General features: G+C 41.3%; 2 protein-coding genes across 3 annotated transcripts in view; both read left to right on the top strand.

Annotated features, from left to right (window-relative positions):
* The window catches only part of Cav2 (caveolin 2), a 7,373-nt gene extending 3,409 nt beyond the window's left edge, over positions 1-3,964 (top strand). Inside the window, exon 3 of the mRNA XM_057788844.1 lies at positions 1,875-3,964. Within this exon, the coding sequence (XP_057644827.1) occupies positions 1,875-2,025 (151 nt within the window). The 3' untranslated portion in view covers positions 2,026-3,964. The remainder of the gene's footprint in view (positions 1-1,874) is intronic.
* Positions 3,965-19,745: 15,781 nt separating this feature from the next.
* Positions 19,746-51,057, top strand: Cav1 (caveolin 1). Of its 2 annotated transcripts, none has more exons than XM_057789065.1 (3): positions 19,746-19,866; positions 21,225-21,389; positions 48,816-51,057. In XM_057789065.1, exons 1-3 carry the CDS (start codon positions 19,837-19,839, stop codon positions 49,155-49,157), a joined length of 537 nt encoding a protein of 178 aa, XP_057645048.1. In that variant the 5' UTR covers positions 19,746-19,836; the 3' UTR covers positions 49,158-51,057. The 2 variants fall into 2 exon arrangements, with proteins under 2 accessions (XP_057645048.1, XP_057645056.1); XM_057789073.1 differs by lacking the exon at positions 19,746-19,866 and adding an exon at positions 20,387-20,505.
* Positions 51,058-72,089: the final 21,032 nt, after the last annotated feature.

Genomic DNA, 72,089 nt, shown 5'->3' with positions numbered 1-72,089 from the left:
AGGTGTCCAGTTGCTGTAAACACCATGCTCAGCGTCTCATTCTGGGTGTTTTTGGCACACACATTGCTGCGATAGCCCAATCTTTAAGACACTGCAGTAGGAAAACAGCTGGCACTCCCTGATCTCAGGTTTTTTACCCAATGGCGATATACAGATCTGTAGATTATGGTGTTTGCATGAGAAGCATTTGGTTGGTGATGTCGGGCATTTGTCTTCAGTCTAAACTGTGTGCAGTTGTACAAAAGAAATGATTCATAATGTTGAGAAAACTTCAATTCTATATCTAAGGATTGTTGAGTTCTCTGACACAAAGAGAGAATAACTTGAAGAAAATAAAATGTGTTAGTCATATCCAACGATGAAATCTTCCAACATGGCAGCTGGACTTCGTTGACTCAAAAATGTTGAAGTCCCTTTTAGAGACCAGAGATATAAGGGTTACGAAACTAGAGAAGGATTAGCCTAAGGAAGAGCACAACTGATTCAGAGGGTGACTTTTTAAAATAAACTTTCAGACTTAAACTTCAGGCTTCTATTAATTTGAGGCTATTTTTGTTAAATTATTTTCACTATATATTCTGACTTCAACATAGGCCTATCTATCATTATTTGTTATGTGATAGCATCACGTGGACCTCTTAGGGACATGCAATAAGGCTTAGCCCTGATAACTGGTTCTGTAAGATTTCCAGCCTCTTTTTAATGTGAGGCCATGTGCGGAAGTGACATCCAGGGAGAAACTTGATGCGGACGGAATATGAAGCGCACAGTTGCTCAGCTTTTCATCCTGTTTTTAGTTCTAAAGCACCCATAATTAATTTTCTTATAAAATTGTTTCAAATATTTAGCCATTGGAACAAAACATCACATAAATATAGTCTATGTAGATGGGCAGTAGGAATAATTCAGCGTTCTAAAAATATACCCATCAAACACACAATCGCTGGTCCTTTGAGTTCAATGCAACAGGTCTTTAGTTAAGTCTCATTTCAAGAACAAACCAAGAGAATCGGCCACACTCTCAGCCCTCCCCCCCCCCCGTAATAGTAAAGAAATTCTCCAGGGCCCAAAGTTCACAACTCTTTCACGCTCCCAGGAAACACTATTCACAGGATTGCACAAAATAGTCACCTGAATGATAGAAGAATAGAAAAAGTATCAAAAGAAAAACTATACAAAGGTGTGGGAATACGTCTTTTTCTCTCTGAACTGCACCACACAGCCCTTGTTGTTGAGTGTAATTCCTATGAAAATAACAATATGAAAGAATTCATGACATAAACGATGATAACACGAAGCTGAACAAAATACTAAATGCATTTCTGCTCAAATCTCAATGAAAAGTGAAGTTCAACATATATTCTAGAAGGAAAGACAGAAATTTAAGTATCTACTTAACAGCTTTTTAATAATTTGAAAATGATGAGATTTGTTTCAGTACAACAGAAGCAGGAGACTCCCACCCAGCCTGGCTAAGAGGGGAGGCAAAGAGGGAGGCCACAGGAAAGGCAGGCAGGAAGTAGATCCTCAGAGAAACAGGAAGTGCTAGCAGGTTAATCTTTAGAAGCAGAGGTCTGGCAGAGAAATAAACTGCTTTGTTTATTTTTGTTTTACTGTTTCCACTAGCGTTCAACCAGCCTAAAGAATATTAACATTTATCATCTAGGTGCCTGTTTATTTTTTAAACAGCTTACCTCTTGCACTTCTTATCACTCTGGCCATTGTTCATTTATTTATTTTGAACTGTTGAACCATATTAAAGCAAGTTAAGTCATTCTTATATTTGTTCACGTGTGTGTGTCAGTCCCCTTGGTAACAGTAATTGCTAGTGGTAACACTAACAATGCTTATGTTTCCCTCTTCCCCCCTGCCAGGATCCTAATGCCTTTTGTGAAGACCTGCCTTATGGTCCTGCCTTCCATGCAGACCATATGGAAGAGTGTGACAGATGTTGTCATTGGTCCATTGTGTACAAGCATAGGACGCTGTTTCTCGTCTGTCAGCATGCAACTGAGCCATGACTGACAACTTGGAGTGCAGGCCCAGATGTGTGGATGCTATACTACCTGTTGATGTCGCATCAAGCACTACTGCTCTGCTCACTTCCCAGTTGTTATAGTCAAGAAGACTGTCAGGATGGGACCTGTGTTTAGAAATGTTCACTGACAGATCTTAACAAATAGTGATTTCCCCACCATAAGCCAAGGATTTCCCATCTAATTTTATACCAGTATTAGCAGCACTCAATGTAGGAGCAGTTTTTGCTTTAACAGGAGACATACATTTGTGGTGATGACATGATAGTGATCAAGGGGCAATTTCCTGAAGCACTACAGTCATTTTGTGCATAACTGCTCATAAAAGTATGGGATTTCTTATTTTCTTTTACTCTAGGAGTAAAGCTTTTAAAATTACTTTTCCAGATATCATCAAAAGGCTAGCTAGAGGTAATATATACAAACATTCTAGAAACTTCATGCAGCAGGATAATCTTTAGAAATGCATATACCTATGATAATAACTATCAAATATAATAAGACAAATAAATGTGAAATGTGTTCCTCTGAGATATTAGCCTGTAAGCCTATTTAACAAGATGTTTCATTTTGCTGTATATTTTTGTACCTAATACAAGTGTTACTCTAATTCAATTGCTTTAGAATATTTTTAATATATTTGCCATCTTATTGATCTCATATATAAATTAACCGTCACTACTGCAGGGTAACTTTCTTTGTAAGATTATGCTGTCACATATGAGAATTGCTGTAACTTTTTTGGAATTCAATGTAAAATGGACTGTCTAGGTTTCCTGTCTATTAGTCCTGGCAAATGTATTCTGAGCGTAAGACATGTAGTTACTTTTGTTTACCAGACTTTTTTCTCCCATATAGTTAGGAGTTTAATCTGTATTCCACATTCCTATGAATGCTTCAATTACTTTCAAGTGATTCTGGTGCTAGTTAATAATATTTTTATGACAATGGCTATCTCTAACACCTAAGTACAATTTTTGCTACAGGGGCTCGTGTAGAGAAACATATAGGAGAGTTAACAATTGTGAGGGTTTCTAATACTAAAGTACATGGGTAAATTAAAAAATAACAGTTACAAATTCTCAAGATGTCATCTGGTATGAATTTAGTGACCTATAAAACATTATCCTATGATTTTTCAATTGCAGAGCCCTAATTAAGTATATTCTCGCTATATACTTTATGAAATTGGCATGTAAAAAAATTTCTACATTATAATTACTATAAATTTTTAAATTTGAGAATTATTATCAAAACCTGAATTACCATTTGCTTAAATATCCTCTTGGGTGTCAAATATTTATTCAATGAAAATTACTAAAAATGATTTAAGATTTCCAAATCTGATCAGTATTGTGTGTGGGTGACTGAATTGGAATTCTACTGCAAACTAGATTAAAAGACCATGTCAGGGAACTAAATTGTAAAGGTCATACATTTTAAAATGTCCTCAGAAGAGAGGTCATAGCCCGGTAATAACTTCAAAGTGTTTCCACTAACAGGACTATGGAGATTGTATTATACTGCTTTCAAAAGTCAGTCTCATGGCTTTATATTATTTTTTGTAATTGGAGATTTAAATACTTAGATACATTGAGCAACCAAAAATCTGATAATAAAATACCAATTTAATAAATTATAAGCTTCAACCTTTTAAAATAGTTTTGGCATATTTTGAAGACAATTATGTGTAATTATACACCAAAACCTTCATTTCTAATATATATGATTTCCTTTTCCTAAATAGTAGTGATTATTTTCAAGTGAACATTTATTGAAACTTTTCATGAATCATTTTGTATCAAAAACTCAAATTATGGATAAACCAAATCAAAGTTAAGTAGGCAAATATGTTGGTTCTTTTATCTGGGGCAGTTGGAATTCAGAGGCGAAAATTTTCTCATTATCTAAAATAAACATCTAAAAAAACAGGAAATGAGTTCATTGGTTTTATTATATTTTGTCTTTCTGCTGCGTGCTTCATACAGCTGAAACTGAAGAGTAAGAATCTCTACAAATTCAGTCCAACACATTAAGACTTCCAATAACAAGAACGTGAGTTATTGTTCCAAGATGTGTCTCTTGGGAGGAGGAGATGGGTAAGCGGTTAAAGTGCCTGCCATGGAAACAGAAGGGCTAGAATTAGGATCTCCAGAACCCACAAAGAAGGCAGGTGGGCTTGGCAACCCATCTTCAGCTCCATCTCTACAAAGACAGAGATGGGATCCTCAGAGCCAGCTGGCAGCCTAGTCTGGTCCACAAGTTCTGATTCAATGGAGAAACCCTGCTTCAGTGGACGAGGTGGAGAAAGACTTCCAATACCAATCCTTGGGCCTCTGCATCCATATGTATGCATTCACAGACACACACACAAGCCTGAGCATATGAGAGAATGTGTGCACACACCACAAATGCACATGAGAAAAATGAACGTTTCCTTTTCTGCTACTTGATGAGTAATACGCAGTGGCTTGCTCACAAGCCAATCACCCTTAATCTTCGTAAAGTCTCATTTTACTAATCCTAAATAAACTACTGTCTCCATTCCTAACTCTTAAATGCAAAAGTAATGACAATATAAATCACATATTAAAATACCTTGAATCCCAAAGTCAGATTTATCCAAAATTGTTTTTGGAAAGTAAGTACGTGAAGAATAATTGCTGATATTGGCACGGACCTTCTTGTGGTCAATTAATGTGATAATAAATCAGATATTTGGCTTTTAAAAATGTTCTTTATGGATTAAAAGAACTTTTAAAAACCGTCTTTTTAATAGTCATCGAAATTCCACTAACTTATTTCCAATTCTTTCTTAGGAAGTGGCTGCCTGTAGGAAAAGACTCCTGCCCTAGAACTCAGACATATTAGCTCTACCCTCAGCACCACCATGACTCCTTTGGTTCACCTCCTGCAAATGGCTTAGCTTCTGTGTCTTAAATTTCTTATCTGTAATAAAAAGATTGAATTAAATGGTCTTTTTAATCAAATGTGGATTTCCAAATCCCACTGTTTTCTAAAACAGCAAGATTTGGGTCTGTCTCTTCTTACAAATCTAACAATTTAGTCCAAAAACATGAATAATAATAATAATAACAATAAAGTAATATAGCTCTTGTCAATTATTCAGTTGGGATAAGTCCACAGGTATGCTTTTCACTCTCCCACTGATTATAGGAGTCCTTTTGTAACTTTGGCTCTTTATGACTGAAATTTCTAGATTTTTATGACCTCTAATACTATTATTCTATTCCTTGAATTAACATGTTCTCATATATTTTAATGAATTCAGATTAATTCAAACAACAATATCAATGATTTATCAGTGCATTTTAAATGGTACCCAAAAGGCTTGTGTCCAGAAGGCTTGATCACCTGCTTGTGGTGCTATTGTGAGCTGGTAGAACCTTTAGGTGTCTGGATCTAGACAAAACAAGCCATGTCCTTGGAAGTGTGGCATGGAAGAGGATATTGGGATCTGAGACCCTTCCTGTCCTTTCCTTTTGCTTCCTGGTTGCCAAGAAGTGATCAGTTTACTCTACCACAAGTGTTACCCTTCAGTACAGCCCAAAGGCAACAGGGCCAAGCATCTAAAAGAAAATATGAACCCCAAATAGCCCTCTCCATCTCAAAAGTATCCCAACTGTTTGCCACAGCAATGGAAGCTATTGAGAACCACCCATCCCCACTGCCATCGCCACCGTCAGCCCAGATGTCCACCAGAGCCTGCCAGCTGTCCTCCCCCTCTGCTTCAATCTCTTCTCCACTCTGTGGGGATCCTGGGATTGTGGCAGCACCAAATGCATTCAGGCAATGTTTTCTGAATGAATAACTAGGCAGATAAATACCTAAGGAGAATCCAGGGTGCTTGGAGAATCCAGAGTAAGAACCACGTTTCAACCTCCTTTTTCATTTACAAAAGAAGTGTGAAACAGACCAATTTTGGTAAAAGTTTCCTACTTGGCTTTTAGAGCTCATAAACCACTACGGGAAAACTAAGCCTTATATAAGACATGTGAGCTGCAGTCCCTCCTTTGGGGCAGCGCCAGTCATGCTGGTTACTCTGCTCGCTGGTGTGACAAAAACCCCTGGCCAATACAACTTCATGAAGGGATTATCTTGACTTGTGCTTTAGGAAGGGAAACACTTGGTCATAGTGAGAAAGGTGTGGAAGAGTAGTGTGAGGTACTAGGCCCTATTTGCATTCAGGAAGCAGGCCAGGAGGCTCAGCTAGAATCTCTAGACCAGTACCCATAGGCCCTACTTCCTCTAGCCAGCCAGTCAGGCTCCACCCCCTAAAGGTCTGTAATTTCCTACAGCTCTATCCACAGAAGAACAAATGTTCAATCATGTGACATTCTGACTCAAGCCCAGCCTGCCTTATTCTTCATTGTCTTGCTTGAAACCTATTTTCGAACCTTCAGGAACAGGGACCTCTAGAACTTGGGAACTTGATTGTAGACATGCTTATGGGCCTTTGAGAATGGTAATTCCTTTGCTACTCCATTTTCCGCCAAAATCAAGTAAAACATGATTTCTGTAAAAGTTTACCTGTTAGAAAACAGGGCCCATGCATTGTGTCATTTGAGTTCTAGGACAAATTAAACGGCAGTGAAGAGACCATGCAAATGGCTCCATTTCTGCGGTGGCAACGTTAGCACTGCACATTGTAAGCTAACAAGAGCTTCCAGTCATTCTGGAGGGTCACACAAAGCAGGCAGGAGAAGACTAGATAAAGCCGCAATGAGAACTTACGGCAGCTGGTGCAACGCATCGCGATATAAGGACATCGCCTCTGAAAAACAGACCGAGGAGGAGGCAAAGGACGTCAGTGCACTAGAAACCCAGGCTACAGACTTAAGGGATAAGAATAATCTGGGCTCGATTCACCCAGTGTCTTCTCTCTTCACTTCTAAGTAGCAAAATGAGCCGAGGAAGCCTCCCCGCGACATGGTTTAAAGTCATTTTGTGCCCTCTCGCCTTTCTCTGGGTAACGTCTGAAATGCTACCACAGGGATCTTAACTCTGATGCTTTTTAAGTGGAAAATAGCCGTGAGTGGGGTCACATTTCAATTGATTGCAGCCTTATATTTTAAATTCCAGTATGAATGGGTAGTCTAAAGGGGATATTGAACACTGCAGAAGGGATCCCAGGAAGAGCCCCGAGTACTGCATGGAGCACATACACAGACCAAGAAGAATGTCGGGTTAGAGACACAAAGACAGGCGGCTGCAATGGCACTGACCTTAACCGGTCCCAGCTCGGCTTTGGGGACCTCTGCTTCTCATTCCTAAGCGTGACTCAGTGGAAACTGAATAGGAGTGGGGAGAGTTTAGTCCACAAAAGAGACTTCTTTTTCTCCACAAAGAAGAATTGCTTTTGTCTTATTGAATACAAATGGGCCTGGGAGGGAGCCGAGGGGCTCTGCAGGAACCATGTCCCCCAAAGACCATCCGGCGAGCCACGCTGAGGATGAAAACGGAAGCATAGCTGTGACCGCTTGTGCCGCTTTCACCTTGCCCTGCTCCGCTGTTGACCCCAGCCATGGTGTCTGTGACAGAGAACGGATACCGCAGAGCAGTCAGAGAAATCAGAGGTCATCACTTCCACAATTACCCCGAAATGGGACAAGGACACCTATCTGCCTGCACTTGGACGCGTTATGTTACGCAGCTTGGCTGCACGGCTGGAGAAGTCATTCTGCCATTATGAGAAGAGGTAGAGGTGGGGAGGGATTAGAGACAGGAAGAGACAAGACTCAGTGGGAAGCAGCATGTCGCCAAAGGCAAACGCTCCTCTCCTCCTCTCCGATATAAACGCAGCAGGAAGATGCGAGCAACAGGTCACCTCTAGAGTGTTCTTTTCTTTCCCTGCCTCCCAGCCACTTGTCACTGAGCACGATCCCGTCACAAAAGGGGAGAGAAGGGCAGAAGGCAGGTCCTGCTTCAGTTCCAGACAATTGCTGTCTCATCTAACTGGGGCAGTGAAACAAGGAGTCGTTTGGGCAGTTGCAGGGCAGAAGCAGGCTATTTTGCAGGGAGCCAAGTGACAAAGTTGTAATCCTTCATGCATGCACAGCTGAGAGTTGCACTCTCAGTACAAGCAACGACAGGAAAGTGTACGTTGGACAAGCACTTAGGAACTGGGAGCTTCATCTGTAACTTATAGCATGGATTCTATTGTCCCTGTTTTCGAAATGATGAAAATGATGCCTGGAAGTTGAGGGATTTGCTCAAGATCACCCTTCAAATTAAAATTTGAGCCAAGAAAATCTGACACCAAAGCTTACATTTGGGGGACATCTGCTTTCCCAAGGATTCAGTGTGTGACTTCTCCTGCATGTGTTTTCATCCGAATCAGTCCCAGGTCCTCAGAGGTAGGGCCTCTCCCAACCTGAAAGCTGTCCCCCAGCTCAGGCATCTCCTAATACAGCTTGATATCCTGCTTCTCTAGGTACAGCCTTTTGCTCCTTTTACAATCTTACTCAGGCTCTTAATGATGTGGGATTCCCCTCTGTGTGCTGTGAATATCATTGGTTAATAAAGGAACTGCTTTGGGCTCATAGCAGAGATATAGCGGAAGAGAACTAGGTGGGGAAAACTAAACTGAATGCTGGGAGAGAAGAAGCAGAGTCAGAAAGAAGCCATGTACCTCTACCGGAGTCAGACGGAACTTAAGCCAGTAAGCCACAGCCACATGGCAATACACAGATTAATAAAAAATGGGTTAGATTAATATGCAAGAGTTAGCCAATAAGAAGCTAGAGCTAATGGGCCAAGCAGTGATTTAATTAATACAGTTTCTGTGTGATTATTTTGGGGCTAAGCAACCAGGACAAACAAGCAGCCTCCTCACTACATCTTACATTCTGCCCAATGTCAGAAAATTACGTTTTAAATGCCATTATTCACAGGTAGAAATTCAAGTCCCACACAAGTTTCTCTACGATGTGTCTCAGCACAGTGAGTTATCTAAACACTAGACATATTGGCACATGTTAACAATGGCATCAATTTCTGTTTAGGCTAATCAGTTATCTAAGCAGAACATATGTAGTGTCTTTATTTGTTCAAAAATTTCTTTTCAGGGTGTCTAACCTTTAATTGTTACTCAACCTTGTCTGTCATTCTATTTTTGAAACAGTAAGTAAAACATATACATTTGTTTATTTTCCTATCTTTGAAGATTTTATGATAATTTTCAAAAGTGAAGCTTCATTGAAGTATATGATCGTATTAATAGTTTAGTTTTATAATGCCATATAGACGTTCAATAGATGTATGCAATGCACTATTGCAACAGTAGTGCATCAGTTGAGTATTATGATTTGTTTTTAAGACAGAGTCTTACTGTGTAGCCTGGCTGTCCTGGAACTCACTATGTAGACCAGGCTGGTTTTGAACTCACAGACACCTGCCTACATTTCTCTGCCTATGAGTGCTGGGATTAAAGATGTGTGCCCCCATGCCAGGCTGTGTATTAGGATCTTGCTATCAGTATTAGTATTGTGAAGAATTTGTTCTATCAAAAGTGGCTAACCCTCCAAAGTCCAATATTCCATAAATCTTATTTAAAAACTTTTATGCAAGTCTTGTAATCTCTTCTACCTTGTAAAACATTTATGAACATTGTTTCAAATTATATTTTAATATTTACTTCATTTTTACTTTTTATGTGTATGAGTGTTTTTGCTTACACTTATGTATGTGCATTGCACACACACTTGGTGCCCAGGAAGGCCAGAAGAGTGTGATAGATCTCCCAACTGACGTAACAGAAATCTATAAGCCACCATGTGGGTGCTGGAATCCAAACCCAGGTCCTCCAGCAAGTTGTCTCTATAGTCTCCTATGCAAATCTTTTTATCACCACACAAAGGCCCTGCAGTATTCCAGGAACTTAAGAATCCTCAGAACCCAACCCCTTCCACCTTTCCTTCAGGCCACTTTTCAAATTAGCCAATCAGGAATAGAGTATGAGGTTGAGCTTTAGCCAACATGGAGGAACAACCAAGATCGTCCTTGAATTAAGACTTAAAAGGCAGAGGCCATCTTAGCATGGATGTTGCTTGCTAGCTCAGTTTTGTTATGGCGCCCCTTTTATACTACAGACATTGTCTTCTGGGGTTACATATATATGCATATATATGTATATATGTGTTTAAGCTTGTATGATTTTTAAAAAATTTTTCTTTTTCGTTTTTGCATGTTTATGTTTGCATGAGTGTGCATGGATGTGGAGAACAGACATGACATATATGCACATGGGTATGGTGCCCTAAGGCTGATCTCGGGAATCTTGCAATACATTCTTCTACCTTAATCGTAGGCAAGATCTCTCAAACAAATCCAGAGTTCATCAGCATAGTTAGTCTTGTTAGCCAAGTTAGGTTTTCCAGGGGTCACACATCGACCTTCTGAATCTAGAATTAAGGTGAGCAATAATGGTTATACCAGGGGCTGGAAGGGTTCAGTGGTTAAGATTGCACACTGTTCTTACAGAGGACCCTACTTAGGTTACCAGCATCCACATCAGGTGACTCAAAATTGCCTGGAACTCCAGCTCTGGTAGATTCAAAGTATGGCAAGACACATGAGTATACATATTAAAAATAAGAAATATGAATTATTCTTAACTATATTGTATAGACTCCTGTCTAAGGGCAAGGAGACTATATTGCTCAGTCTTAGCTATGACTAGCTTCTATCTATCCAATCTTCTCCTCCCTTATTTCATCCCTCCTCTCGCTACTTATTCACTTCTGTGAACTGAATATTTTACATGTCTCTAAAGGATAAGAGTTTCTTCATTTTACTGTGGGACAAAAATTAATTGGACTACACAACATGATTTTGATTTATTCATAACTTTTCCTTAATGGACTGAATAAAATTTAATGTTTTTCTAATTAAATGTGTAAGATATAGTACACCAAAATAAGTAAATCACTAAATAAATATGTTTGAAATACCAAATAGTTTTTATATGTAGCACGATTAATAAAAACCCGGGGACTGAATAGGGGTTCAACCTGAAGGTTCAACCTTTTCAGAAAAGCAAAATAGCCAGCCACTGGCTCTTACATCTACCTCAGTGCAAAATGGCGATCCTGCCTCCAGGAATCTTCAGAATGAGACTGACTGAGAGCAGTCTTCTCCCATCTTATATTCCTCTTTAGTACTGGGATTAAAGGCGGGCACCACTGCTTCCCGTTTTCTATAGCAAACTAGTGTGGCTATTGAGATTAAAGGTGTGTGTCACCACTGCCTGGTCTATAAAGCTGACCAGTGCAGCTGTTTTACTACTCTTTAATCTTCAGGGAAGCTTTACTTATTAAAATACAAATGAAATATCACTATATTTCCCCTTTCATATAAAATAAAAAAGAATATTATAACTAATATAAGAAAAACTATAAACAATAAGTACAATAACTATATGCAATATATATAGACAATAAATATGTCAACAATGTCTAGTTCATTTGCATATGACAAATTCAGAGAAAATACTCCATATCTATTTTATCTTAGTGAGTCCAAACTCTTGTGTATTTAAAAATAAGAGCCAGTGGCTGGCTGTTTCCCTTTTCTGACCCTGGTTGAAGCCCAGTATCAGCCCCTGGGTTTTTATTAATCATGCTACACCTACATAGATATATGCTCTTACAAAGCCATAGCTGTAGATCCAGTAATATCAAAGATGGAGTGACAGTGGACATAGGAAACTTGGACACAGTGTTACACGAAATGAAGCCTAGGACACAACCACACAGTCTTCTTCACTGCAGATACAGTCTTGTAGAGAGAGTCACAGAAACAGCATGTATTTAGACCAGATGACAGAAACAAGATAAGGGTTCTCCAGAGACCAAGAGCAAATTCGATCAGCGTCAGTGTTGCATGCATCAGAATGAGACTGTGCAGATGGTCATAGAATTCAGGAGCTAGTCGTGATTAAAGTATTAATAATGATAATAAAAACAGAAAATCATTCCGATCAGCTAGAAGATACAAGTGAGCAACCAATTGAATCATCTATATGCATGATCAAAGGGAAGATCATGGGGTTATCAAATCTTTAAAAATTAGATCCTTAAAAATCATGGAAGTCATTTGGTTTGATTTGCCCCAGAGGCTAATTGTAAGGTCACTAAAGCAAAATAATAAAAACAATAAAGATAATAGAGTTATCTTTACTTTAAAGGACACAAAACACATACATGTGCATACTTACCAGCCTACATTGAATGCTGTAGCCATAAAGATATTCAAAATAAGAGCAAAGACAAAAAGATTATGAAATAATTTGTCTGAAAGAACCTTGGCAATGACTAGCACCTTGTACCAGGGGCAGGTACAAAGGAGACAATGCTTTATGCTGCCTGGTGAACTAGGGGGTTATGCAAAAAGAAGAAACATTGAGTATCAAAAAAGAAACTATCTCAGCCTAAAGTCTACAAATGAAGTCTCCTAAATTAGTATCCTCTGGTAAAACCACTAGGCTGGTGTGCTTCCACTGGCAGCTCACTAGGCCAGGTGTACTTAATGCAACTTAGTCCTTTCTTTAAAAAAAAAATCACATTGGTTAATGCCCAATGCATAATTTCTAATTTCACACCTATGAGACTAGTTCCTAGAAGAAAAAAATTGCCATTTCAATGCAAGCAACTGCACCAAGGTAGCCTATGGGGTCCCTTTTAGATGATGCTTGCTGTCATTTACTTAGAAACATTCCTTTAGGAGTCCTTTACTTTTGCTTGTTGGATTGGGATTCCCTGTCAGACACCTTGTATTTCCACAGATCTTCCTTTATTGTAAAGTTTTCTAGTGTTTGTGGTTTCCGTTTGTTTTTGTTTATTTGTTTTATCCATGGTTCCCATACAGGTGAGTAGTGTTTACTGGTATGAATCCTGTTTTTCAAATGTCTTAAAGTCTCAAGTTTTCACGTGTCCTGTCTACCCCACTCCTTAAGGACACCATCCTGTTTACTGCCTGTAGATTCTGACAAGATGCAATTCTGACTCAGTGTGTCTGGGACTGGACCTGAGATTCTGTATTTCCGGTGATCACTCCTGTGTTACTGAACCTCTTGGTCACCCTCTGAATGCCATGTCTCTAAAAGTCACTTGTAATAAGATGAAGGATGAGAGACATATGAGAGAGCTCCAGAGAAGGCAGTGATGTCACCCATGTCCTTGGTTCTCTGAGAAGGTACAACAGGTAATTTACATATTAGAATCCCCTCCTCTCTATCCACTTTAAAACACATTCCCTTACCCTCACACTCTCTGAAGTAAGCAGAGCCAACTGAAGTTAAACTGTAAAACTCAGTCACCAGCCACATAAGAGCAAGGTTGCAGTGTGGTCTTTTCTTTGGAAAAAATATTAAACTTTATATGATTGTGAAAGTGTACAGTTTTATGTGGGAACCAAACAATTTACTATCTAATGTAAAACTGCACACACATACACACACACACATTCGCCCCTACGCTTTTTTAAGAGTTACATATTTATCATCGCATATCATTGCCTTGGAGGAAGTGGTGTGTAGAGACACATTTTCCCTAGGTAAAAGCAATTCCTGGTAAATAGTTTGTTTATAGGGAAAACACCAAAGTAAGGAGAGTTTCCTTTGTTAAATAGTGAAGCATTGGCTTAAAACCAGATGTGTCTGTAAACAAAGGGCTTCCGGGGAAGACTTCTCCCAGATATTTACAGTTGCTCATGAAAAACATCGGAGTTTCATATCTATGAAAACTAGTGCCATTTTTAGTCTTTACCATTTCATCATGATCAAAATATATGTTTGACCCAATAGAGTTAAAAATAAAGTATGTAGCTTTGTAATATAATACAAAAAAAGCTCTGCAGATATTCCAACAGTATATATCTTAGTTCTGGTTTGTTACACTGAAGTACACTAAGCTATTTCATATTATATATTGTAACATGAGTTGCAGACAGTTCTAAATAGCATTTATGTCCAAAAGGGAGTCACAATTTATTTAGCTTGGGCAGGATGAAGTGTAGTCACTATTGCACTACTCCAAGTCTCTCAACTAGATAAAATGCAATAATTTGCTTCATCACTTGACTTCATATTTTCTGAAACCTACTAACCCAACACTTACTTATGGTAAATACTTTTATTTTTATTAAATAGAATTGCATTTGTACTTCCATTATTGATATAAATCTACTTAGATGAAAAAATAAACAAAATATTTATTTACGCTTTCAGAATATATAATCCTTTCATCATGTTACAATTGGCTATAAGTTTGGACTAAGATTTCTCATCTTGAAGAATAGTAGCACAGTTATGATATAGTTATCGACATAATGTAAATAGGTCACTCAATTTCATAGCAGCTAATTTGATCTGCTCTATGTCATCATGATATGATAAATACTTGAATCTACAATTTTGCTTCAAGCACCTGTCCCTACCCTGGAATACTGCTAATACACTGCATAATGCTTTCTAAGAATGAGATAAAGGATGGCAGTAGAGTATACATCAAAACTTAGATGAAAACTTAGAAAGTCAGTAAAAAGCCAATTCCTAACATTGCTCTGGCTTCCTTTTGTTCACACCCTACTATGGCTTTCTCATTGGTGGCTTTTAATTTCTCCTCCCTTGACCTAAGATTAGGCTATGTCATTTTCCATAGGTTAGGGGACAAAGAAAAAGTCACAGTTCACCATTCCAGCTTTAGGCTTTGGAAGCACTGTATATTTTTCTTGTCCTTTTGGACCTCAGCTCCTTCTTGGAGCATGAAAAGAGTATAACCCATTCAGCTAGCTGGTACAAGGAATGAGAGAAGCATGGAAACCAGCCTCCACAGACCAAATCATCCAACAACAGTTAACTAATCAGTGAATCTTAAAAAAGAAATGGTAGCTGTTTAAAACCACTGGATTTTAGAGTGGTTTGTTTATAGAGCCATGCAACAGCCATAACTGTGGGTGATTGATACACTCTCAGGTTTAGTTTTAATATATTTATCAAATGTATGATAGTAAAATAATGCTGGTTCCCTTCAACTTTCACTTTCAGTTAGCTGTCGTGGTAGCATTTAGACAGCTCCATAAAGCCACAAGGACTGCTAGCCTGGCAATCACAAGGTGGCCATGCTTTCAGCAGCTTTCGAGAGGACACAAAAACGAGTTCATTTTTTTGTTTGTTTGTTTGTTTGGTTGGTTGGTTGGTTGGTTTGGTTTTTGTTTTTAAAGACAGAGTTTCTCTGTGTGGCCCAAAATGTCCTAAAACTCTTTTTGAGGACCAGGCTGGCTTCAAACTCAGAGATCTACCTGTCTCTGCCTCCTGAGTGCTGGGACTAAAGGTGTGCCGGAATAAAAACAAATTCACTCTCAGCGCAGGATTTGGTGCTCTAAAGTTTTCTGGAGATTGCACTCATGGTAAATAATGAGTCAGATTGGCTTAGAACCGAGTAGGAAAAGGTTAAGAGCACTGACTGCTCTTCCAGAGGTCTTGAGTTCAATTCCCAGCAACCGCATTATGGCTCACAGCCATCTATAATGAGATATGGTGCCCTCTTCTGGCATACAGGCATACATGGAGACCGAATGTTGTATACATACTAAATAAATCTTCTAAATATATATATAAATTAGATAGAAAAAATACCTTTAAAATAATGAAAGAAAAGCTGGGCATTACATACCTATAAATTCCAGTATTTGATAGGTAGAAGCAGAGAGAACCAGCATCCTCTGATACAGGAGTTTGATGTTGGAAGATAATGGTGACAATGATAAAGATTAAACCAAAGAGGGCCCCCCAGCCAGGCTTCAAGTCAGACAGGGATAGGAAAGAATATAGCAACCCACTAAGTGTTCATTCAGAATGCTCTTAATTTCTAAGCAAAAATCAGAAAATAGAGAAAGAAGCCCTCCACGGAATCTAGGAGACAAGTTAAGCAGCGGAAGGTGTGTGAGGTGGTGATGACGATAAACTGTTCAGATAGACAGAGCCAGTGCTAAAATGCTGCCATGTTTACATATCTACATGTGACTAGCAACCTCCTGACATGTACCCTTTATCCAGAGGGCCATCAGGTAATTAGCAGTGTTCTGAGAAGAGCCCCAGTGTCACAACTCAAGTCTGGAATGACCAATGAGTGACTTTGTCTTACACACACACACACACACACACACACACACGGCCATTTACAACTTGTGTCAAATCTCTTCTCTAAACTAATTGACAAAGATACTTACGTAAGCTATGTACTTGAATGTTGGAAAAGATTGGAAAGATTTTACATCCTGTCTGAAGATGTATTTATTTTATTTTATCTGTATGAGTGTCTTGCCTACATGCCTGTATGAGCACCATGTGTGTGTCGGTGCTTGCATAGGCCAGAAGAGGGCAGAGGATCCGCTAGAACTGGGGTTACAGACAGTGTGACCTGCTATTTGGGAACTCGATCCAGATCCTCTGTAAGAGCAGCAAGTTCTCATAATCCTCTTCATCTCTGAGTCATCACCCCTTCTATTAAGACCACTGATGTCACTGTATGTGGTTAAATCTTAGTCTTCTAACCACAAAGGAAAAATAAGATAAGACTAGATGAGAAGAGGAAAAAGACTCAGGGTGTTGAGAAGGGGAAAAGGATCCCATGGCAGGATGATGAGATGGAAGAAAAGAGAAGACAAAAAGCAGCCAGCTCGTTATTTAGCCATGAGCAGATGCCTGTGTCCTTAAACGTACCAGGTATGGTTATTTGTCAACACAGAAAAAGTTCATTATCCAACAATATTTCATCAGAAGAAAACTTCAGTTTCTTCAACTCTAATGTAGTAGGAATTAGATTATCGATGTCCTACTCAGTTAAGTAACTCATAATCTACAAGCTGACGTTTAATGTTACTCCTAACACAAAAACAAAGCAAATCGGCTGCAGTTTCCACTGATTTCTAGTAAATGATTTAGAGAAAGCTATTAACTTGCCTTCAAGCCAACAGCTATCTGTGTGGCTATCAAAGGAAGGGGTTGTTTGCCATCTACTCACTGAAATCTTGTACTTGTAGCAAGTCCTGCACCTTTCCTTCTCACAGGATTGGAGCTGTTTCTCCCAGCCAGCTGTAACAGCAGCATAAGAGCTGCTTGTCTTTGGTGCCTGCTTCTTGTTGAGGCAGGTTACTTCAACACTTTGTGGTTTTTCCACTCGCTAGGAATTCATCTTGGCATTGACAACGCTTCACTGATCGTTACGATGCCAAGCGCCGCTGTTGATTTGACTTGGATAAGGGTTTCCCCAGTGAGGTGGCTTGGCGACATTCCCTCTGCCGGGGACTAGTTAGGCATCCACTGGAGGACCTCTCCTGGAGCTCCTTTCCTGCCTGGAACACAAGACAAGCTCTCCCAGCTCCTGCTGACTTCTTCACAGCTAGAATTACTCATACGCAGCTGAAAACTGAGTAACAATAAACAGGAACCACTTACTACATTTTCCCTAGAATAGAGCCTGTATTGCCTTGCAAAAAGTATTGATGAAAGAAAATTTATATAGGATAGGAAGGGCACTCTAAGAGATCATTTGAGTGGCCAGTACAGAGTACATGGAAAGAAAAAGCATCCTTTTTCTGGGTGTTTATCATGTGTGTTGGAACACAAGTTGACTAAAGACTTTAGTGCAGTAAGAAGGGTCACTTGTTGGTTCCTGGCAGCCCAGCTAGCTTAAAACCCAAAATAATCACACAGAAACAATATTATTTAAAACACTGCTTAGCCTATTAGCTCTAACTTCTTATCATTACTCTTACATTTTAATTTAACCCATTTAAATTAACTCCATTAATCTGTGTATTGCCACGTGCCAGCGGCTTACCAACAAAGTCTTGGCATGTCTAACTCTGGCAGCAGATCCATGGCATCTCTCCGACTCTGCCTTCTCCCTCCAAGCATTCAGTCCAGCTTTTCCAGCCTACCTAAGTTCTGCCCTATCAACAGGCTAAAGCAATTTCTTTATTCATTAACCAATAAAAGCAACACAGATAGAAGGACCTCCCACACCACTTTAGGAAAGGTAATTTAGCAGAAATAAAACCAAGAAAACGTGTCTTTTGAAAGATCTTTAATCTCATGATGAATAATAGCTAACATAAGTTATCTTCTATTTATCATACTGACTTTCCCCTGCCATCCTTAGTTAAAGCTGATCCTTTTATTTTAACAATGTGTAACTAATCACCCTTATTTGATCAGTATATATAAGCCACTGTTGAAATATCATATCATTAGCAATGTGGTTATCACAGGCTAATCAAAATAACTAATTCAAAAAATGGATTGCCTTTTTCCCCATCAGCTGGGGTCCAGTCTGCTTAGGTCACTGGTCTTTTCAGGTCTTCTTTCATGATCAGTTCTCCAAAGTGCCGTTGTCTACTCTCAGGCCTGTGTTTCCTCTTCATCTTCTCCCTGATCCCATGTTCTGGCTTCTTGATAGCCATTTTTAAAATTTAAAATATCCTTTGAAGCCAGGCGGTGGTGGCACATGTCTTTAATCCCAACATCGGGAGGACAGAGGCAGGAGGATCTCTGTGAGTTCGAGGCTAGCCTGATCTACAGAGAGAGTTCCCAGAAAGCCAGGGCTGTTACATAGAGAAACCCTGTATCAAAAAAAAAAAATGAATAAAGAAATCCTCCGTCCCTTCCAGTGTCTATGACAGTTTGTGTATAGATGTTTAGGTAAAAACATCCTTTTCAGCTTGGTGGGAGTGAATTTCTTAGCTTCTGCCTCTCTTTAGTTACTCAGTTGTTTAGTGAAAAGCAACTATAGTTTATTTTTTTTTGCAATAAAATAAAAGGAGATCAGCCAGATTTTGAAACTGCCATATTACTTGTTAACTTTAAAAAAACCGTGTCAAGTCAGTTTGTCAAAAACCATCTCCTCTCACAGTCAACCTCATCTTTCTGGGCAGGGGTACTCTAGTCCTGAGGATGCAGTTCAGTGGTAGGGTGTTTCCCTCCAGGTACAATGTACAAAGTCCTGGGTTTAATCTCAACAGCATAGAAAACTCCTCTCTGGTAACAAACTTGAACCTCCAACTAAATTTTCTACGGTTGAAAATATTCTAAGTGCTATGATTATGGCATAACTGGTTGGTAGAAATTTCATTTTCATTTTTACAGAGATCGTTAATGACATTACAGGCACCCACACAAATTTCTTCCTTGTGTTTATATGTAAAGTGCTCCTTGGGCTTCCTAGTATTCTCTGTGAAACAGGGAGGCAGATCAGTCCCCGGAGGTAATGGAATGTGGGCGAAGCAGGGAAGCTGCTTAGGACAGGGCAGAATTCTTTCTGCTGCTCGGATGCCCATACTGGGCATCTCTGCAGACTCTGGGTGCTCCCTCCACCCCTGCTGGGATGATGCACTGGGAAAACATTCGCTCTCCCAGGGATGCTTCTCTGTTAGTTTATAGCTGGGAAAATGTTGCCCCGGGTCTAAAATATCTGCCCAAACAGCCTAGCGCTGATGAAGGCTTTCTCACAGGCTCTCAGCTCCCCGCAGGCGCTCCCCGCCCTCTGCTGCCAGAACCTTGGGGATGTGCCTAGACCCGGCGCAGAGCACGTCCCAGCCAACTGAGAGCAGAACAAACCACTGGCGGATAGCCAAGAGGCTCCCTCCCAGCCACCGCCCCCCCTTCCCCCCCGGCCAGCGCCTTTTCCCCCCTATACAATACAAGATCTTCCTTCCTCAGTTCTCTTAAATCACAGCCCAGGGAAACCTCCTCAGAGCCTGCAGCCAGCCACGCGCCAGCATGTCTGGGGGCAAATACGTAGACTCCGAGGTAGGCTTGGGTGAGGGCGCGCCCGGCTCCAAAGTGCCTGCTTTTGCTATCTCCCACTCCAAATGCTCCGGCTGCTTTCCTAGCCCCAGCCCTCTCCGCCTTCACAGCACTTCTCTCCTGCTGGCACCGCTGAGGAATGGGCCTGGGTGGGGAGGTGAAGAAAAGTCAGGAATGTTTATAGAGGGAACCAAAGGAGCCCACCGGGAAAAGGAGGATCGGGGTCCTGCCTTGGTAGTCTGCCGGACTTAGAACTAAGTTTTTCAGATGGCTCCGTTCGCAATACCTCCCACGGACAAACCCCTTGCTACTGGGAGGCTGAGAGCTGCTGCTGCTGGTGGTGGTGGTGTGTTTGTATTGGGGGGGAGGTGTCATTTGCCCACAGCTAAGGACAGTCCCCACCAGGAGCCTAAAGTGGCTGGCCTGGGCAGCGGCACGCCTGTCTTGCACTTAGCAAAGTTCTCTAGCACTTCAATACGGGCGGCGGCCCGGGGGAGTTCCGAGGTGGGGAGTCTCCTTCCTCACAAGCACCACCACCATTGGCAACTAGTTCCTGGCACTCAGGTGGCCTAAACGTGGAGACCTCGGTTCCCAAACGTGACTTTCGTTCAGCCTCGGGCAGATAGCCTGGGGGTGATCTAAGTAAGTGTGGGTTAGGGTGTCCTTCAGGTGAGAAGTCCTTCTAGAACATTGGGCGGAGTGAGGTGGGGGTTTCTGGCACAGGCTCAGAAATAAAAGTATGTTAGATTTTGATCCACCCAATTCACCCCCACGGCCTAAGGAAAACCATGAAGCAAAGGGGGTTAGAAGAAGGGTAGGGGACGCGGCAGGTGCGAGGGAGACGCACGGAGGGACAGACAAGATGGGACCACTGAGTCTGTCAGTATGGTTCAGTTGAATCTTAAAGATAATGGTGGAAAGGATCGCGGGACACGATTAACAGGGTCAGGGCAGGACAGTGGAGCAGGTGAGGTTGTGGGGATACGGGTGGCCTGACGTAGAGAAGGGGGACAGAGTAGACGGAACGCATACCCCCTGGGTTGAGGAGTCGCAGCAGCCAGGAGCGGCGGGGAGCAGGAGGGCGAGCACGGGGCTTAGCCCTGACCCCTGGCGGCAGGCACGGGAGGCAGGCGCTCCCAGCCTGGTACCGAGGGGTGTGGTGTCCTCCCCTCCGTCCTCTTAAAAAGCTTGCGGCGCCCGGAATTTTCTGTGCGCAAAGCTTTGGAGGTTGAAGTTAGAGAGAGTTAGAGCGCCAGGCTCCTCTGTCACGCAGACTGATTCCTGACGCTTGTTTTTCTTTCTGAACTTTTCTTCCCACCTCCGTTGCCGCCCTCCCCTGCCTTGGCCGGCTGCCCTCACAGGGACATCTCTACACTGTTCCCATCCGGGAACAGGGCAACATCTACAAGCCCAACAACAAGGCCATGGCAGACGAAGTGAATGAGAAGCAAGTGTACGATGCACACACCAAGGAGATCGACCTGGTTAACCGGGACCCCAAGCATCTCAACGATGACGTGGTCAAGGTAAGCCTTGGTGGCTGTCTGAGTCCCAACCTTACTCTAGCGAGTAACTGTACATCCTTTCATCGCTTCATCACGCAAGCACTGTTTCCTAGGCTTGACTGTATGTGAACCCCTGTGGTCCGTTGTCAGAAATCCTGGCTAGTTCAGCAGGAATTTAGCTGAAGTGAGCCTTGTGGGAGTTCATAGACCCTCAGACACAGGTGGGACCCCACATTAGTTGGAAAGGGAAGATGAGTGTGGCCCATTGCCATGTTAAAAGTCCAGTGACAGGTTGTTTTCGTGTTGGTAAAATAATTATGTGAGACTTTGCCCCACCGGTGGCGGTTAGAATACAGAATGATCTTATTCCTTCAGCTAAAATAATAGAGTTATTAGCTTAAAAATATTAAGCAAGTGGAAATGCTTAACACTAATAATTTATGCATATATAGAGATATGAACAGTGTTTTGGCTATAAAAACTCAGCACATGTGCAAGACTAAGCCAATTTGCCCAACTGAAAATAATTTCCACCTCTTGGCTTCTGGATCCCTCTAGTTAAATGTGGAAAGCCGCGTCTTTGGTGACAGCCAAGGTCAGCCTGCGCTGGGCTACCGGAGCTTTAAGGTTGGAGTTTCCATTTTCCACTTTCAGGATAACTTGCTGGGATTTAAAACTCTTTACTTTCCTGGGTTCTTGGTCGAGTGGAGACTTAACACAGTGGTCTGATTTTCAATATCATTTTGTTATTCAACTTTGACCCTTTCAGCAATTCCAGCTCAAGGCATTTATTGTTTGAACCCGTGTGGGTTGAGAAATCTTGGGCTTGTGCTCTCCTTGGCTGAGGGTTTCCTCTGAGTGGCCTGGAGGGCCAAGGAAAATCCTGGCCTCAGGGATTCCAGTGGGAAGCCACTGTCCTGCCCAGCCCCTGATGCACCCCCAAGGAGCTCAGGGAGTTTCCACCCACAGCCTCTTATCTATGGATGGGAGGGGTTCCAGCGCAGTTTCACCTTTATGAATAATATATTTCAGAAAGAGAAATGGTTTCGTCTACAACTGGAGGGAACGTGTACCTGTCAAAATTTACTCTCTTTGCTGGTAAAGGGAAAAGGAAAATTGGACCGTTTTTCTCCTGGACGGATTGCGGAATATTTAAAACCAGCAATGAAGGCATCTCATAAACTGAAAGTTAAGATTGCTAAAATCTGTTTATTAGCCACATTTCCTTAAAGGGGAAAGAACATTTTTGCTTCTCACCCTTTTCATGCTGGCTGCTTTGGTCAAGGAGGGGGACTCGAAGGATAAAAGCAGATTCCAGGCTTTCAGATTGGCTCCTTCCACTGGACCCTCCCTGCTGTGGCCCTGTGCTGGGAGCGGAATTCCCTGGAGCCAACTAGACTCCTGGGATGAGTCAGAAAGGCCAGCAGTGTGGATGTGGGTCTCAACACAAGCATGACTAAGTGGAGAAAGAAAGCCCCACTGGGAAGAGTCCTCAACACAGATGGGGAAAAAAGGGCGTGACAGGCGTGCAGGAAACAGCAGTTTACAAAATATCATTTCAAAGGCAAGAGTGGGGATCCTCGAATTAGAGAAAATAGAAGAGCTACAGCAATGTTTGCCTACTTGCCCACAGAAATAGGAGCAAATCCAGAAAGTCCAGCAGGCAAGAAAAACCCACCTTGAGAAAAGAATTTGGCAGGATTTAGGTGGAAACCCTGCCTAGGAGGATGCCTTCAAAGAACGCTCCCTCTGCAAAGAGAGGCCCAGGTTACCCGTGCACATTTTGCTCCTCTCCTCCCCCGCACTCCTAGCTAGAAATCTTTCATCCTCATAGAAATCTCTGCTGGACAGGGTCTGGTTAGAGTGTCCCTGCTCCTCACAAATACCTTCTCATCAAAAGGAAAAGCACAATTGAACAAATCCTCTATGTAGAGAACAAACGAGGCCCAAATTTAAAGTATGGAGAACAGCATGGCACTACACATGGGGTAGGGAGGCGTGGCAAGCCGCCAAAGCCTGGTGTGCTCTCCACTTGAACTTCAATAACACAGAGCACAATTAACCAGTCCACTGATGACAAGAATATCAATTTAAGTAAAGGATTGATTGCCAATGATATTGTTTTCTTATGGAGGTTTGCCATTCCACATAGTAATTTTATTTAACTGTACTACTAAAAAAAAAAAAAAAAATCTGGCTACATTTGCCCTGGCAGTCAAGGCAAAACTGAAGGACCCATTGTGATTGTGTGTGTGCCTAAGATTAAGATTTAATAATATGTGCATCCCTTGTCTCAATCGCAGTAATGGTCTTATCTTCTGGATTTGTTTTAAGAATTAAATAACAAACATCCAGCCTAACATCCCATGTGGTTTTATGTTTTCACTTCCTTTTTTTTTTTTTTAACTGACATAAAGCTTTAGGAGGCTCCATAGAAAATCTTGTCATTTTATAAATAGACAAAATATGTCTATTTATATATGCCATAATATATATAAAAACATGCCATAATAAGTCAAAATCAATTGTATCACATATTACAGAATAAAAATGTTCTTAAAATTGTGATTGCCATGGACATTAACTGTCAGGAAGATGCTGCTATGGAAAGAGCAACAGGTGGACCAAAGTCATTGAAAATACTTTGATGGAGACGGTCATGAAGGACGTGCAGTCTGATTGGGTGGAAGAGCAGTTTACATGCAACAGCCTAGGGGGTGCAGAAGGATGCAAGGAAGTCAGACAGGGCAGTCTCACAGAGACACTTTTTAAAATATATTTTAATACAGATATATATATATATTGTATTTTGGGCATTTTCTCTTCCATATTTCCCTTCCATTTTCACTCCGCTCGTTGTCTTCTTTGCTCCTATAGATACTTCCACTCCTTTTGTTTTTGGAGATTATAATTGCATCACTGCTCCCCTCCCTTTCCTCCTTCCAGCCTCTCCCATTGTAACCCCTGGCTCCTTCTCAGATTCATAGCTACTTTTCCCTTAATTTTTGTTACATATATGTGTATACATATTTCTAAATAAATACATCTAACCTGCTCAGTCCGAATAGTGTTATTTGTATGTATGCTTTCAGTGCTGACCATTCGGTATTGGATAATCAGTTTGTGCGCTCTTCCCTGAGGAAGACAGTTTTTCCCACTCCCAGCATCCCTTACTACCTGTGCTTCTTCATCTAGGGTCGAGGCCTCCTGATCTTTCCCTCTTCCTTAGCACGTCTATTGATGTCGTCCTTGCTCAGATCTTGTTCAGACAGCCTTTTTGGTGAGGCCTCACGGATGTTGCTACTCTGACATTTCTAGGAGACAGTGTTCCTCTGACTCTAAGAATCTTCCTGTCCCCTCTTCCACAACAGCCCCCGAGTATTGGGTCCAGTTGTACCATACAAGTGTTAACATCTCACTTTGAGCGGACTCTAGGGACTCATATGACAGAGGGGAAGACAATAAAGATGAAATGGGTGGTTCTGATCAGACAGCAGAGCTCTGAATCTCATACCCACTTTAAGGGTGTGTGTGGACTCCTCAGCCAGCCATGGAAAGCTGTGGAAGAATCCAAGACAGGGCGTGAGGTGAGAAACTGTAGTTTCAGGAAGGTGCAGGTGTGCCACAGGCTTGGGTAAGCTGGAAAGGGATGAAAAACAGGTGTGCCACAGCTCACAGTGGATCAATGTGATTATTCAGTTTTTAAAAGCTACAAAAACAAACATTCAAAAATTTGACTCTTGACCCTTCCCTAGTTCAGCACTATGTGGTACAATGGTCTCTTGTGACGATGGGCAGTGGCAACCAGCCATGGCTCCCAGTTGACCACACAATCATGAGAAACAACCACCAATAAATACTACAGCGTACCATGTGGCTAAACTACGGTGTTCAGTAGGTTAGGCCTGTTAAAGGCATCCTTGACTTGAAGTATTTTCAGTTTATAGTGAACTTAATCCAATGTAATCCCATAGTAATTTGAGAAGTATCTGTGTTTACTCCATGGTCCAAACATGGAAGTGAAAAGGATGGTCCACACACTGGGAAGGGAATCTAAGCAACAAGCAACATAATTTATGAGAACATAATGGCTACCAGCCTAGCTTCTAATTTCCCCTTTTGACATTAATAGAAATTAAGAGTTAATGAAGTTTGAAATGTTTTCCACAGTTTCAAGGAGTGCTCAGAACAGATATTTTGAAATGTGCGACTAAGGAACAAATTATATGATTCGTCATGGATTATTGTCACGGGGAAGAAACGAGTTTAGTAATCTTGAGATTAGCACTGAGACAAATCAGAACATCTGGGAAGAGGTCGTTCTTCAAAAGTCAAAATATATGCTTGCAACTTTCCTAAAACAAGAATGTAATTCTTAAATGCATGCATAGTTTTCTTTAATTGTGGAGCGAAGGCATGTGTGTGGTGTACAGACCATTGTCAGTGGAGTAGTCCACAAAAATTGTGATTAATTTTAGATAAGTATCACATAAAATTAAGCCACTTTAATATATATTTGAGTATATATATATATATATATATATATATATATATATATATAATCAATGCACATTTTCAAGGCCAAGGTGGCATTCTTTTCTGTTGAAATTGATAGCAGTTTTACTTGTTTCATTTGTTTGCTTGTTTGTTTAAGATACTTCATAAAATGTAATTAATGTTCTGCCACACCGGAAATCATACACAGAATTCAGGATGTCCAGTTTATAAAACCACATTGTAGTTATCCTTGATTGCAAGTTTCCACACATTACTGGGCAAAGAAAGATGCTAAAATGAGTGACATTATTCATTTCTAAGCTTATGAAGTGGTTTTAAGTTCAGCCAGCAAAGCTGTGGGTATGTGTATCTCCATGTATATGCAAAACACTTTTTAAAAAGTTGCCTTTTTATCTCCGTCCCTTAATTAAGGTAAAAAAAAAAAAACAGCGGGGAATTGTCTAAACTTTGACTTTAACTGAATAAAATTGTACATTAGTTATTATGACAAAGCACACTATATATTATTGAATTTGAAGGTTTCATGATGTGGGATACTTTTCCATTAACAGCAAGCAGTGCTGGCTATATTTGAAGAGGGTTGAGCTATGAACAGCTACAGTGGGGAACAGGATCTAAAATGTCCAGAAACTTCAAAGGCCACTTGCTTATGCATCCTGTCCACTCAAGAGTATACAATGACGGGCACATCTTCATTCTTCCTAGTTTGTCCTACTTTGAAAAAGCAGTTCTCTATGATCAAATGCCGGAGAGAGCTGATGGCTAGGAAGACGAGTCTCTGTGCACTGCACTGTGGGGCTCTGGATCCTTCTATGACACTATGTTTGTAGTGAGGAAATGGTAGGGATGATGAATTCCTATGAAGATGGCTTATGCTGGGATGCAATCACCCTTTATTCTGCTCTGGAAATCTGTGTGTGTGTGTGTGTGTGTGTGTGTGTGTTTGTGTGTGCATTCTATGGAATTGCTTATTATATGATACTCATTGTACATAAGATGATACGTATTATATGTGTGTACATATGTATAGATAAAGCTTCTATGATGTTGGTGGAATATCTTTGCAAAGATGCTTTGTTTGTGAAATATATATATATGTATATATATATATGTATGTATGTATGTATGTATCTTTGAAAAGAGCATAGTAAAGCTGCCCAACAGAGAGGAATGCAGAGATGTCATGGTGTAGTGAGATTACTTACAATCAATGTTCTCTTTTGGAGTTCTGTAAACTGATTAAATTGTATAAAATATTGCAGTTAAAATTGAATACTTTCTTGTTGAAAATGTGAAATCTGAAGCCTTAAACAGAGTATTGCCTCTTTTCAAACTTTAGAGAGGTCTAAGATTTAGTTAAGGCACCAGAGTCAACAGAGGAATTCTTGAAAATTCAGATGCCTGGGACTACCCAGCTCTGTTAGGTCAGAATATATAGAAGGCAAGCCTGAGTATCTACATTTTCAGAGCTTCAAATGATTACACCATGGAGTCAGGTTTAGAAGTCATACCCAAGTTGGCTTAAGGATATGTACTCTGGTTTCTTCTATCCCAAGAGAACACATGAGTCACTTCATAGAGGTTTTGTTTTTTGATTTTTGTTTGGTTTGGTTTGGTTGGTTGGTTAGGTTTTTTTTTGACATTTTCTCTGACAGAATACTATTTGAGGATCTGGAATTTTAAACCTCACCAGAGAATTTTGAAACAGCATGGAGTACTCCCAAGTCAGCCTTGCTCAATGGCTTTCCATCTCTGGAGACCATTTGAGTTTAGAGCCAACTAGAATCCCAAAGACCCAGGGTAACCTGAGTGGGGCAAGCCTATGTTCCATGTTGCCCCATGGCAGACAACACTGATTTAGTTGGGCAAGCTGGGTTTTTAAAAACCTTGAGCAATTATTGATGGCACCCACCATGACATACTCAGAAGTGCTTTAATTTGTAAGGGAAAAAAAAGTGATCAAAAATGCATCGGCAATCACCTGTTACTGATTCCTGTGCCTGGGATACACTAGAAATCTCTCTGCTCACTTTTCTGACAGACGGTACAAAGTTTTCACAGTCCCAGTGTGTGTTGCCTCCCTCCTCCACATTCTCCAGTGTCACACTTTTCCTGCTTTTCACCAGTCACAGCCAGCAAGCTGCCCCATCTGGATGAGCCGATTCTAACCTCTATCTCCCATATACGAACCCGTTGCGTTCTTTCCGTGAATCACAGGGTTAAATACACTGACATGCCCCATCACATATTTCATCAGTGAGTCAATCAAAAGATTGAAATGTTTAACTATTTTTCAGTTAGTCCAGGAAACATAAAGCAGCATATTTTCACATGAACCATTGTTTAGGGAGGGGGAAATGTTTTTTAATTTTGTCTTAAAGGAAATCTGCATGCTCCACGGACTGGGCGACTACCAAGGGATTTAGTCGGTAGAACAGTGTTACACCTGCAGAGAATACATATTTCCTGCCTCTCCTGGAAACTGTGCTGATGGTTCAGATATAAAATACATCTTGCTTTCTCTATTGGACCTTGAGGAGATGTCTCTTGTTGGTCATTACTTCGCAGAAAGGGAAGTACAAGTTTCCCTTTAACCATTGTTACCTGTTTCGGTAATTAAAAACTGGGCGTTTTTAATTTGACAATACCTAAAAATATTTTGGTTGACTACATCTCAACAATAATTCAAAAGTTTAAATTTTGAAGTTGCGTTAAGTATGCAAACCTTTACCGAGCCCAATAGCAGCATTATATTATAGCCAGTCCATGACAGACTCAATGCTAGCTATTGTGTCTAGAAATTATTCTGAGTCATGTGTGGTGCAGATGTCAAACACAATTACATTTCTCATTTGCTGTGAATAGTGAAAAAGCAGGTGATGGGATGCAAACAAGCAAATATTTAAAAAGTCTAATAAAAATCTTCTTCCCTGACTGGGCTAAGCTGTACACACCCCTGCTCCAGCTCCCCCCACATTCACTTCTTTTTACATATATGGCACATTCATATATGGATTTATACATTCATGCATTCATCCAGGGTCAGGCGTTCCCTGAGTAGGTGAATCATAGCCCCATCTCCAAGGGTATAGGATTTAGGGGAGTATATGCACACAGGCTATTGTAAGATCGTGTAACTAAAGGACAGACAACAGTCAAGCCCAGAGTACAGAGTTCTTGGAGGTCTTCAAAGTCAAGTGTATGCACAGAAAGGGTTCCCGCCACGAGCATCCAGGGAGGTGAAGGTGCCCTGTGCCAGCAGCAGCTTAGTGTAGTCAGAACCACATGTAAAACCACAAGCCAGTTCAGCATGGCCTTCTTCACCCCATCAGAGTATTTGTATCTATATAGGTATTGGTGACCCACAAAGGGGCTTTGGGGCCCCGAGTCAGCTGGTGGTATATGCCCTTTCAAAGGCTAGCTACAGCCTACTGGTGTTAACAGTGTGGATATGAGGGAGAGAAGAATGGGAGCCCCCCTCTAGCACTTCCTACAACATGACTCAATGGCACTTACTCCTCCAGTGGTCCTGTGAACTACATACTGTTGTTACTATCAACAGCACACTCATTTTTGGAAAAAAGAAAACACAGATTGCTCAGAACCGCACAAACAGAAAAGTAGAAGAGTCAGGATTAGAACCCAAACAGAGAATGCAAAAGCCTGGGCTCTTAACCACTGTTATCCTACACCCCTCTGTAACAGGCCATACTCCAAGGAAACATAGGTATTAAGAAACAGCTGAAATAGGAGATGGCAGCCTCAGGATGAACAAACATATGTTTTTGACATGGCCTATGATAGGAGTAACAGGAATATTTTCACTGTAGGACCTGACGCCAGGTCCTGGTAGGTTGGTAGGAAAGAAGAAGAAAAACTGATGTAGAAACATACGCTCATTCCCAGACACACACATTCCCAGGGAGGCACAGGACACTACATTGCAAAGACCAGAGATAAGCACAAACTCCTGGGGGATCTCAGTGCATGGGCATAGAAGCAAAGGCGTTGACAGGAAAGCTTTTAGAGTGTGTGGATCACCCAGGTTCATGAAAGCACCTCGGGTGGGGCTCGTCCCGCTGGATGTGAAGGGCGGGGTAAACCGGAGAGAACAAGGAAGCAGGTCCCAACAAGTACAAAACAACTATTTTGAAGGTTCTTCGTTTGCCTCTTTGGTCTGTATACACATACGTGCCACGGGGCCATACATTGTGGAAACAGGAAGCTATTGAGAATAACCTTAGTTAGACGCTGGTGGGAGAAAGGTCTATTGAGTTCTGCAGGGAGTTTCTCTGAGACTTCCTCTCTACGCGTTACGTAGTTGTTCTAAAAAACAAATGCCAGAAACAAAAAACAGACGTAACTAGTGCATTTTACGAGCTGCATTAATCTCTGAGAATAACTGAAGTGTCCGTTAGTCGTGCCTCACTGTGCATGCACCTTACCGTCCCTTCCCTAGGTTGCGAGCAGTAGAAAGCGGCTGAGGTTGGCATATCGGGATGGATCAAGGAAAGGGCATTGTATTTGTTAGAATCATCGCTGATTGATTTTATTAATTCAACAACCTCCTTTCTCATTTGTTCCTCGAAAAGCCAGGCTTTTTGTCTGTTCGTTTTATTTGTTGTTTTGCTTTTTTGGAAAGGGTATCATTAAAACAAACAAACAAAAAAAAACCAGTTACAACCAATCCCCCAAATTATTTTTTGATAAGCCCCTTCTATTTCTGTAGTTAAATAGATCTGAAAATAAATTGTTGCCATACAACATGCTCAAGAAATACTTAGAAAGACCAGCTCCCCAGCAGACCCAGAGTCTGTGGAGTCCCAGAATAGTACCCCATGGCCACACGCAGGGCTCCAGCACCCCGCAGCAGCAGCTTCAGCTGCCCTTGCTTTGTGAGAGTCGGCAAGGTCTGCGCTAGCTGTTCTGTTCTCACCATTGTGGCCCTGGAAAGCTTTCCGGGCACGGTTTCACTGTTCGCTAAGAGGACAGTGCTCTCCTCTCGTTCCTTTGGAGGAAGGTGAGCTATCTCTCTCCCTTTTGTGCCTCATTTCACGTCTGAGTCCAGCAGAACAAGGCAATGGTCTTCACTTCTATCGCTGCCCTTAAACCTCCAGATGAACCCCAGAATCAAGCACCGACTGAGCCAGTCACCAGAAAATAGAGGCTGAATCGAATCGACACTCTGAACTTTCTAGACTGATTCAGTCCTGTTTGAATGAAAACACAGTTGGATCACATTATCACCTAGCTTCCTTCGCGCCTTTTATTGACTACAGTTCAAAACCTTGTATGAAAACAAAAATCTGAAAGAGTGATAGAAATAACCAAACTATCAGTGTACTAAGAGAAGGAAAACATGTTCTATATGTACATATACACACAGTTTGTCTGTATTTGAAGTACTTGTTTGTGTATTTTAATATGTATTTTTTCAACGTTAATTTGATTTTTTTAAAAATCAGATATTAGAGGAATACAATATAATACGTCCAACTTGGGTCTTCTACTGTTGACCTCCTGGGCTGCCACAGATCAGCTCTAAGCTCCAGGGTACCCCAAGCACATTCTCAGGATGCTACTGGCTGCTGCTTGGCTTCCCCACTTCTTCCTCTTCTTTTGCTTGATCACTCTGATGAGCATGCAGAGCTGGAGGCTTTTCTTGCTGAGAGGATCCGAATTGTCATTCACTATTCCAATAGCAGAGACGCTTTCTTTCACCCCAGAGCTGGTCCCTTAAAGATCACAGATTTCTTCTTCGAGGAAAAGGTCAAAACAAAACTAGAGCAGAGAGAATGTAGAATTCTGGGGGTTCAGATATTACTACTTCTTTGTTGGTGTGTGTGCCATGTGTGGTGAAAGGCCAGTTTTTAGCTCAGAGATGCGACCTGTTCTTGTCTCCTGTAATGGCAGATAGGTTTACTAGAATATGTCTAAGAGCCACCAACTTGACCTCCCATAGGAGGCTCGGCAAGAGAATGAGTGGAAAATATCTGCAATATCATTCAGTTAAAAATATATAGGAAGAGGAAGTGGTATCAAGAAAGAGTGTAGGAGTATAATGAGAATGTTAGGTGTGTGATCAGGTTTCAAACATGCAGGCCAGAACCACATATAGTAAATATAATATTTTGTCAGAGCCTGGAGTAGACAAGTGAAGAGGTCTTCTTCTCACAAATGACACCCATTATGATGACCTTATTAACATGTGTGATTAAGACAAAACCAAATTACAGGTAGCCTACAAAAACTAATGACTACTACAAAGCACAGATGTGCTGAAGTACTTGAAATAAGATATATAATGGGAATTATATAGGAACCAAACATGAAAATGGGAAAGTAACAAGGAACGATGGCTGTTTTCAAGAGAACATGTGATGTGGAAATGCAATATGCCCGTTAGAATAGTGGGCTAGATTCCACGGCCCTCAAGGACCATGACCTTTTTAAAGAACGACTAGTGTAAACACACCGTTACAGGATTCACACACAAAATACCTTGGCAACAGGAGATATATAGTAAGTCTGTTGGTTGCTACCGAACATTAACCACCCCCATAATCAGATGATGTTCTAAAGCAAGCGTGATTTGTTGTCTCAAAGGGAATGTCACCTTCAAGATTCTTTACCTTCCCATCCTACAAACTGCTCAGTCTTGAAAGGGGGTGGGGACTGGAGAGACCCTTGAGAAAAGCAAGATGCCGGTCATCAGGTGATCAGGAGTGAAGAGAAATCCCCAGAGTAGGGGACTGTTTGCTTTGCATGATAATTTGGAAAAGACCTTGGAGTGAGAGCTCTTTGCTTATTGTCGGGCTCCTGGGAGATTTACAGGACACATATTATTCAGACAGAATCTTCATTGAAGGAAAGAGAAGGCTACCATGATTCACTTGAAAAAAAAAAAAAACAAAAAACAGAAAATACTTTCAAGTCATAACGGGGGTTAATCCCAGGAATAATCCCAGCAATGTGTCGCAAGAAGCAGCTTCCTGATGGCTGCGTGTTTATTTCTTTGTCTCTACAACTTCTCAGATCCTCTACAGTTACAATTTTGTGTGTGTGACAGCCCCTACACACAGCTGAGCATAGACGTATATGAACACCTTCTTCTATTTCAGCCGCGGACCTGGTTTGCTTGGGTAAAGATTGGATGTGGCTTGGCTTTACTCAGCAATGGAGAATGCAAGTGGTAAACACCCAGAGGCAGCACACTGAAAAATGCATGCATTGTAGGGACCAAAAGGTCAGCACGACGCATTATCCGTGCAGCAAGCCTGCCCTCCACGCCCTCCTACACAGCGCATACTCACAGCGCTGGCTGCGTGTATAAACTCCATTGTGGTAAAACCTTGAGATGTAGCCCCATGAGAGGGTGTGGCTTCCACAGTGAGGCTCTTCATCCGGACTCAAGGCATCTGCCGAGCGTTTTAAAGCACTGCACACTGAGATGTAGAAAATATGATGTAATTGGTCTACGGCAGGGCCCAAGCTCCATGGAGTCCTTCTTTGTAGCTCCTAGATGCTGCTGATATGCAATCAGAATTAAATTGACTTTGATTTAGACTATTGGAATTTGTCAATAAAAAAAACCACATGTCACAGTAAGATTTTTCTCAACCATCAAGGCAGTAAGGTGTTACTTTGCTCGCTGCTTATTAATAGTGAACAGGGGTGTCTTAGCAATTTACCAGGTTATAATGCTTTTTGCTGTAGCAACTATATGAGATAAACTTTCCATGCAGAGTGAAGCTCAGGGTACTTGCAAAATCCAGCTACCTCCTGTCTACTTGATTATCTTTGTCTATTCTTCCCCAAGAGGACAGCCTATTGTTTGGAGCACCAAAAGGTCACCTCCAGTCCTTCTTCTTACCTGCACTGGAGCTAACAACTCAAGTTGGTTTTTCTCCTAAAAATGCTGTAAAATTCTTGCAGTGCCCATATGTGGATTCTCTGAAGTTATGAGCAACTTCAGAGAATCCACACCAGGCAGATGTCACTGAGTTCTCTGGTGCCTCACAGAGAAGAGAACCCATGTCACTTACTGACATTTACTGATGCCAGTCACCCCTCAGAGAAGAAGGGAAAACTGAGTTCAAAAGTAAATTTTAATTCTAGTTCTCTCTTGGACACGTATCTTCAATGTTACTTTGGGCCTTGGAAAAGTTCTATTTTCTGTGTCTATAACAATGGAGAGCAAGACAACCCCTAAGTCCCTTTCATTTCTAAAGACTTATCATTCAAGTAGGCTAACGTTCGTGCAACAATAGAAACCCAGAAATATACTGACAATGACAGAATGGTGGACGGCTTCTCATCAACAGTGTGTGTGAGAGTTTGTTTGTTGGTTGGTTGTTGAGACAGAGTCTGTAAGTAACTATGACTGTCCTGGGACCATCTATGTAGACAAGGTCAGCCTTGAGTTCACAGTTATCCACCTGCCTCTACCTCCAAAGTACTAGGATTAAAAGCTTGTACTACCATGCCCAGCTAATCGTCAATAGTATTTTTATTATGAATTTCCTAATTTTTTTCAAATGGCTTCTTTGCTCTTAATACTGCAGCTACAGTAATTAATTAAGTCATCTTGGAAAGACTGAACTCACTGGCAGCCTGCTGAACCCACATGTTCCACAATGCACGCTTGGTGCATTCTGGAGATGTCTGGAGCTGGATCCACTTCACAGATCTGGACTCTGTACTTTGCGATCTTCTCTTTTATTGTCTCCAAACTGGTCGCTTTTTTGTTCCAAGATGAACCAGAAGTCAGTTCCAAAGTTGGCTACAAACCTTTAAGATTTCTTTTTCCTTTTTGCAGAAAAGCCATAATTGAAGCCTTGGTTAGAGCTATGGTCTAATAAAGGCCTAGCTAAATAGCAGATTCCTATGAAGCAAGCAGTTGTCAAACTCACCTAGTTAGTGTGGCCCTGTTTCTGGAGTTCCTTTAAGGCCTATCTGTGAGCAATGGATCCGATGACTAGCAAGCAAAAAGACAGAGTTCCTTTGAGTCATATTTTCCTGTCGGGGAGCTATAAAGTCTGTTTCTCTCCAACTGACATAAAGTTTAGCATTTAAGGGCCCACGTGATTTTAACCCCATCACTTAGAGCACCCCAGCTGTGTGGCTCTGAAGATAAACATGAAGTCACTTGAGTTCTCAGCCACCTGAGCACTCCTAGGGGACCCACTGGCTCTGACAAGCAAAGCTACATCACAACCCCGTATGGTGGAACCCGAATTTGCATAATACACAACACTAAATTAAGCCATCTTCTTTGCCATTAGTCAGCTCCTGTGCATGCTTTCACCAAAATTATACCTGGGTTGAAAGAAAAATAACTATATCAGTTAATTCAGTTTCTAATCCATGAGCCAGATAATAACATATTCAGAACTCTGTTTCTTCAAGGGGATGTAATGACGACAATGATTTCTCTTGGAAGGAGGAGGAGCTACGACTTTCAAATGCCCAGGGTAGTGGTTTGGATGAGAAATGTCCCATAGGCTCATATATTCGAATATTTGCTTCCAATCGTGAAGAAATTAAGTAGTGTGTCCTTGTTGGTGGAGATAGTCACTGAGAGTGGGCTTCAAGGTCTCAAAAGCCCATTTCAGACTCAGTCTCACTTTCTCTCTCTGCCTACTACCTCTGGACCAGGATGTAAGCTCAGCTGAAGCCTACCTGCCTGCCCCTGTGCTCTTCCCACACCCATGATGGTCATGGAGTAACCCTTGAAGCCATAAGCAAGTCCCCAGTTAAATGCTTTCTCTTATAAGCTGCCTTGGTCATGGTGTCTTTTCACATCAACGGAAGAGGAACCAAGACAGCAAATTTCACTAATTCTTTCATATATTTAATAAATATTGATTTATGAACCACTATACTTCAGAAACTTAGAGTCTGCTAGCAGAAACAACACATAACATAAGAGAGAACACAGAGAAAGAGAGAGAGGGAGGGAGGGAGAGGAAGAGGGAGAAAGAGAGAGAGGGAGAAAGAGAGAGAGAGAGAAAGAGAGAGAGAGAGAGAGAGAGAGAGAGAGAGAGAGAGAGAGAGAGAGAGAGAAGAAGCATACCATTAAATAGGAGTGACGAAATAATAACCTGGGTAGAAAAAAAAGGTTCGAGTGACAAACCAGTGTATGGATACAAGGAAATATGTGATGCAGGATGAGACTTAGAGAAGCAACCAGGTGGAGAGTGGTGAGAGAAGAAAGTCAAGCACATCCCACTTCCCACAGCCAGTGAAAGACTCGGCAGCAGGAATGGACTTGCGGCGTGTCCCTGGGTCTGGGCCTGGGCACAGGAGATAGCTTCCTTGATTCCTGGAAGTTCTAGAAGCTAGTGATCTGGAATCAGAAGGGATAACGACTCCCTCTCTTACCTAAAAGCACGTGTGTACATCCTGAAGGACGTCCCCCTCCCGGGCAATGGCTCCTAAGTGAGCATGCAAAGTCAAGGCTCGTGTCTATTTCATTATACTGACCCCCTTTCAATGACCTATAGCCAGCCTTAGGACCTTGACCTGGCCCTGTTTCCTCATTTCATTTATTCTATCCTCAAAAAGCAAATGCTTCCCAAATGTTAGCTGGATAAATAAATGGCTCCACCGGGTCATGACCGTGCAAAGCAAACATCCCTGCAATAAACAGAGGGATTCCAGGCTACAGATCTTCCTAAACTTAAGGTAGCTCCTTATCGCAGCATATCATCCTTTCCTAGGGCAGGCTTCTCAACCAGGGGCAATCTTTTCTCCCGTCCAAGGGGGCATGTCTGGAGACAGCGTTACTTGTCACAATTTGGAGGATGTTACTGGCATCTAGTGAGTAGACTTCAGAGACACAGATAATCGTCCTGCAGTTTACCCCCCCCCCATGATGGTTTATATAAACCTAAATATCAACCTGTCAATTATATCCACCTGGAAAATCCCACTGTGAAGGTCAGGGGCTGTGTCTGGGTAGTCACTGCAGGTAAAGCGTCAGTTCTGTACAATGGGCTGTGATTCTCCTGGCAAGGACAAGCGTGTGAATCCTTTCCCCCATTTGTGAAGTAGCGTCCAGGCTTGCAGGGATCTATTTGTTTCATTTTCTATTTGTTTAATAAACAGACTAAAGGCACTGGAGGGGGAAAGACTCCAGCTATGAGGTAAAATGGACGCTGTTTGCAGTGCTCCTTCGTCTGAGCTGGACGGTAGGCGGCAGCGACTGCCACCAGGAAGGGCACTGTGACAACTGCAAAGGAGCTCGTTACTGTTTCAAAAGCTGTGACTCAAACAAACACATTTAGACTAAAGACGAGCCTGCAAACGGCAAAGTCATTTCTGCTTGTTCTATCATGAACAAAAAAATTACAGAGAGCTTATTTTTTATATACTATAGTCATTATTCACATCTTCCCCATGGCATACCCAGAAGCCTAAAGAATAACAAACGCCAAACCATAAACACAGAATTCGGTGAGCAAGCCAGACCTCCGGGTGAGGCCTCTAATTGTGTGTTTGCACAAAATGAGGTTTCCATACATTTAGTGACGCAGGCCTCTTCCACTGGAGACACTCTGGACGGTTACCGTGATTCCTCCTTCTCTGTCGTGGTGAATAGAAGTGTGCCTGGATAGTCACCCCGCTCTGTCCACTAACACACAGTCACCAGCTTCCTATCTCTGGCCCTTTCTTGGTCTATTTTTACACGGTTGTCTGTTCTCTGTCACCTGTTTGGTGACACTCAGCATCAACAAGTGGCACCAAACAGACAGCAGAGGTCTGTGGAGAATAATATGAACCAGGAGGTGCTCAGCCCACTGTGTAGAGAGACGTCTGTAGCTAGACACTTCATGATAAGAAAATATGAAGCAGTATCAACAAAGCATCCTGGACTCCCTAGGAAGACTCCTGGCCAACTGGCCTCAATTATATGCGACTTTTGGTTCCCACCTTGGGTCACCCTAAAGAAGGGTGCACACCCTAAATGAAGAGGTGTGGAAACTCTCAGGAATCCCCAAACCCTGACATTGAAAATGAAGACTTCCATGCATTTTCTAGGCATTCCCACCACCAAATGGTTACAAATTGGGTGACTTAAAGCAAAAGACATCCCTTATGTCCAAGTCAAGGCATCAGGAAGGCCATGCTGCCAGTGAAACCCCTGCTAGATTTATGTCTTTTCCTTGTTTCTGATGGTTTGTTGAGCATTCTCAGCAGATGTCAGACGGCAGCTGCTCAGCACAATTCCCGGCCTCCATCAACACTTGCCATCTCCCCATGTTTACTGGAAACCGGGGTTTTGACTTAGCTTGGAATGAGGATGTAATTCAATGCATGGCAAGATGTAAGCATGGCAAAGTATAAACTAGGAGTGTTTGCCTGTGCTATCAGGCCAGAGATAGTCAGTCTACAGTGTAGAAATCTAATGTGAATTTCAGAGAACATCATACTCTCCTGGCCAAGACAACTGGATCGGTGCTCCTGGTACATCTGGCTCTATCCTAGACATTTTCCATGTTAACCCTTAAAACATCCCTGTGGAGCTAACACTACCACATTTGCATGATCAAAGTAAAAAACCAAAGCAAGGAGCGGATGAGCCATTTCTGTCGTATGATGCTGCCCTGAAGGAGGCAAATCCAGCCTCCATGCTGTTGGCCTGGACCATCTATTCAATTTCAAAAATAATACACTCACATATGATTGCATTGATTCAGGTCTCCCTATTGAGGCTTTGAGAGCCTCTCTACTGGCAGCTTTGTCTTTCTTCTTTCTTCCCCAGACATCCTGCATTAAAGTCAGGGTAGGAGGGAAAGATGCCCAGGTACCACAGACACACTACTGATTCTGATTCAAGAGCCAGAAACTTGTGTTTTTACAGTATCTCCAACAAATTCTGATGTATTTTAGTGTTTGAGAAACTGCCATCAGGAATAAGGGAGAAATAAAATACTATGGTAAAACAAAGAGACAACAGAACGAAATGGCAGGAGACAGGACAAGGGCCCCAGAGGTTCTAGCCTGGGAAGAGCGAGATTGCTGAGGACTGAATGTGAGGGAGAGAGTTCAAGGCCAAGCTAATGCCCAGGCTTCTCACTGCAGACCTTTTCCTGCCCTGTAATCCACACTCCAAACTCTTCCCTTGCTCATGGTTGTCAGTTCGCACTGACACTCTGGTTATGGACGCATCCTCTCCCTTGCTCCCCAGCAGACAGTCCTGGGAATTAATGAAAGACAAAGTTACTTCACATCTTCCATGGAAAGCAGCAGGCCTTCAAACCAAGAACAGGCAACAATGTTCCTACCCCAGATTTACATTCCTCTGGAGTTATGGGTGGGTCACCGTGGGGCTTATGTGATCATAGGTGTTTATAACATAATCCAGACCCTCTTCCTTCAGTACCAACTGCAGGAACGCCGCAGCCTCTTGCCAGTGGTATTGGTTTTGCCCAGTAAAGTCTGCCTTTGAAAAAACACATGGGAATCAGGGCAAAGTCGCTGTGCTCTGGTAACATTTAATTGTGTTCTTTCTTATCCTCGTCCATCCCCACATGCTCATACAATATTATTCCGTCAGCTTCAAAGGCCTCGCAACATGTTGGAAATTTGTGTGGGAACAGAGAAGGGAATTGGAACACACCCTCTCTGTGTGTGACTAGAACTGGTGTGCACATTAGAATTTTAGAAATATGTATCTAATTTTAAAAAAAAGCATAGCATTTGTTTTTATTGAACGCAGAGTGATGGAAATACATCAGGATTTCTACTAAATGGGTTTTTTTATAATAATCATGGTAATTTATTTTAACCAATAAGCAATATTTGTAGATTGAAATTAGAAAAAGGTTTTCTGAGTGTGTTTCCATTCATTTACCCATTAGCATCCTGATGTTATTCAGCATATAAGGACGCCAGAGAAGGAAGTAAGCCAGGGCTGCAAGGCCCAGAGGATACAGCATCAACACATCAGGGCTGTCATTAACTGCAAAGAGCCATGGCAGGCTCCAGTACGGTTTAGCAATGAGGACAGAAAAGAAGTCTTGTATGAAGTGAAAGCCCTGGGGGGCGGGAGAAATGGTTCAGTGGTTAAGAGAAAGAAAACTTTTCTTCTGAGGATACAAGTTTAGTTCCCCACGTCATTCTCAGATGTCTCACGGTCACTTGTTTGACTCTAGGGCATGCTACACCCTTTTCTAGACTCTGCAGATGCGTACACCCATGACCCACAAACAGACAGATGCAAACACAAATGATTTTGAAGAAAATTAAAAATAAAATGGAGGACCAGAGACAGGATTGTTGTCTTAGCACTGAGAAGGCTGAGGCATGGATCTTCAGTTCAAGACCAGTCTGAGCTACATTAGAAGATTCTGTCTGAAATCAGAAAACTGCCAAGCCCAGATCCCACCACAGAGAGTCTGACGAGAGTGTTAACCGAGAATATTAGCATTTTAACACCTTTTTTCCTAGAAAGACCCTCTTGCCATGTTTCTCACACTTACAACTTCTGAAAATCAAGAACAGTAACTATTACATTGTGGAGTACTTGAGTTAGAAGTCTAGATTTGGTTGTCTGGGTGTGTCTTCTAGATCAAAATGGCTCTTAGTCTGTGGAGCACATCTGGTGTTCTGGCAAGGTTCTCCTGAAGAATAGAACCAAGGGAAAGCATGTGTCATATAAAAGGATTTATTAGACCAGCTTACACTGTAGGGGTTGGGTAGTCAGACAACAACCACCTGACATGGGACAATTTGAGAATCCAGGAGCTTCTTACTGCCGAAAACTGAATGTCTCAGTAGACCCAAAAGTTATTACCAGCCAGGAAGATTCCTGGAGAGCTGCTAGTGTCCAATTCACAGTGGAAGGCCAAGGAAATTAGAATGGAATGCACTCAGGAAGTAACAAATGCAAGTAGACAATATTGCTTTTTCCTTTGGTATCAACCACCATTGGAAGGTACCATCCAAATTGAGGCAGTTGATCCTCTCTGGATATGTCCTCCGAGGCATGCCCTGATATGGGTTGGATCGTAAATGCTGGGCTGATTTTAAATCCTGTTAAGGTAAAAATTAAGACCAACAATCACATTTGGTTATAAGCTCAAGACATTTGAGGCATATGGTGGACAGTCTTATGCAAACACTGTAAATGGTCCAATTATTTTTCCAAGATAATGTGGATTGTAGAAAGTTTAAGATGTCGGATTTCATTATCACATACTTATGGATTTTTGTCTCAGGACCAAATTCTAAGAAATTAGGCATGTATCCACTGTACATATTTTATGTAGATATGGAAGTTAAATTGTCTAATGCAAAAGACATAAAATGAAATGATGATGTAAGAGTGACTTGTTTTCAAATTGGATTCATTGCCTACACATTCATAGCCAATTATCCTCCAATTTAGTAATGTAGAGCAAAAGACACCCATCACTTTACCCTTTCTGTGCAGTGGGAATGAAAGTGTGCCTTACCTAAGTGGTGGCGCAGGGTCTCTTGCAAGGTGCCATGCAGCTGTTAGTATCATATCCTCCCACAGACAAGGTGGTGGAGGAACCATATCCAGACTTCTCCACACGGTTGGCGGCTAATGTGTTCCTTCCAAGCTATTGGACTGAGGATTTCAATGTCTCAATAGTTGGTAGCCAGGGGCTGCCTTTACTTCTTGCCCATGCCTTCCTCTTCTAAGGGAATCCAATCATGGTGGCTAGCTTCCAGCAATGCAAACCAGAAAGCAAGAAAGACACACAGTCAGATGTTACGGTGTTTTGTAAACTCATCTTCAAAATGACACCCTTCACTTTTGAAGGACAATCATGACTTCTGGCCACCAACTCAAGCAGAGGGCATTGAAAGAACATGACTAGCTGGAGAGGGATCCTGGAGAGCCATTTTCAATGCTATTATATTTAAATTTCATTTTTATAGATGGAAAACACATTGCACTGCTCCATTCATAGTTAATTTGTCATTCTGATATTAATGTAAAGTAAACACTTCCTGAATTAGTTTTGGCTGCATTCTGTGGGAATGTCTAGCAATGTGGGAAGGTTGAAGCCAGACATGGAACATGTTTCTAAAAGTGTACGCAGTATGCCTACCAACAGAGATGTGTGTTCCTGGAATGAAACCTAGGGCTATGGCTTAAAATAATGGTATTTACACACCGCGTAGGAACAGTCATGAGGTTAGCGCTGCTGGCTTTGATTCCACAGCTGATCAATGGCTAAAAGAGCATCATTTCCATCCCCTTGTCCTTTACTTATTCCTGTCACTTCATGGGCATATGATGGCATCAACTTATGTAAGCAGTACATACTATCTATGCAGGATGAAAAGCCTCTCCCCATGGGGTCCTGTCTTTTTTATTAAGAAATATAAAGTTTTTTCAGGGGGGCTGGAAATATGGCTCAGCAGTTGAGAGTACTCACTGTTCTCACAAAGGACCAGAGTTAGATTCCTGATACCCACCCACGTTGGGTAGTTCAAAACTGCCTGCAATGTCAGGTTCAAGGAATCTGACGTCCTGTCCTGGCTTCTGTCAGTGTCTGTATACATGTACACATACTAACACACACACACACACACAAATGAATAAAAAGTAAATCAAAGCTTTCTTGAAATTTCCACCAGCAGACTAACTTACGTCTTATTGGTCAAAACTGAGTCATGTGTATATTCTCAACAAGCCACAAACCACTCACTAAGAAGACTAGTCTGATCATTCCAGATATAAACTAATTATGACATAAATCTGAGATCAGGAGACCCTTCCAGTTACCTAAGTGGTTGGGACTCCAAGGGGCAGCAGTGTCACTGTGTTGGACAGACAACAGATGGGTCTTCAGCAAACATCTTGGTAGCTGCTTTGTAATACGTCCTACAAATACATTTAATCAGGTTAATAATGTTCTAATAGATATTTCTTATATTCTAATAAAACCATAGTTTCCACTAACAGTACTAAAACATATCTTTCCCACTACCAAATGTGAAAACATTGTTGTGCATAAACTCACAAAGGTACTTCAATTTTCCTTGACTACTTTTTTCAGAAAAAAAAATGATCCATATTTTGAGACAGAAAAAAAACTTGACCCTGTTTCTTCAATGTTGTGTGTACATGTAAACTGCCTTTAAAATATTACCTTAAGACACATCTAACAGGATGGGATCTGCTGAGATTTATTGCATTAGTCAAACATTATCAAAACATAACAAGACAGATTGCTTTTTCCGACATCTGTTGCTAGATTTTGTTATGTTTCAGAAACAGCCAATGCTGCGCAAAGGTATTCTAGCATCATTTATAAAAATCTAGTAATATAAACTGTTGACTCCTGAGAAAGCATCCATTGAGACACAGAAATATTGCTGAAGCACATCCCGAACTTTGATGTGTAGGTCTGCATAACAACTTTTACCAAAATGGCAATGTGTTCCTTAGGTTACAGAACAGAAAACCAATTCCTTGGTGGCATAATTGAGCTTCGTTTGAGGCATCTCACTCTGAAACCCACAGAGTTCTTATGCCACTTAGGTTTGTGATCTTGTTTCGTCTTTTAAGAAAAGCCAATTTCTAACTCCTATGCCATTCCAAATCGGAGTGAACGGATGAAGTATTGCTCTAGGTGAGGCCAGCAACGTTAGAACAGAACACGGTTCACTAACAGTCACCAAGTCAATGACAGGGCACAATTCCACACCAACCAAGGTACAGTTACAGTGGACAAGGGCAAGTAGGATAAGCCCCTTTGGAAACAGGACTCAAGAGTGGCCATTTTGATGGACGGTTACTCAGTCTTATGCTTTATGCATATAGTGCGTGCCCAGGGGACTGACAGAAAAAGGCGCCATTACTTGTCTAACAAATGGACCCATGAGGCCTATGGAGATCAAGACAATGTTTAAATGCAAGTACAAGGCCAGAAGTCGTTCTTGTTGGTCACAGAGCACAGCCACGAAATTGACTGGGAACAAGTGGTGATGACAGGCAGAAGCCAGGCGTGTTCCTGAGACTGAGTTCCAATCCTGTGTCTATTGTTTGATGAGTAGATAGCCTTGCTCTAGCCAAGACAGTGGTGGCCATTGATTCCTGTGTTTTAAATGGGACTCCAGTTCTCCAAGGATCCTTTGCTTTAAATTTCTATGAATTTTAAATTTTAAATTCCTTTAGAATTCTTTTTTTTTTTTTTTTTTTTTTTTTTTTGGTTTTTCGAGACAGGGTTTCTCTGTAGCTTTGGAGCCTGTCCTGGAACTCCCTTTGTAGACCAGGCTGGCCTAGACCTTACAGAGATCCCCCTGCCTCTACCTCCCGAGTGCTGGGATTAAAGGCGTGCGCCACCACCGCCCAGCAAGAATTCTTTTAATTTCTATGAATCTGCTCAATAACTGCGCCTTAGTTGGTGGGGAAGTTTGCCCTGCTGCTGACTAGCTGACTAGATGGCTGTTCACTTAGCAGAACTATGTTCACCTCCCGTGCACTTTGAATGCAAGTCGGAACATACACTAAAGACAGATGTCCATTCCTCACAGCTTAGCAGTTAAAAGTGCTGGCTGTTCAATCAGGGGCATCAGAATTTAGACTCCAACCCCCCCCCCCCCGACGATGCAGACATGCACACCAAGCTGAGCACACACACACACACTTTCTTAAAAAGTAAAAGTATCCATTTCTAGTTTTCTTCATTCTGGCTGAAGTATGAAAATGTCCTGAGCACAGTACTAAGAAGACATCTCTCTAAAACCTATGCAGAGATACTGCCAAGCCAAAGTTTTAGCTGGCAGGGGGAGATGTGTGCGTGCCTAGACATGGAACAGGTATGTGAAAAAGGGAGGTATAGGGGGCCTCTGGCTGTTGGTACTCCTGGGAATGGTAAAATTCCCATTCTAATGTCAGCTTTTCTACAGACTCACTTGGGACCAAGGTACTGTCTGCCTCGTTTTAATCACTCTGTGCCTCAGTTTCCATTTCTACCAATTATCTTGACAGTCCCTGGCTGAGTTCCCAGGACTGCAAGAACATACTGTTCAGAGCAATATAAATATGATCAGTTCACACGACTCAAAATATCCCTGTTAGCAGATATCCCGACTTAAAGTAGTAATGTTAACAAGAATCTTTCCTTCAGCAACCACAGTGTGAGCGCTTCTGGGTGCCAGTCTACCCTCATAAAAAATCAAGCACCAAGACTAGTGTAAGAGTTTGGTTCCCAGCAGTGCAGAAGCAGGAGTGTAGACCTGAAATGCAGCACATTCCGGCTGTGCTCACCAGCATCTGGGTGACCTGCAGCAATTTATTAACTCCCTTCAGTAACCTCATCTCCAAAAAAGAGTAAGAGCGGGCATCTCAGAGGTTTGCAGGAAGGCAATCACAAACACAGTTTAGTCCTGTTGAGCCAGGGTTAGGAGCTGAATTCACGTCTTTCAGGAGCTGTGTCAATCCTACTTGCTTCTCTAGTAAAACTCTAATCAACAGGTGGAGGACCTTGCCAGTGCTGTCGCTTAGGGAGCACTCACCACATTACAGGGCTTTGTACTGACAGGATACACTCGTCAGAGAGCTGGCTGTTGCTGTAGATTGGGGGTAGAGAGGAGGAAGTGTCCCTCAGGCTTTTGGCACCATCAGCCTGCCTCGCTTCTGCCCCCAGCTACACTGAATTTGGCTACACTGTTTCATCCTTTTAAGTCACCATAAATTTTTAAGACAAATTAGCAGCGTTACTATATTCATGTGATTTGTCTAGCAAACCTACATGAAATTCTCTGAGGTGTTTAAATATTGCGCTCACTTCCTGTTTTCAGAAGGCACTGAAAATGTTTCAAAAGTACCTAACAGGAGAAAAAGAATTTCCAATATGCTTACGGAGAAAGTACTTAGATGTGCAGTTAAGGAATGTGTTATCAGGAAGTTTTACATACAAACATACATTCCTAGACATCTTCCCTAATGGAATATACTTTGCTAATATATAGGCCAATTACATATATTCACCTATATGTATACACCCAGACATGCACACATGTTCCACTGGTCCTGAGGTCATGCTAGGGAAGGGTTAAGTATGGCAAGCCTCTCAAGCTCTTAACGTTCCTCTTCATTTTCAAAAGCATATTTTTTTTGTAAAGTTGCTCACTATTTACCAAAACATCAGCTTCTTTCAGAATAGATGTGAGCTTCAAACCAACCTCAGATTCACCTGGTGATTCATTGGTATCTCTGGGGGAACATGGTAACAGACGTTTCCTTTAGTGAAAGCAATCGGTCTCTTCCCTTTGTGCACGCCCAGGGGATTTGTAAACCGCCATTGCTTAGACTTTGATCCCAGACTTAAATGTTCCTGAAAATGTTGCAATTTTGACATCTTCAGTTTCACTTACAAAATAATGGCATCTTTAAAAAGAACAGAAAAAGGAATATATTTTAGCTGAATCAAAGGAAAATCATCATTTTCAATTTTTATTGCTTTGACAGAATTTATTATCATAACCTCGATAATAGGCAATTATAAATAAGTATTATATTATAATTATGAATAAATATATAACATCAGCCAAGTATTAATCTAATTTGCCTTATTTTTCCCATGTGGGGTGTCTGTGTGTATGTGCACGTACGTACGTGTGTGTGTGTGTGTGTGTGTGTGTGTGTGTGTGTGTGTGTGTGTAGAGGACATATCAGGTGTTTCTTCTCCAAAGCCCTCCATCATTTTCTATAAAAGACAGTCTCCCACTGGTCTGGGACTTCACAATTAGACTAGGCTGGCCCACTGAGCCTTGTCTGTTGTTTTTGTTTGTTGTTTTTTAAGAGGGTTCTATGGGATGATTCCTTCTTCTAACTGAGCTATTTTCCTGGCTTCTTACGAACTGCAAAAAAACACAAGTGAAAGTTTACCTCCAAATCTAGTTCTAAATGTGCCGAGAAAAAAAATGCAGAGGCTATTTACAAAATTATAGCCAAACTATTTTTTGCATATTATACTATTAGGACACTGGGCAACAGAGCAAGAGACAGAATGTTCTGGAAAATAAACTTTAAAACTGGTAAGCGTCATGTCCTTTTTCCAAAAGACATTTTGGTGTGCTAAATCAAAGGTGGCTCTTTGGCACTGAGCAGCAGCCAGAAGAAACCCAAGTTCTAGCCTTGGCGTTGAGCTCTGGTGGCTGCAGAAACAGCCATCAGTTTGCGTGAATTTCAAACCATGCCAGAGTCCTTCACATGGCAGCAACCAGGAATCCGTAGCCCTAGGACTCGCTAGCCTTCCTGATGATAATTTGTTTTTAATCCCGTGCTTCATTTAGTTTACATAATGTCTAAGAATTCGCTACATAGGTGAATGGGTACCTGGAAGTGGATGCTATTGGAAAGGGATGCGTTTGCGCCAGCATCCCTCTCTGTCTTTAGAAAGTCATCAGGTGTCTCTTCTGTTACAAAGTGACAGAAACCTACTGCTCCAGGTAGCTTTGAAATCCCAGATCTCCAAGCCCCAGAAGCATTTGGTGACTGAAGTGCTATGTGACTGCACACTTGGTTGATTGCTTCCCAAGAGCAGTTTCTGAATTAGTCATGATTCCTTGCCCATCTTGATTGTTACCAAAAACTATATTCCCATCTTCTCAAATTCTAAAGTAAGCTTCTCTTCTGCTAGCTTAAAATTTTTTTCTTCATAATTTTCTCCTTGTTCTAATGCCACCTGTGCTCTCCCCAACTGTCAGAGCAGGAGTTCAAAGGTCATCCTTTGCTCCTCTCTTTGAAGTAACCAAATCTTTTCATAATATCCAGAAATTATTTCTCTTCTCTCTTGTTTCTTTCCCATCCACCATTTTCCTCCTTCTTTTCCCCCTACTTCGTTCTTCCTTTCATTTTCGTTTTAGGATCCCTCTCCCATCTTGACTGTGCCATCTCAGTTTCCCTACTGGTCTCTTTCCCCCTTTTGTCCTGCGTACATATTTATACACACACATACATACATACACTATACACTCCTGCACACACTCACACACATATACACACTTACATATTTACATACATTGTCAAGTTCATCTCAAGAAACTCCATGTGGTTGTGGCCACACTTCCCGGCTCTAACATCTTCATTGACTCTCAACTCTAACATCTTCATTGACTCTCAACTCTAACATCTTCATTGACTCTCAACTCTAACATCTTCATTGACTCTCAACTCTAACATCTTCATTGACTCTCAACTCTAACATCTTCATTGACTCTCAACTCTAACATCTTCATTGACTCTCAACTGTACGGAAAACAACGTTTTGGCCTCATCTTCTTCCAGATGTTGTCACTCCAGTCTCCTGTGCCTCTGATACGCCCAGTCCTCAATCTTGCTTGTTCCTGAGGCTTGACTCCCTACATTTCCAGTCGTTCATTTCCTTTCCCCGTCACACTCATTTCCAAAGCTCTGCTAAAGCCTCACCACCCATCTCAATGCCTCAGCTCACCCGTAACCGAATTTCCTGACATGATTCTGCTAATCCTGTTTGGAAAGTCATTAATGGATTTTAAGATAGCTAGTCCTCAATGCTGTACGGTTGTCTCTGAATGCAGTAAAATTATGTCACATTCCCTTTCATTTTACTGTGTTTTGTGTGTCCTTAGCCATGTTTTTGAGTTTTACTTTAAAGCAAGAAGTTTAAATGTATTCATTTAGTCCAAAAGCAGTAGGTTCTCAACCACTGACACAGTAAAGAAACACTCGGGGAATATGTTAAAATGCCTTTGGGCTCCACCCTAGAACAATCAGATATGAGAAGAACCCACATAGTCATGTTCTCAGTGAGTTCCAAGGAAACAGATGTTGTTGGTGGCTGATAATTGTCTGGCACACAACTGGCAAACAAATCTTAGCCATTTGCATAAATCTCAAGCAGTGTCTCCATTTTGTTCTGTTTACACTGACGGTCTGCAATTTCTTTCTTTCAGATCGACTTCGAAGATGTGATTGCAGAGCCAGAAGGGACGCATAGTTTCGACGGCATCTGGAAGGCCAGCTTTACCACCTTCACTGTGACAAAATATTGGTTTTACCGCTTGTTGTCCACCATCTTTGGCATCCCGATGGCACTCATCTGGGGCATTTACTTCGCCATTCTCTCTTTCCTGCACATCTGGGCAGTTGTACCGTGCATCAAGAGCTTCCTGATTGAGATTCAGTGCATCAGCCGTGTTTATTCCATCTATGTCCACACCTTCTGCGATCCACTCTTTGAAGCTATTGGCAAGATATTCAGCAATATCCGTATCAACATGCAGAAAGAAATATGAGTGAACTTTCAGTGATGAAAGTATTCCTGAATCTTTTTTTCCTTATTATTTCTTTGGTGCCAATGTCAAGTTTCAAGTTGCTATCACAGCAGCCATTTAGGAGTGGTTTGTCTTGGTCCAGAGCAAAGAAGTCATTTGCTCAGTTTTTCATATGTACTTTTGTCTCTTTTGAGCTACTGCATCTATTTTTGACAGTCTGAAATGTTTAAAACCATTCCTACCCTCTCTTCTGTTCATGGATCATTGCTCTATTGGTTAAAATACAAGCATATCATTGAAAGATAACCTGAGAAAAATAGAAAGAACTGGGGGTAGGGATGGAAAAAGGACCAACAACCTCAGCTGTCTAATCTAAAATGATGATGTCCTATAAAGGGAAGAATTCCAGGCTAAGGCCTCATGTTTAGGGACGTGGGTGCAGGCTTTAAACAGATACTTCCCAGCCATCTGAGGAGTTAGTTGCCATCATTCTTAACAATCACAACCTAGCAGGATCTAGTAATCACTGTCAAATTGGAGACCAAAATCTTCATGATCATGATATCATTAATGTCTTATTCATCTTGACATTTTAACCTGTTATTTTGTGTGCCTGAATATTTGTTATAACTATAATAAGGACCTGGGTGCCTTCTAATTTTTCATGTTTTCTTTTCTAATAGGGTCTAACTCATCCACTTTCACTATGCCAGCAGCTTTCCTAAAAACAAAACAGAAAATCTCGCTACTTCTCTATCCTTGTGTCTGACTCTGAGATACAGAACCTGTTGAAACTGATCTCTGTACTTGGTCATGTAGCATCTTTCTCTATGACAAGCCTGGTCAACATCAACGCAGACTTAAAACAGACAAACAGAGATGAGCTCTCTCTTGGGCTGGCAGGAGCGGAAGCCAACTTTCCCTGACTCTCAGTCACTGACTGAGGTCAGCACGTCTAGTCAGCCTCACTTAGCTTCAAGAGCAACCACACTTTTCCTGAGTCTAAACTGATCCATTGCTGGGATGGTTTAATGGCTCAGTGCTGTGCTCCATTCTCAGCTGGTCAGCGGGCCTCCAGGGAGGGCTGGCGGGAAGGAGGCCACCAGAAGGAGACTGCTGACGCTGTTGCAAGCATGACCCCTCTACACTAGCCCTTGCAATAGTCTGTAATGCTGTGACATTTGACGCCTCCCCCTGCCAGGAGCCTTTGGACTGATCCAAACATCACTTTGCTCAGAGAGAGGATGGGGGAGGGGCGGCGATAAGAGCTTCAGGTAATGTTCTTGCTGGAATAAGTTCTAGTTCTTCTGAACCCAAACTGAGGAATTTCACCTGTATACCTGAGTCTTCCAAAAAGCTGCCTACCTGAGACACTCCAAAGCTTTTTATTCCCCACCCTTACAGCTCAGCCCCTGGGGATATATATTTTTTTTAATTCCAGGTAGGCTTTTATTTTCATTTTTATACATTTATTGGAGTTCTGCCTAACTGTTGTTTCTTCCTCAGTTTTGCCACACTTTAACTACCAACCTGCTGCCTACTTTGGTTGTTTGCATTTAAAACAGACACTGGCATGGACACAGTTTGACTTTTAAGCTGTGTGCATAACTGAAAATGTACTATACTGCATACTTGTTTAAATGTAAAGATATTCTTTATCTTTATATAAAGGTTACTTGGGAAATGACTCTGAGATTCAGTCTGTAAACTGTGTGCCCCAAGACATGTCTGTTCTTCCTAGATGCTCAGTCTCATGTAAGTCCATTGCTGGTTCAAAAGGTTACTGAACGTTTATACGCTTACTGATATATTTTACACTTTTTTATGCTGCATGTCCTATAAAGATTTCAAATCTGCACAATAAAAATGTTTAACAGTTAAACAGGTATGTCTGTGTCTCTGTGTATGTTTGTATGTAGTAACCGTGTGTATAATGCGTATTTGCATGCTTGTATTGTGCTTGGGGTGGCAAACAACTCAAATATTAAAAATTATTTTAAGTGAAATATTTCTGGTAAAAGTCATTGCAACTCGTGGATTACTTCAAATAACTTAGTTAAAATTCATAACTAAAAAAAGGTATTTTAGCAATTTACACAATGATTTATTATCGATTAACTGGAATTCCAATAACCTTACATGAAGGATATCCATAATGCTGTCTGATTCTATCTAAATTTTGATTTGGACTTCTGTGTTAAAGTTTTCCAAAGAAACAAACAGACGGGACAGAGTGATGATACATATGGAGACTGAAATAGAAACCAAGATAAGAATAGAGAATAAGAGATTTATCAGGAGGACTTGGCTTCATGATTTTGGATACTGGCTAGTTCTAGAAAGTGAGTCACGATGCTGGGGATCCAAGTAAAGCCATATGAGTACAAGACTCCAGAAAAACTAATATTCCACTTTTCTGATAATAACAGTGGGAGGAATTAATGGACCAGTTGGAAGGATCCAAGCAGAAGGGCCTTTTTCTTTCTTGAGAGTAGATCAGTCTCTTAAGATTGATGATGTCTTCCTTCCTGACTGAATGATGTCTGCCCATGTGAATGAAGACAACTTGCAGTATTGAGTCTAACAATTGAAATATAGCATCATTCAAAACACTCTTGAAGGAACCATAGCATAATGATTAACCATAAATCTGGACAACCCAATATCCAGTCAATTTAATGAATAAAAATTAATCAGCAAAGCTCCCAAATTTAATTTTTAAAAATGTTTATTTATTTATTTTTTTTGACTAAGAAAATTTTCTGAACATCACAGGGTTCTTCTCTTTGATGAGAAAACATTGGTTAGCAGGCAATTCTGCATGGACTGTGAATTTACCCATCAATTTATTTCTACTAGACACACCCTGATTATTACCACATGATCCCGGCAGAAGTGGGACTTCCACTTAAGGGAAAATGAGGGAAGTGTCCTTGGACAGGAATAAATTATCCTTCTGTTTTGTAATGTGAGTGTCTGACTGCCTATACATAAACAGAATCACATTGCAGCTTGGTTCATCCACACACACATGAAACAGGTTCATCACTGTATACATAAACATCCACATGCTTTTGGAAGACTTTGATTTCATATTGACAATAAACAGCTTCATATATCACACATTTATATAGTTCCACCTACATAAAATGCGTGTCAACCCAGGGCACTAGGGATCAGTCTGAATAGAACACTTATAGCTTCCCTGACATGAGTACTGGCTTTTCAATATTTTGTATTTCAAACTTTCCACATTTTGAACAAATAGGATGTGACGAAAGACACCCTTACTATAAAAAATGGGAAAAGCTACAAAAACTAAGATCTGCTTTATGAATGCATAAATGTATTAAATTTCTCTATATCAAAAATATACAAAATAAATGGCAAAGAGAACCAAAAACCATGTGCTTTATATATAAAATATGTAGTACATAGCATTATAATATATTTGAAATATAAATTCAATATCATTTCTTAAATTAAGATAATGAATGTGGTAATAAAATGCATAAATAATTTATACACACATGATAATAATAATAAAAAAATCTAGGCAAATTAAATTATTTGTGGTATTTGCTGCTAATTTTGCATTTAAAAATGGAAAGGAGACATTTGATTAAAATATTTCATTATTTCTGATTCCCATCAGACAGTTAACATTGAAATGTGATGTTTTGTCCTGCATGGGGGTGATAGGCTCTAGTGCTCAGGAGGCTCAGACAGGAAGATCTAGCATACAGGGCCAAACTGGGATGTGAAGTGTGGCTCACTCTCAACCAACCAAGTGTGGGGATAGCACATGGCAAATGATAGCACTGCAGAGGATAGCACTGCAAAGGACAACATGTGCAAAGGATAGCACTGCAGAGGATAGCACTGCAAAGGATAACATGTGCAAAGGATAGCACTGCAGAGGATAGCACTGCAAAGGATAACATGTGCAAAGGATAGCACTGCAGAGAATAGCAATGCAGAGGATAGCGCTGCAGAGGATGACACTGCAAAGGACAGCACTGCAGAGGATAGCACTGGAGAGGATAGCGCTGCAGAGGATAGCGCTGCAGAGGATAGCACTGCAGAGGATAGCGCTGGAGAGGATAGCACTGGAGAGGATAGCACTGGAGAGGATAGCACTGGAGAGGATAACACTGGAGAGGATAGCACTGGAGAGGATACTGCTGCAGAGGATAGTGCTGCAGAGGATAGCACTGCAGAGGATAACAAGTGTAAGGCCCTGGACTCTACCTTCTGCACCACATAGCCAACTTGCATCTATTTTTTGTTTTCATTTTTTTTTGAAATTATAATGTAATTGCATTTTCTCCTTCACTTTCCTGTTTCTAAACCCTTCCATGGACAACTCCTCCGTGATCTTTATCAAATTGATGGCCTTTTCTATTCCTTGTTATTCATATGCATTCATATATGCAGATATATATTCACATATATATATACTTATATACATATAATTCCTAAATGTAAGCTGATCATTTTTTTAATTTTATGTGGATTAGTATTTTTGCTTGCATGCATATATGTGTGGGGATCAGATCTTGGAGTTACAGACTATTGCAAACTGCTATGTGGGTGCTGGGAATTGAACCTGGGTCCCCTGGAAGAGCAGTCAGTACTCTTAACCACTGAGCCAACTCTCCAGCCCTGTTCATCATTTTTTTTATAATGTTACTTGTGCATGTTGTTTTCAGGGTTGGTCATGTAGTATTTGTTAACCAATTAATGTGCTCTCCTCCAGGGAAGACTACTTCCCCTACTCACAGCATTCTTTAGTTGCCAGTAGTTCTTGGTGTAGTATCCATTCTTTGTATAGGACTCTGGCAAAATAAACTTCAAGACAAAACAAATCATTCAATAGAGAAAGACTCACTGCATAACTCTGGAAGATTAGATAGATAGATAGATAGATAGATAGATAGATAGATAGATAGATAGATAGATAGATAGATAGATAGATGATAGATGGATAGATACATAGATACATAGATACATAGATACATAGATACATAGATAAAAGCAGAGTTGGAACTGATAATCTGTTGTTTGACTAACAAGTTAACTCTACTTGCATATAATGGAAACATTCTGCTTTGGAGGGTTTCTTTTAAAGAAACACACACAAACACACACATCACAGCTTATACCTCTCCTATGATTTCTCATTGCATTCAGTTATAAAATTGAATTCCGTTACCTAGACCTGCATAGTCTTACATGGTACCGTCCCTGCCCATTTCTCTGGCCTCATCTTGTCCCTTCTTCACTGGCTCTGCTCTGGACACACCTATATCCCTCCATCTCTGAGAACAGTCTATGCCCTGTCTGGTCACAAGACCACACACAGTTGTCCCCTCTGCCTCTGCCACACCTTCCCATCCCTTAGCTCCCAGTCTTGACGTCAGCAGAGAGATGTCTTCTTTAACTGAATTAAATCCTTTCTTCTCAATTTCTCCCTTGACCTCTTCCCTTTCTTTTTCACAGCATATTTCAACTATTTGCTCTGGCTGTTCAGATGACAGGCATTTTACCATAATAGTTGATATTTGTTAGATATAGTCTTTCTCAAACTATCCAGAAGCTATGAAGGCATGAGCTGTCAACTCCTCTTCTTATCACTAGTAAGGTTGTGAAGTCTCCTAACCAATTCTGAAAAGAAGTATAGCATTTTCAACAAGATCTTTGTCATTTGCCCTCTTCTTTTATTTCATTTATTTCTCCATGATGTTGTTCCCCATCATGTAACATGAAGACTGGTTTGTTGGGGTTTCTGTCCCACCTGGTACCACAACAAGCCAGCAAGCCCCAAAGAAAAACACACAAATATTTCATTAGTTATAAAATTGATTGGCCCATTAGCTCAGGCTAGTTATTACCTCTTGTAGATTATATTAACCCATTATTCTTATCTATGTTAACCGCATGGCTTGGTACCTTTCTCAAAGGGGCAGCTCACATCTTGCTTCTTCAGTGGTCTGGGAAGAAATGGCAAAGGAGCTTCCTTCTTCCAAGAACACTCCTGCTCTCATCACCCCACCTCTCCTTCCTGTCTGGTTGACCCACCTATACTTCCTGCCTGACCAATAAGCATTTATTTAAAACATGACTGACAGAATACAGAAAATTCTCCTGCACCACCATCAGAACTTCTTCTATAGTCCTCATTTAAACACTGAGTCAAAAAGCAATGTTCTAATCTGGAGAGATGGCTCAATGGCTAAAAACACTCTCTGCTCTTCCAGAAGACCCAAGTTTGATTCCCAGCATCAGCATGGTGACTCACAACCATCTGGAACTCCAGTTCCAGGAGATCCAAGATCGTTTGCTAGCCTCTGTGGGCACCAGGCATGCAAATGGTGCAGATATACATGCAAGAGAAACGGACATGCTCATAAACCTAAACTTAAAACTGCAATTACTTTGCAGGCATGCCTTTCTGTAGTGAAAGCTTTAGCAAAGGATAGCATGGATGTTTGATGCATCTATTTTTCTTGCTGGGATAATCGCAAACACATGTTGATAGGGCTATTAAGGGGAAATACTTTCCAGCAGCTGTTGACTTCATCAATTCCACTATGCAATGAGTCATTTTAAGTTCTAGAGCTACGCAGTTAAAACTGAGGAAGTGTTGTTTTTTTTTTATTATTATGAGAAGAGTGGGAAGAGTTAGACATGGAGAAAATGAAAAGTGCTAACTAACTGAAGGAGGGATTGCATACTATAGAAGCTGAGTAATCCACATGCTAAAAAAAAATTAAAAAAAGACGATGCATCTACCAAGTGCTTTAATGGAACAACTGAACAACTAGGGAAGGGGAAGGGGTCTGGAGCCTGCATAAAAGGTAGGATTTTTGGCAAAAGAAAGAAAATATTCTCTCTTTTTATGTTCAAAGTGTGGCAGTAGCTGCCAAGTATCAATGAGTTAACAGCTATTCCGAGCATTAGTCAGTACTCATTTCAGGGATATATCTCTGAAATCCCATTTCATATTGTCCATCATCTTGAAAAATGTGACATTCAGTCACATGCCAACTCTTAGTCAGGAGGCTGAGCAGATCATGGAATACAAGTGTACATTTTGTGAGGAGCACAGCCAGTCTATACCATAGTAGGTATCATTTTGTGCTTGGCAGAGACTTTTCTTTTGTCTTGATGCCTTATTTGTTACTGATAATAATAGTTTCCATTTATTGAGACCATGCTATATTATAGGCAATATCCTACATATTTTATAAATATCGCTAACAGCCCTGAGTTTTGTACTAGCGAAGTCAAGTGAATGTCACTGATCTGTGTTAAAGATTAGAAAACCAAAACTTGGTCAATAACTCAATGTGGGTCAGCCAATGAGCTTAAAACCCATGACTGTTAACTGTAAAGTTTTTCTGTATGGAAAATTCCTATTATACTTGGGAAAATGTGCTAAAGTGTAGTCATCAGCCAGAAAAAGAAAGCAATAGTAAATGGTTAAAAGGGATTGAAACAATGTGTTTATTATTTAGTATATGATTCTGTTAACAATGCTATTTAATTAGTTCTCTCAACGGGCACTAGAGGAACAATGATTTATCATTATGGGGAATAGGAAGGTCAATAAAACAAGGTCTTTGTCTTCATGGTGCTCAATGAGGCAGCAGTGGCAACACTTGCAAGATCAGGTGGATTCATATTTTGCTGTCTTCAGCTGGAAAAAATAGCTCTTTAATTAACAAAAGCTTTTTAGAATAAACTGTATAGCTTAATATAGTGACCTTAAAACCTTTGCCCTGTAGGATTCCTGAGAACCTTGGGGTAGAGTAAGCATTGAGGTGGAAGAATGGTCTCTGGCACTTCTTGGAAGAAAAGTTGTGGTTGAACATTTTTTGGGGTTGATTCTCAACCTCACACTTTCTTTGACTATAACATCCCATTACTGAGATGATCTAAAAACTACTGTGTGTGTTGATGAAATAAATTCAAATCTTATACTGACGTAGATCTTAAAGGAAACATTGGTACTTGAGTTTGAAATTACCACTTAAACATATGAATAGTAATATTTAAATTTTTATTTTATTTTAATTCTGTATGTGTATATGTCATATGAGTGCAAGACTCCTCTGAGCATAGAAAAGGGTTTTGGATCCCTTGTAGTCAGTGTGGACAGAAGTTTCGAGAAGCCTGATGTGGGTGCTGAGAACCAAATGGGATCCTCGCCACGGGAATTACAAGCTCTTTACTGCTGAGCCATTAGTGCTGTGGGATTACAACTCCTGCCCTGAGTTGTAATCTTCATATAAAGCAGGCTTGACAGAGCAAATGACCAAACACAGGAAGCATGTCTCAGAGCCATGAATAAATACCAATTAAAATATAGGATGGCCTGGCAGACTTTCACACCCTTCTTCTAACAGAAGTCAGTAATGGCTTGAGTGAGACAAGCAGGAAAAATGAGGTAGTGTTTTTAATAGGCCTGGGGAGGAAGTAAATTTAACAGTGAGGTTATCAACACTCAGATGAGTGTCTGAGAGGCTGTAAAATATTGCTCAAGCAATTACAAATAATGTGTCAGCCTTCCTCTGGCTTGCAAGTTGGATGACAGCAATTCCTTTAGCTCTTATTTGACTTTCAACTCCAACCTTAAACAGAGCTTAAAGAAAAGAAGCAGGAGAAGATTTGAAACTAGAGGCAGAAACCGATAATCAAACCTAAGCCAACTGCAGAACCAAGCGTGACTTAGGAAAAGCCATGCCACATTTCTTTGGAAGCCATACTACCTTGATAGGTTGTAATGGATGAGACAAGCTGGAAATTGCTAGCCAGTCTCAGACCTCAGGCTAAGGATGAGGTCTTCCTTATTCCTTAGAATAAGGGAGATTCAGGCTGCCTCTTGATATCTGAACCTAAACTTAGTCTTTCTAGAATCCCAGAGTCACCTGATTTATAGAATACATCTCTTTGTGTGCTCTTCAATATGATCCAAGCCAACAATTCCCCAACTATACCTTAAGCTTAAATGATCAGCTTAAGGTCTCACCAGTTGTGTAACCATTACTGCTTCTGCGTTTGGCGGGTGATATCTTATTGATCCAAACTAGATCATAGGGTCAACTCGTCTTAGATTTGTATTCCATCCTGGCTCTAATCAGTTATGGGAGCACAGTGCCCAGGTTTGGGGTGATTGGGAAGTTGATTAGAAATTGGGTCATAACAGGAAAACTGGCAAACACACTCTTGTAACATGAAGGGTCAGCCCTGCTTGTTTGTTGTTGTTTTTGTCCTGCCCAGTACCCCACAAATGTTTAACCCCAAAGAAAATCACACATAGGTCTCCATAAATTATAAGCTGATTGCCCCATTAGCTCTAGCCTCTCACTGGCTAACTCTCACATCTTGATTAACCCATTTTTCTGATCTATGTTAGCCATGTGGCTCAGTACCTTTTTCAGTGAGGCAGATCACATTCTGCTGCTTCGGTGGTCTAGGCAGGAGTGGGAGGAATCAGCTTCCTCCTTCCCAGAATTCTCCTGTTCTCATTGTATCATTTCTACTTCCTGTCTGGTTTTCCCACCTATACTTCCTGACAATCGGCATTTATTTAAAACATGATTGACAGAATACAGACAATTCTCCCGCACCACTCTCTTCTCAATCTTTACATCCAAAACACTTATCTTCCAAACTTCCCCTCGCCCCTTCATAGTCCTAATCCTCACAGTCCCTTGAGTTAGGTAGGGGTCTTAAATCCCCATTTTACAGAAAGGAAGACAAAACCACCAAGATTAAAGGACCTTCCCAGTGCAAGTGATGACTGAAAGAAAAGTAAGAGCCTTGTGTGACTGCTCTCTCACTAACTGATGCTGCAAAGTTTCGAAACCTATGCAAGTACAATAATGCAGCATCTGCACCAAATATCAGAAGTAGACTCAGTCCCACAGAGAACAAAGAGCTATCAAAGGCCACTAAAGTGAGAAAACATCTTTAAATAGGCTCGTATCTCAATAGCAACAGTTTCACTTCTGGAGAGCTTCCTCCCTGTCAGTGACATTGATGGAAGCCAGAAATGAACCTGAAGGCTAAACCCTTGGCCAGGCCTGAGTAGCCATGGAGAGCTTCCCTTGCCCTCACAACTCAATAAAAAAGTAGAGTTCTCTGTAATACAGTTCTCAAAATCACAGTGCACATAAGCCACTGCCTATGAAGTGAGTTATCTCATTGGAAAGGACATAACTAGTCCATCACCTGTACAATTAAAAAGAAAATATTACGTATGGGGAGAAAAGATCCAGCAAAAGGTTTAATAAAATGTCACTGCTCTATACCTTAAAACTGTGGGACTACTAGGAAGACTAAATGTCCCCTCTGACCTCTGCTGCGCGTGCCTGTAGAAAGGGGGAGGCTCTCCGCTTTACTCAGCAGAGCACAGTGAGAGACAGCTGCTATACAGTTGGAGCACAACCAATGTGAGAAAAAAAACCTAACTTCACTTACCTCTATTAATTTGTGATTGACTCAACCACCATGGGCTATAATTAGCACTCTAGACAGAGAAGAAATAGATTCAGGATGATGATTTGCACATAGTAGTTACTATTTGAATGTCTCTGAACCAGTGAATGAATGGAAATGAATGAACACACACAATCACTTCCCCATAAACCTGCACCCTGCACACACTCTCAGCTCTAGAGCTAAAGGCATTTTCTGTGCACTGATTTCCTGGGCTGTGTCAATGCAAGTTGACTACAGTGTAGGGATGATATCTGTAGTTAGTGCAGATTTGTTTTCTCCCAACTCCTCCTCCAACACAGTTTGTAAAGGATCTAAGAAAATCAATATAGAGGATCTTCTGAGGAACAGAGGAAGGGAAATCTCGGGAGTGTCTTCTAAGGCTGAGAAGACAACACAGGTGTGTGCATACCACAGGCACAGGCAGCCTGTACCCTGTTCTCCTGTAGCACCCCATGATGTGATGTGATCCCAATGAGGAATACCCATCTGGAGCTCCCATGGAGCCTCGCAGTGACTTCAGCACCGTGGACAAGCAGCCCGCGTCCTTAAGGAAGACACAGCTCTGCAGACCAAGTGTGTCAGTTGTGGTTTGTGAGAAAGCAAACAGGGCCTTCATGTGGCCCACTGAGGGACACCATCATGATGAAGTTTGACCTTCCCACCAGATGGGCAGAATAATGGCTTGGATCATGTTCAAGCTGCACGGAGAAAGGAAAGAAATGCAACGTTACTCACATCCTGTGTTTTAAAATAAAATCATACTGCTAACCACTTTACGAGGGCTACCTTCCATTCCGTGGTGAAGGGGATGTTTAACTCCTCCGATCCGAGTACAGTGTTATGTCAGTTACGCTATGCTTCCTGGCTGGTTCGCTGCTGCTTCTTTTGACCCACGAAGGGTTTCTTAGATCAGGTGAGTTTAATCAGGGAACTGGTCTAAGAAAACATGTTCAATCATGAGTTTTATGTTCCTCTAGTAAGTAGTGACCACTTCCTGTAGCTGCGAACAGGTGGGAACTGGAATTCTTCTCCCCCACAAATTTTTACTTGGTGACAAATCACGCTGATGGCCCACCTAAGAGGAAAATTGTCGCATGTTTAAATACTAAACATAGGCTTTGAAACAATAATGTAACTTGGTGCACGAATGCAATGAAGTAGCAGGTGACGTCCTATGAAGGTCTTGGTGTATCAACACCCTGATGAAGGATTAAGCTGAACTGGTTAAACCTTGGTAGGTCGCAGGCTCTCTGGGGTGTGTGCACTTGGGGGAAGCCATGGTTGAAGAACATTGCCTGAGAAGGAAGCAGTCAGTGATGCTTTTCCAGATTTTTCCTTCCTTCCTGCTATTTTTACAAGGGCAGAGTGCTTACACAGTGTTTCCTGCTACTCCACACATCTTGATCACCACTCACTCCAGCAACTGCCGTTCATTTCCACTGTTCCTTGTGTGACTTAACAAACTTCACTGTGCTCGCTGGCAATAACATTATAACAGGACAATTGTTTAGGGTCTTTCCAACATTGGTTGAAGATTCTTGGATCATGAATTTCTTGTCTCACAATTACGAAAGTTAGCTGTCCACCAACTAAGCTGTTCTTTAACAAACACCACACACACATACAAGCACACTTCCACATGCACACATGCACAGACACACACACTGACAGACACATACACATGCACACACGTATCACACACACCACCACCACAACCACCATTCATATACCCCTCTGTTAGCCCTATAGGATTATAACAGTTTATAGAGAGTATAATGATTTTTTTCCTCAAGAAGAGTTCAAGAACACTCCCTCTGACCACTGGGTAGTTTAAACTTTTCTTGCCCGGCAGTGTCTATCCCTCTAGAATTGTAAGGTAAAATAAATAACAGATGCTTTCTTCAATAAGTTGCTTTTCGTCATGGAATTTTATCACAGCTACAGAAAAGCAGCTACTAGTACAGTATCTGCCAGAGTTCTGTTGCTACAGCTGGTCAACCTCGACGTTCCTGTCTCCTAATTCCATTGCCTTGAAAATGAAATTTTCAGCGTGTAACTTTGTCAAACACGTGACAGATCTGTGCTTCCAGGGTTGAAAAGAGGAGGAAAATGGTGTATGTAAGCTGTACTTCTCAACTTTGGTCAGTTGAAGGAGCCAGAAACTCCTACCTCACTCAGTTCCCATCTAAGTATAGGGAGTCTCATAGAGTATAACAACCCCTTGCTATCAGGTGACATCTGAGAATCCAGCTTACAAGTCCTTCCAATTGGCTGGGTTAGTCAAGAACTAAAAACTTAGCTGAACTTCATGAAATATTTCTTTCCCCTGTTTAGACCCGCTCAGGTCCTTTGACTTGGACCTTTTTACCTGCATTACTGTCTGGTTCTTCCAAGTTATTTCCAGACTTCAGGACTCCCCATTGCTTGAGGACCAGCAGCTATGAAGAGCCTTCTGTTAACACCTGCCAAACTGGAGAATGGACTTGGGCCACTACGCCAGAAACTGGCAAACTAGCTCTTGTATCCTTCTGAGCTCACACTAACCTCCCTGCACCGGCCTTTCTTCTGTTAGCCATGTACCTCAGACCATACTAGCCTCCCTGTGCAAGCATTTCTTCTGTTGGCCATGTACCTCAGATCTGGTACTAGAACTTAAGCAGAAACCATGTATTCTCTCTCTAAATTGAGCCATAGCACCTTCAACTATGACCTACCAGTCATCTTTGGATCTTGGCTGGAGATCTAAATCAAGACAATCTGAAAATTCAATGCTGAAATGGCAAAGCCTGCCTTAGCTCAGGCCCTCAGAAGACTGCATAGAAGCCTACTTCATGCCCTCTATCTCCACCCAGTGCCAATGTCTTCTGTATGAGTAACAATTTCCACTAAGTTAGTCCACAAACTTTCAGGGTTTATCTGTTCCAGCAGCTGGCCTTCCATTATTGAACAGCCATCCATAACAAAGGCAATGCTGGCCAATGCCCAAGTGGATTACCCAGCTGCTTGCAGCTTGCCCTTCCCCACCACAGTCATGAAGTTCCTGCTTTCTTTCCTGCAGAGGCAGTTTGGACATATAGGGTGAGCAGACAGGTGGGAGGCACTGTCAAGAGATGCTTCTTCGAGGGAAAAAAATCTAACTTTTCCATGCTTTATAACTAGAATTTTCCATGGTCACACAATGAGTCACTGCTAAGCCAGCATTTTTTTCTCCCTCTCCTGGGGCATCCATCCTACCACAGGATGGGGAACTGTGTCCACTACTGGAGTTACAGTGGAAAGATGAATAATAAGAATAGACCTCAGCTTGGGACCCCGACTTCTGATGGAGGCCATTGGGAAGGCACATCACACCAGCTTCAGACAAGAGAAGAAGTTTAAAAGCAGTTAACAGTCTCCTCTTGGTGTAAATATAGCGTTATTTCCATCTTTTGTCCAGATGTCTTTATGCCATCATTACTTTCAAGTCATCGGAAATGCACATTGCAATGATTTAGTCTCTAAGCCACGTTGTCCAACTGATGTCTACACAGAAATAAATTGAAAAGGTTTTTCTGGGGCAAAGCTACTGCCACCCAGATTCACAGCAAATGACTTTAAAACCTGGGACAAAGGAAGACTCTCTAGCAAGGTGTCTTGGGACCCCTGGTCTTCTCTAAAAAAAGGAGTTTAGCTTGCCTTACTCTTAGGGAATTCAGGAATGTTTCATCAGCCCTACCCAAAGGAGATGGATTCCTCAGAACAGTGTAAAGGGCACAGGGCCGAGAGAGAGAGGAGGAGGAGGTTCAGGGGCATAAAATGCCTCTCTACAGAGTGCACCACAGCGCCTGCAGTTAGTGTAGCATGGGCAGAACCAACTCTGTGCCTTGGCACATCATCAGCCTTGGCGAGGCCATGTAAGGCCAAATGTTTTTCTCATTGTAGCAGAGCTCTGATTCACTAACTTAAAAAAAAAAAAAATACATGGGAACAATAGGACTCAAGGGGATAGCAGAGTTCCCAAAGAGAAAGAGTTGGGGGTGGCGCAGCGAGCATTCCTGCAGGCTGAATAAAAAGACAAAAGTCCTGGAAAAGTTTCCTAAGGGGGCCTCCAGCAAGCTTTCTTTTCCTAGTGCATGAGCCGAAATGGCTCCAAATCCTACTTTGTAATTTCCATTGAGTTCTATAAACTGTAACCTTGTGGGGTTTGTTGTTGTTGCTTGTTTGTTTTTCATGAGTGTTTGAAAAGTGAGACGCTCTTTAGTGCTGGCCAGAGACCAGCTTAGTGTGTCTTTGGCATCAGCCTTTGAAGAGCTTAAACTGGAATTGTAAGAGACAAGTGGCAGCCAGGTTCACTTTGGTCTTGAATCCTGAAAGAGGTTAAAGAGATATTGGCTAATTTTCAACCAATTCTGTCCCAGTTCTATAAATAACTTTCTTCAGGCTTAGGAAGGTTTCAGAGTCAGATAGTCTTTTGGAGGTATGCAGGGCATAGGGACTTTTGACAGTTTCTACACGTTGTCATTTTAGCCATGAAGCAGCCAGCAACAACAGGTAAATACACGGGAATAGCTAGCTGCATATCAATAAGATTCTTTCATGGGGATGAAAAGTCAGGTGGTCGTCAGCTTAGCCTGTGCCCATAATTTGATGGTCCCTGCCTTAGTGACGGGAAGGAAGTAGCACCAATGATACTGTGCTTCACCCAGCCTTACGGCTGAGCTGCATCCACTTCACATCCACAAGTGCTCAAATAATTCCTCTCCTAGCCACCCAAGCAGGCACGAGGAGATCAACCAATTTCCTTATGTCTTCCAGCACCAGGAAACTCCCAACTGAAGTTCTGACTTCGTAGGAAACAGTTGCCAGAAATCTGAAATCAGTAAACACTTTTCAGTTGAGCACAGAGGAGGAGAGAAGCTCCCATGTTTGTAAACTTAGTCAAACTGTACAAAGTTAAACTCTTGTAAAACCAGGTTTTCATGACTGTAGGTTGACCAGGTTCCAGGAACATTGTAGAAGATTTGTGTCCCAGAAATCACAGGAACCAATAGCTCTGATGAATTGTCCATAGAAGCCTGGTCTCCTTGCTAACTCTTCCCTAAACATCAGCATTAATGGAACATTGAGAGACCCACCCAAAATGTGGACATTTTACTTTCATGAAATGAACAGATCCCGCCCAACTTTACCTGTGCCTGTCTTAGGAAGCAAGAATCTGTTGAAGAAAGAACATCTGAGACTATATTCTCATTGCTTCCATCCTTGCTTTTAGGCTCTACCATACTCCCTGCCTATCTTCACCTCCATAGCAGATAGACTCAGTGCCTATTAGAAGCCCAAGCTTCAGTGTGGTGATCCTAAGTCCTGGGTTATGTCTAAATCCTGGGTTAGGCCCTGGTCAGAGGCAAAATATGAGTTACAAGAGACCCTAGTCTCAAAGGCTTCAGGTCAGCATCTATTATAGGATGCAAGACTCTTCATACACACCTTTTACCTGACCCCACCGCACCCTTAACAAAGTGGAGATGGAAAATAGCAATGTCGTAAGTTCAAGTTAAGTTCTATGACTAAAACTAAATCTGTCCCTAGGATCTAAACAAAGTTTCACTATAGATGGCACTTTCAGATCCAAAAGAAAGATCTGAATGCCAGCTAGAGCATTTCTAGCATAATCTATTCAAGTTTTTCCCTCTCAGTCTTAATTCTTTCTAATAGGGAGTAAAATGCACATAATTTTTTCAATAATTTTTTAATAAAAAATAATACTGCTGTGAATACACAAATATGCTGATCTCGGTTTTATGAGCACACACCAAGCCCATTGTGCCAACGACCTCATACCCTTCCCTCCTGGCTCCCTTGGCTTGTCCTGCTCGTCCTTGACTCCACAGCACCTTTCAGAGTGATGAATGTTTACTGACCTTGCTGCAGAAAAGCTCTTTCCCCTCTATTAACTCTATCGCTGTAGATGCCACCTCCTCTGTATCTTGAAATATTTTTTCTGCATTATCAGACACTCATTTATCTATTACAGAAATATTGGCTGTGGGCCTGAGACTGAAAAGATAATGGCCTTGTGAAAAATGGAACGGCAGTGAGCATTCAGAGGTGAGTGGTGGCGTGGGGGAAAGAATGTTCGGTCAATCTGTCTCACTTCCTCTGCTTAGCACTACAGACTTTCTACCCCAACACACGCTTATCTTCAACAGTCAGGGATGTTGCCTGGCACCTCCTTAGCCCTTTAATCGAGAAAGGTTTCTTCTTTTGTACACCCATATGCAATCTTTTAAGAACACAAGCACCAGCATAAGGTGAAAATCTAAAAACCTTCTCTTCCTTAGGGAAAAACTTGCAACCCTCTCTGTCTCTTTGTGTGTCTGTGTCGCTTTCTGTCCTTCTCCATCTATTTTCTTCCCTCCTTCCCTCCCTCCCTTTTCCTCTCTTTTTCCCTGTCCCAAAGGTTTCATTTGACAAACTATTCTAGCCGCTTTTAAGAGCCACCTCTTAGTATTTCATGATAATAACTTTTCGGCTCACAGCTTTGGAGATTTCAATCCAAATGAACCTCTTCCTCTGGGCTGGTGACAGCACGTTGTGACCGAAACGCGAGACACAGAGAGCAAAACCACTCACACAACAGTTCGAAAGAAAAAGCGAAGAAGGAGCTAAAAATCCCACAATCCCCTTCGAAGACACTCTGGGTGATTTGAAGTCTCCTGCTACACCCTCCCTCCTAAAAGGTTCCAATGTCTCCCAACAGTGCCAAGCTCGGAGACCAAGTCCGAAACTTGGACCTTTGGGGGCATACTTCATATCTGCCCCTAACCTGTGCTTTCAATGTAAAAGAAAAGCTTCCTGGAGGACCAAGAACCAGCTAGCACGGCATAGTCACATTTAAAGGGCAGCTTCTCGGCTGCCAATCACACCTTCCAATTTGTAGGCTCCTAACAAATCGTGAAAACTTACAAGAGGGACAAGTTGTTTGTTGCTTTTGTTATCCCAATATCTGTGGGTATTTTAAGTAAATTATTTAACTTACTTTAGTGTATTAAAATCTTTTTCGAAAATAATGGTACAAAATAGCAAGAGCATGTTTCGTTTTATGACTAAGGTTGAATCATGCATGGAAGGCCGTCAATGAAAACCAGTGCGTAGACTGCCATCTACTGGACAACCAGAAAACTAACTGCTTAGCCGCCCTAGGACCTTGGGCCACAAAGAGAGGAAGCCTATTGCAGACACCACTACTTTTATAAGAGCAAAAATAAGAAGAGATCAGCGGAGCAGATAGGAACTTGTAGGCACGACAATGTTCCAGCTCTGAAGTGACTATTTGTGAAGAAGTGCGCCTTTACACTTGCAATGCGTGTGCTCCGCTGAGCTCAGAGCCAATGGAGTTACAACAATAAAATGATTTTCAAATTGTGGTTCCTTGATACACCCAGGGAGCAGAGATGACTCATAACTTCATGTGATAGATTAAAAACCGATATGAGGAACGTTCCTTTCCTCCCAGATAATAATAGGATGGTGTTCTCTGTAATCACCTATTGTGAATATATACATTTTAAGCCCGGGTACATTATACACAGAAAAGGGAACTCATTCTTCTCTAAGGGCTTGGGCTCAGCCACACTCTGATTTCTAACAAAAACCCTATTCTCACTTCAAAGGGTACTGTAGGGTTTTTGCAACGCCTCATGGTCACTTTTGACATTATTATTTGGAATAATACTGTGGAAACTGTCACAAATTGACCTTTTCGCCTCCTGTTCCTCCAGACAACAGAAGGTGATCATTTGAATGGAATGGAAATTACAAAGATTTCACAGAAAAGTGTACAAAGTAGCTAGATATGGACACATGTAGATCTGCTGTTCTTTGAGGGACCCACAACAACTTTAGTCTAAGGTAGAAGTTTGGAATAGAGTAGGCTTAGCTATAGAAAAAATAGTATTAGTTACATATATTATAATCAGCTTTCATAAATTAAATGTCATTTGCTTATTTTTTTAGAATAGAAACAGTTTTTATTTTTACATACCTTTCTCTAACTCTTTGAGGCCACAAAAGATTAAAAAAAAAAAAAAAAAAAACCAGTAAGGCTGGTATCCAAGAGGTCAATGTCTTTCATGTAACTTTATTATATCACCACATTTAGGGCTCAGTGTGAATCAGTATTCCACCCACTATATGTTGCTTTTTAAGCAGTACATTTCCTACAAACATCACTAAGTTCACAGTCACTTAGGTTTCATGTTTTCCATTTCCATCAAAACTGATTTAAATGTGACACCTATATATGTAATAATTCTTCTGGAATTTTAAGAAGCCAGATCTGCAAGGGGTGAACAGCATCCTAGCTCAAACTCATCACACAGATATAAGCTTATTGCCCATTTCATACAAATGTCACCCAATGGGCTCAGGTTAATATAGAAACAATTCATTTAATCTTGCACAAATGCCATCACAGACACAAAAAAATGGAAGTCAGATAGGCATGGCAAGAAAGCAGCCATTCCTGATAAATGTCATTTGCTTATTTTGATAAAAAAGCTCCCATGCACATGCTAAAAGACATGCTTTAAACACACTTGTAAAAAGTCACTTCCAGGAACCTCAAACCTTAGAGGAGAGAGAGAGAAGGAGATAGTGTGAGAGTGTGTGGGGGGGGGGAGAGGGGGGGGAGAGAGAGAGAGAGAGAGAGAGAGAGAGAGAGAGAGAGAGAGAGAGAGAATGAGTTTGCATGCAAATATGTTTGTTATTGTTAGCAAAGGTTGAATTCTCTTTGATGAAGCCAACAAAAGAAATAACAGATTACACACTAAGAAAAGACTTAGATGAGTATATTTAATTTCAACCACAAGAATACAAAATAAAATACATCCAATATTAAATAATAAGGAATGGATGAAAAAGATGAAGTTCCTATTCAAAATCCCTTAATGTTATCTACATAAACTTTTCACAATTTTTATTCATGTATATTCATTGTATACAATGTTGGGATTCATACAGTAATTGGTCTTGAGTACATCTTGTATTTTGGCAAGATAGAAAGTCTGCATTGTAAGAATGCTTCATAAAATGTAATAAAACTCTCTAGGTATTTTTATATTCTACACATTATTTAGTAGGTAAAATAATAAAAATCTTTAATGTATATCATAACAAATAAAAATAATGTAGTTTTTATCTTTGCATGGATCTTTTAAAAACTTGATTTCTTCATTGCAGAAGGTTGCATTAGAAAACAATTAAGATTTGGGCTTTCAAATTTACCTCCACCAAGAATGACTACAGCTTCCAAAATTTTTGTGAACTTCAATCCTGCTAGTGAACTAGGAAAGGAAAAGATCCGTCTCACAGCTGACCATGAGAGAGAACACAACTATAGAATGAATCCTAACGCATCACACCAAAATATGCTAAACTCGAAAATGGCAGAATCAAGCCAATCAGTATGGATAGTAAATCAAGTATGTTGGCTAATAAACCCCATATTTACCAAGAACATCTCTTTGTTCCAAACTCAAACACAAGCAAAAAAAAACCTATACTTTCTAAGAGGGAAGCCACTATCCATGTGTGGCTATCTATATTGAAGTTCCTTTTACATTAAATATAATTACATTTCAGCAGCTGCCCTGGGATTTTGTCAGCACAGTGGAGAATCTGTTAGATGGCATTACTCTAAACCACCCAGACCCCATTTGCACTCTGCATTATAACATGTAGCAATGCAGTGACATTTCCCTTAGGGTCACAGCAGCCACATAGCTAGTGACCATGCACTTTATTTTAGCGCTGAGGACACCAGACTCTAAGAAGAAAATAATTCACACAAGGTCGTGGGTGGTTTAGAGTAACAACCAGGTTACAACCCAGCTTCCTGATTGTAAGCCCCGTTGTTCATTTTGAACACCAACAAGTCAGCTAGATATAGACTGAGAATATATCGTAGCCATAATAAAACCTCACAAGTTAAGAAACTCAACGGAATCTTAAAAAAAAAAAAAAACACACAAGTTTTACTACAGACACTTCATATGTGAACATTTAGCAGTACTCAAAATTAACACTAGGTGTCAGGGCATCAGATTAGAAAAATCAAATTTGATAGTTCCAAAGATTGTATGTGTTCAATGAGAAATAATTCATTTCTTCGGGATATTGCAAAATGACATAATATTTACTATATTTATATTATTTTAAGTAATATTTACTTTTTGTAAACTTTCATTGAGTTTTGTTAATTGTTGAGGGACAATTTTTACTATTTTCATTTGTATTTAGGAAGAAACTGGATTTATTATTTCTTAACTGTAGAGAGACCAAAGTGGGATTATGCTTTATCTGTAATGCTTGTCTAATATCTATCTGTAAGATGGCCTAGCTCTGAGGCATGTAGAGAATAAATGAAAAGAAAATATGCAAACACAGGACAAAGAATGAATATTTAACCCCAGCAGGAATAAGACAACGTAGCAAGTAGGGAGATGAGGAAGGAATCTGCCAGAGGACAGGGCCTTTGCAGGCACTGTTGTTTGGGAGATGGGTTCAGACTCACGGGGCACATGGCAGGAGGCTCTGCATTCAAAGCCAGCTCAGAGGCTGAAGGGCAGAGTGGAGAATGAAGCTTGGCAAGAAAATGGAACAGGAAGGAATGTGGGTAAAGATAAGGGGTGCAATCTAGCCAGCCATGACTCTGCCCCTCCCTCTGTAGAGGAGAGCTGAGTAGAAGGGAAACCAGCCAACAGAGGAAGAGAGAGTTAGAAGACCTTGAATTGCAAGGACTCCTTGCAATTCTTGGGAAAAGGAAAGAGCGAGATGAAAAGATTCAAAGTTCAGAGCACAAGAAGGCCTCTCAAGAAATTGTTCAAAATAAAGCATATGCATTTGAAATCACTTTAGCGTTTGGGAAAGTCGCTACACCGCTGGCCATGAGGCATTCTGACTTGTTTTTGCTGTAGTCTTGCCGCTCGTGTTTCTTAGTCTCTGTCTTGTGTCCAGCCTAGAAACAATTCACGCAAGTATTTCATGTCAGATGTCTGTGCTTCTGCTCCCGCTGTGGGGCAGCCTCGGTGAGCCTCCTGCCCCCAGCCTCAGGGACTTTGGTAGCTCATCATGGGAACACCAAAATGCAAGTGAACAAAGAGTCTCCATGCAGGGATCGTTTTCGAGGTTCTCCACCTTCTGAGAGTCCGCCCAGTGGTCTAGCAGTCACTCAAATCTTTATCCAAAGGGTCCTGACCGCCCTACCCATCGCTGCAAGCGCACAGCATTCCATCAAACCTTAGCCTCCCAGGAGTCAAGTTTTTAGACAGAAAAGGAAAAAGACAAGGTACTCTGTTAGTAGGAGGATCTGGGGTACCGTTATAGCACGTGCACTTGATGACTGTGTACAGAGCTGACTTTGAATCTCAACAAGAGAAAGATCTCAAATCCGTTAAGAACACTGACCAGTGCAGACGCTCACTGCTTCCTGTGCACACTTCTGCTTGTCTTTCTAAGAGTCGGGTTTCCACTGCTCTCAGACCCGTCTCTGTGGCAAGCCGCTTGAAAACAGTCTCATAAAACGCAGGAGAACCCTGCTGCTTTATGCTCATTCCTGGAGCTTGGAAAGGGGAAGCAGGGAAGGAACACAGTCGTAGGATGAGAGGAAAGGATTATTTCCCAAAGGTTTTAATTCCCGTGGCGGTGTAGGGTGCCACAGTGGTGCCTTGGACCCTTTTGTAGTGGAAGGGGAGCCATGACGAGGGGAAAACTGAGTGTGTTATAGGACCCCCTTCCTTCAGCCTTCGTCTGAAATACACATTGCAGTTCAGGTAAGAGGATCCTTTTTTCAAAATCTTTGCCTTAAAAAACATATTTTCTTCACAGTTTGGGATCTGGGAATTCCAGGGCCAATGTCTCAGAAGGTTTTGTCACCTTGCATCTGAAATGGCCACCTTTTCGCCTGGTGCTCTCTATTCAACGTGCAGAGAGGAAAATGACTGCTCTCTCTCAGTCCTCATCCCTTTCTTCATCCCCCCCCCCCCCCACATCCTCCGGCTTCTCCTCTGTTCAGCTCTTCCTCCTCTTTTTTTTCCCACTAATTTCCTAATGATTCCCTCTCTAACTTTCTTGAAATCTTCAAGAAGGAAGTGATGATTTAGATTAATGTTCAGGATTCTTCAGCTGTAACATACAATGTTACAGATCTCTGAGGGTAATGATTCAGTTAAAGCAATTGCTGTGGGTTGAATATTTATGCACCACTGAAATTTGTATGCTGAAAACAAATCTTATTTTAATATAGTATTTTATTGGTTCTTTGAGCATTTCATGGGATGTATTTTGATCATATTTGCCTCCCTCTTATCTCTAACTCCTCCCAGATTCACCCTCTACCTCACAACCCTTTCCTAATTTTGCAACTCTTTTTACTCCTCCATAGCTAACTCAGCAACTCCAATTTTT

Source organism: Chionomys nivalis, chromosome 1, assembly GCF_950005125.1.
Source record: "Chionomys nivalis chromosome 1, mChiNiv1.1, whole genome shotgun sequence".
NCBI classification, from domain to species: domain Eukaryota; kingdom Metazoa; phylum Chordata; class Mammalia; order Rodentia; family Cricetidae; genus Chionomys; species Chionomys nivalis.
Note: the sequence above shows the minus strand (reverse complement) of the source record. Positions and strands in the feature narration are given on the sequence as shown.

Coding starts and splice junctions, on each gene's coding strand:
- Cav1 (XM_057789065.1), top strand. CDS start 19,837: ATGTCTGGGGGCAAATACGTAGACTCCGAG. Junction 19,867..21,224: donor GCAAATACGTAGACTCCGAG/GTAGGCTTGGGT, acceptor CTGCCCTCACAG/GGACATCTCTACACTGTTCC. Junction 21,390..48,815: donor TCAACGATGACGTGGTCAAG/GTAAGCCTTGGT, acceptor TCTTTCTTTCAG/ATCGACTTCGAAGATGTGAT.